The sequence below is a fragment of the Rhinatrema bivittatum genome, unplaced genomic scaffold (assembly GCF_901001135.1).
Source record: "Rhinatrema bivittatum unplaced genomic scaffold, aRhiBiv1.1, whole genome shotgun sequence".
Lineage (NCBI taxonomy): Eukaryota > Metazoa > Chordata > Amphibia > Gymnophiona > Rhinatrematidae > Rhinatrema > Rhinatrema bivittatum.
Genome location: NW_021821529.1, coordinates 1 through 58,499, shown reverse-complemented (window position 1 = coordinate 58,499; position 58,499 = coordinate 1). Strand labels below are relative to the sequence as shown.

Genomic DNA, 58,499 nt, shown 5'->3' with positions numbered 1-58,499 from the left:
CCTTACCTAAGGCTCTTACAGCTAAGACTTCTTCGCTGTGATTTGGAAAAGTCTTTTTTATGCAAGCAAGCCTTTGCAGAGCTGCTGGAAGAGGGGAAAATGAGTTGAAACATTATTATGTGGTATCTGCTTTTTTAGGCCTGCATACTCTACCAGTTTTATCTGTGTTTAAGAAGTGAATTGTATGAGATTAGAAACATCATCTGCCTAGAAGGTAAATAAAAACTTCTCTTTGAATATGGACCCCTAATTACCTAACAGTTTGGAAAAGCCTGCAAGGAAGGATGGTGGTAACAGAATGGAGTAGCGTCTGTTAGACCTAAAGTTGACATTTCTGAAGGATGCAGCCGTTGCTACTTTAAGCAATTTGCTGGGCAGAGTGGCTTGGCCATTTTTATCGTCTGTCTTTCTCTACATTACTATGTTCCTAAATGACCTGGTTTGCCTTCCTTTACATCTCATTCTTGGCTCAGTCATTGTTTTCTCTCACTGATTTTCAAAAGCATTCATACACTTAAAACTGGGCTTTTCATGTGTAAATAATGCACGATACCTGAGTAAGTGGACTTCTGAAAATTGCTACAATCTATGCTATTGAATTGTCCATAGGATTTACCTGGATTAAGTGCCAGTAAATGGCTTTTGAAAGTCGCTAGGATAATTATGTTACATTTACACGTGTAATTCCTTTGAAATTTCACCTGTTTATGTTTATAATTGTAATTTTAAACTGTATATAGTTTGATTATGCTTGTTTTGCTTACATTGCTATGATACTTTTATATTATTTTGATTGTTGAAATTTTGTTAGCTATAACATCTTTTACCATAATACTGTTACCCTAGTTGACTGTCTAAACTATGCTATGTATAAATTATTTTTGTTATCCTGTAAGATTCGTGAACCCTTGTTGCTGTGGTGGAATTGGCCCTGTTGGTCTCCACCAACAGCTGGCAGAACTGGACAATGATCAGGAGCTTCACCTGATCAGTCCCTTTCCCCTTGGGTTCTGGAGGCCAGCAGGCGAGAGTCTCTTAGGGAATGGTTATGACAAAGGTCCAGAGTCAAGCTAGGGTCAGGGCAGGAGGCAGACAAGGGCAATCAATATTCAGGCTGAGCTCAGAGTGGTCAAGGTCCAAGCAGGAGTCAGTTCAAAGGTAGGCAAGGAAGTAAGAATGGGTGCTGGCTGGGCTGGAGAGGCGAGGCAGGCTGGCAGGAACTGGAACATGGATGCAGCAATTGTTGTTGCTGAGGCGAAGGTAGGAAGTCCTAGAAGGCTCTTTATAGGGCTGAGTGGGCACTGAGAGCAGTTTCCTGAACCCTTTAAGTTGTGTGTAGTCTGGCTTTCGCGCATCTAGAGGAGCATAAGAGCGGAATGCAATGGTAGTGTCCTGCCACGACAAAAGGGGTCGGCTGCCTGGCGTCGAGCGTGTGGTGTGGCTTGCGGGGTTACCTGCAAGCCACGAAACATAACATATCCGCTTTCCGATGTAAATGAAATTGCAGTTAATCAAGTAAAAAAAAAAAAAAACAAATTCACTCAACGCATAATCAAGCTATGGAATTTGTAGCCAAAGGATGTGGTCAAGGCTGCTAGCACAGCGGGGTTTAAAAAAGTTTTGGACAAGTTCCTGGAAGAAAAGTCCATAAACCATTATTAGCCAGGTAGACTTGGGGGAAATGCAACAGTTATTGCTGGGAGAGAATAACAAAATGTTGATCTGCCAGGTTGATTGTGAACCGATGTGATGTTACTAAACAAATGTCGGTATATAAAAACTTCAAATAAATAAAATACATTTTCTTAAAGATTCAGATTGCCTACTGTTGGAAACAGGATGCTGGGTTCAATGGACCTTGGTCTGACTCAGCACAGCACTTCTTTATTCATTGTAGATATCCTGAAAAACGGACTCTTTAAATGTGTTCCAAGAACTGGGTTGAGAACTACTGGCATAGATATCAGCACCTTCATCGTTTATCCCAGGGGTAGCGGACTCCAGTCCTTGAGTGCCACAAGCCAATTTTCAGAATATCCACAGTGAATATGTATGAATGCATTAGCATGCAGCGGAGGCAATGGATTTCATGAATATTCAGTATTTATTTATTTTTTAGTTTTATATGCCGTCATTCGGTAATGCCATCACAACGGTTTACATATTTCAATAAGGGGATATTATCATCAACAAGAAAGTTGAAAGTACATGGAAAAAAGGTAATAGGAAACAAACTATGGGAAAAACTGTAACATTATAATAGGAGATGAATCGGCGTTATGAAGTCATTAGGAGTTAAGGATGTTGAGATTCGTTTGGGAGTTCTGTTGCTGTGGGGTAGTTGAGAGGTTAGGGTGTCGTTGTAAGCTTTGAAGAACAGCCAAGTTTTCAGATCCTTTTTGAATGTTTTTAAGTTGGGTTGCATTCTAAGGTCTCGGAAGTGAGTTCCATAATTTAGGACTGATGGAGAAAGCTCTTTCACGGGTTGTTGTTAGCTGTGCTGATCGGACAGGGGGAATTTTTAGAAGGCCCTTGTTGTTTGAACATAGGTTTCTTTAGTCAAGTGAGGAATGAGGTTAGTGGATGACCAGTTTGATTGATCATTATGTATAAATTTGTGTGTGATGGTCAGAGTTTTGCATTCTATTCTATCTGTAATTGGTAGCCAGTGTAGGAAAATAAGGATGGGTTTAATGTGTTCATGTTTTTTTGTGCCAGTTAAGATTCTCGCTGCTGTGTTTTGTAGGATTTGGAGTGGTCTGATATAGGAGGCTGGTAGACCAAGTAATGAGAGTTGCAATAATCAATGCTTGAGAAAATGAGCAGTTGAAGAACAGATCTGAAGTCTTCAGTGGTTAGAAATGGTTTTAGGCGTCTTAGTGTTAATAGTTTGTAATATCCTTCTTTAATTTTGGTTGTAATGTGGTTTTTTATGAAAGTTCATTGTCTATGATCACTCCTAGGTTGCGAGTATGAGTTACTGGGGAAATTGGTTCTTTATGATTCTCGAGCAAAAGTGGAGGTGAGGGGCTAGGTTTTCGTTCCATGATAATTATTTCAGTTTTGTCGATGTTTATTATAAGTTTTAAGTGGGTTAGTAGTTGTTTGATTGTGGATAAGTATGTGGCTGTTTTCATATAAGTTTCATCCAGTGAATTTTGGATTGGTATTAGAATTTGTATGTCATCAGCATAGAGGAAGTGGGTCAAGCCGAGATCTTTTAGTAGATGGCATAATGGCAGAAGGTATATATGAAGAGTGTTGCAGAAAGAGGAACCCTGAGGCACTCCAGTATGTAGGTAAATTTTTTTGGATAAGGTGTTGTTAATTGAGACTTGGTAGTTTCTGTTGGAGAGGTATGATGAAAACCATCGTAGGGTTATGTCGATAAGTCCAATATCAGAAAGACGGTCCAAAGAATATTATGGTTAACCGTGTCAAAAGCTGCAGAAAGGTCTAGCATGATGAGTAGGTATTTTTGTCCATTGCCAAAGCCTCTGAGCAAAGTGTCATTCATTGAGAGTAGTAAAGTTTCAGTGCTGAGGTTTTTTCTGAAACCATATTGATTTGGATAAAGGATATTGTTTAACTCTAAGTGATCTGAGAGCTGAGTGTGAACAACATTTTCTATGATTTTGGCTAATAGTGGTAGGTTTGATATAGGGCAGTAGTTAATTGGATTGTTTGGGTCAAGATTAATCTTCTTAAGGATAGGCTTAATTACTGCAGATTTGAGAGAGTCGGGATAAATTCCTTCTGTAAGAGAAAGGTTTACTATCTCTGTGTGTTAGTGTTTGAGATAGTTGTGGGTGGATCCTTGGGCCGGTGGCAGATGACCACGCCCCCAGGGGAAGATCCCGAGAGGGACCACTGGTCAGGCTCAGAGTTTGGAGACAGACACACTAGTTCTTTTATTAAACAGTATATTGAACCACCAGAGGTGGCAGTAGTGAGCTGGAAGCGCCCGGCTGGGCTGTAGTCCCTCAGATACTGGAACAGCGATTCCGGATAACCGAGTTGTAGAGAAACCGAATATAGTGAGTAGGCAGGGTATGCAGAGTTCAGGAACAGACCCTTGATGGTAACACTCACACAATAGTTTCTTAGAAGCAGCTCAGGAGCTGGAAATGAATTAGGCTCTCAAGGAGCGAGTACCTGGTTCCAGGGAACGCTCTGAGAGAGAGATGGTAACTCACTGGTGTTGTAGGCAGCGAAGACTTCCTGGCAGAAGTGGTATTCAGTAGCAAGTCCGGGAACGTGGGCCCTCGAGGAGTGAGTACCGGTTCCAGACTGCGACCTGTAAAACAAGAAAGAGAGCGAGGCCCCCGAGGAGCGGGTACCCCTGGTAAAGTCCGAGGAGGCAGAGTAGCAAGGTATGCGGAGAGCGAATCCCATCCGCAGCGATACCTGGAGGAAGATAGGAATCCTTTCCGTTGCTAACTCGATTAGTTAGCGATTTCAGAGTGAGGATGACGTCATCTCAGGGGGACGCCCCTGAGGTTTGCGCCACTGCTGGTACTTGAGTCGGGGCTGCGCCGTGCGTGCGCCCTTAGGCTTCTGGGAAACATGGCGGAGTCAGCGTCTAGCCGGTCCGGGGACGCCAGAGGAGAACGGCAAGAGGGAGTCGCCAAAGAGGTAAGGTAGGCGTAGTGAAGATGTCGGGCAGCGATGGCGCAACAGTGTGAGTGTTTTAGATAATATAGTTTCAATCGATTTTAACGTAGAAATGGGGATACAGTCAAATGGGTGATTGGCAGGGTTCATTTTATTTAAAGAGAGATTGAATTTCAAGGATTGAAGCTGTGTCAAAGTTTGACCATTTTGGGATTTCATTAGGATTCATTATAATGTTATGATTGTAATTGTCGAGATTATTGTTGATTAGATTATTATTTTCATATTAAAGAAGTCTGCAATTCATTGCTTCCAGTTTTAGTGCATGGTGATAAAGGTTTGTTTGCAGTTTTTGTACTATAGAAAATAACATTCTTGGGTTGTGATGGAAATTATTAATTTTCATAGAAAAAATTGTTTTTTGTGTTGATAATAAGAGATTTGTAGAGAGCTAGAGCGTTTCGATAGATAGATAGTAGGACTGATGTTTTGTTCTTGCGCCTTGCCTTTTCCTTTTTCTGAGCTGATGTTTAGCAGTTCTGATGTTGTTATTGTACCATTGTTTATGATGATGAGAGGTTTTAATAGTCTTTGAGATGACAGGGTTTATGTTGTCAGTAACAGATTTGGTTATATTGAACCACGAGTTTATGCATTTTCTGAGTTGGCTAGATCAATTTTAGATAATTCGGATTGTAGTTTTTGTTGGAGAGTTTGTGTGTTAAAGGTAGGGCGGTAATTCACAATCTTAGGGATGTTTTGAGATGTTGTGAGGTTTAGTTTGGAAGTCAAATTGGTTTGAATCAGGTGGTGGTGTGACCAGGGGATATTAGTTATATTTGTATTATAAGATAACCAATTATGTTTGTTGATGAAGATGAGGTCTAAAATGTGACCAGCTTTGTGCGTAGGGGCATTAATGATTTAACTGCAGCGTAGATAGCGCATCAATGAGAGTTTGGCAAGTTGAAGAAATAGGGATTGTATCCATGTGAATGTTGAAGTCACCTAAGACAATAGTAGGTTTATATCTCACAGTATGGATATCGTGCAGCACTTGAAGACAAGAGCCGCCTACCCCTGACTTGGCACCTCTGTGGGCAGCCATATTGGCAAGAGTGGCACAGTAGACATCCCACACAGACTGATATCTACTTGGTTCATGCAGGGTCTGGAGCTTTTGCCTTCTGAAGGAGCTGCACAGGAACAAATGAGTTCCTGAAAGTTCATTTTAAAAGGGAAAGGCGCTGCATGCCAGCGGGGAACTTTTTTTCACTTTGAAATAGATGCAGGCATTTCAAAGTGAAACTCGCCACACCTTTCAGTACACGGAGAGGGGGTGGGTCATTTTCTAAATACTGTTTTAGGTAAGGAAATGTGTTTATCCATATAAAAAGTTTTGCAAATGGTCCTGCCCAAGGTTAAGAATGAGATTGTTCAAGATGCACAGACATTGGTTTTATTTTACACTGGCATATTTAACAAGAGGCCCAAAACTCTTCATTGTATTGTATTTCCAAAGGAGTTAATTAAAGAATGATTTTATTTCTTGCAGCTCCAGTCAGTGTTGCACTTGTGACATCACACATGATGTCAAAACGTCAGAGCCAGGAATGGCAAAGTTCAGGTCCCTTTAGTGAATGAAGAGATACGGTAGCACCTGCAGGTGGGATTAGATGGGGGAAAGCTATGTGTGTCCGCTGAAATAGTCTCGGTATAAATAGAGCCACGTTGCACTTCCCGGAATCCCTGTGTTTACAGCGGCTACACACAGCGGTCTAGCGAAACTACCTCATGCAGGATCTCGTTGGCCAACTTCTTACTTAGCCAGCTTGCTCTCTTTCAAAACTGCCCTTAGAATCACTACAAGGCAGAGCTAGAAAAATCATAAAAGACCTATAGCGACTACTACTGGAGGCTGAATCTTTCAGAGAAATATTCCCAGGGGCTGGCTCACTGCTGCCATGAAAAATACCCCATGCCAAGCCTCTGCTCCCTGGACTAGCTGGGGATGCTGCAGAGGCAGAATTCACAGCCCTGAGGGGGTGAGGCTGTGGGACTCTCAGCCATTGCCCAACAGTGACATCTAGTGGCCAGACTCATTCACGTTAGCTGGGTCCTGGAGGGAGCCGCGCTTTGTGGCTGCTGCCCATTGCTGCAATGACTAGGCTGAGTTAGGATTAGATATAGAAAAATAGAAGAAAAGCCATGGGTAGTCATGATGCTGTAGCCCAATTTATTTAGTTAGTTAAACTTGAGTTCTTGCCATATACTTTTGGCCACGAGTGAATTACAATAACATAAATCTGCCAAATGTGCAACCTTTATTTACAAATATAAGTACAAATGTTGAAAATGTTACGATCTCAGCTGCTATGCAGCCTCACCTGATGACACCTCCCTACCAGCAGAGGCCTCCGCTCAGGACTGTTCTCCCCATCACGACCCGGGTCTCATGCCAAAGTAACCAAATACACAAACCTTCAGAGTGCAGTGTGTCTTATGCACTCCAAAGAAAAAAATGGAAAAGTTACTATTTCACCTCTCTGCAGCCCAGGACAGATCCACGATACCCCCCTTCCATCCATAAAATCTCCCCACATATCAAAAAGGGCACTTTCCGCCTCTTTGATACCATGTGCACATGTATGCACGCATGTAATAAAAAATTATAACAAAGGCGCGTGTATGTGCACTCGGTATCAAATAGGCTGAAAGCCTCTACACGTGCGCCCAAACCCCACCATTCTGGGCCAGTGAAGCAGCCAGGATCCCCCTACTATAGAATATTCTGGAAGACAAGGCAGGTAAGAAAAGGAATTTTATTTGGCCCAGCAAGGCTGTGTAGGTGTTTGCGAGAGAAGCCTTTGCTTTCACGACCACGATATTAGCAGCCGCGACCTGTTATAATGGTGGCTATCCCTCGATAAAAACTTTTTCCCCCTCTACCGCATCAAAAAAAGGTGCTATTTCCGATGTTAAATCCTGCATTAGAGTGCGTTAAATTTTTGCAGCATGCGATAGGAGTCTATAATTTGCATAAAAAGCTGCGGGACGGGATAAAGATCGCTCGTTAGACCACTTTTATCACACAATGAAGCCCTAACACGATTTGATGAATGTAATCCACTTTGAAGAGCCTGAAAATGCAGAATATAAATCGTAAATAAAAATAATAAAGTAAAAACCCACCCAATAAAAACCCAGTCATGTCCTCCTATCTTCTTCCCATCCCTCCCCCTCAACCCATCACTCTTTCCTCAGTCCCTGTCCGATCCTACCCCCCTCTCTAACCCTAAACCCCCACTCCCTACCCTAAATTTGGGTAATTGGCTGTCACTGAGCTGGGAGCCCAAAGGAACTAGAGGAAACTGCTGAGCCAAAAAAGAAAAATATTCCAGCTGCTCCTAATCTGAAGCAAAAAAACACCGAGATGCAGGCTTCAGAGAGAAGCTCCCTGCAAAATATCGCATGCAGACTGTGCCAGCCCGGATCCCCGACACATTCAGGGCTGCAAGTTCTGGTTTTGTCTCCTCCCTCTGCTTTCTCACTCGTCTGAATGCTCCCCCAATCCTCGGCGCTCTGAAAACGAATGCTGATGGCATAGTCTGACCTGCACTTTACCTGTAGGCTGACCGGACGCAGGGAGCTCGTCACAAGTGAATTAAGTTAGTCCAATAAACAGACTCACCTACAACTAGTTTGTTGCTCTCTCTTTCTAATATTCCTCGAAAGAAAAAGTCATTCAGTTTCTTGTCCTCCCTCTCCTAGAAGTTAATTTGTCAGTCGTGTACTTTCACTTATGGTAAAGCCTTATTTAATTTCCCTGTACTCTCTACTTACAACATTCCCAGGTTCTGTCTCCTGTGGTTTTCATGAAGTACAAAAATTGTCCCTTGTTTTTCCTGTTAAGCCAAGAGAAATTAGTTATTGTAATTGTTACTGGAAAGCTTACACAGTAAATGTGACAGGACAGGGCCTCTTACTTAACATTCGGGCTCTCAGGAATGCCTTCACTTCTTACAGGAGAGCAACAGGTCCCAGCTCACACCTGAGCTATTCACCTACCCTCCCAGCGTAAGTTTTATGGCAAAGCTAGAGAGCAGTGGAGAAGAACGTCAGGTTGTGGCTTATTCAAACTATTACTGGCTGGGGGTTCACATTATATGTAGGCACACAGTGGCACCCGACTCTGGTGGCCAGGGCTGAGGAAAGGGCTCTGCAGTACTGCTTTGTACTAAGTGTCCCATCAGGACGGGACGCAGTTGTTCAGCAATAAATGGGAGAGAGGGCCGCTTGGAGCAGAGAGAGAGAGAGAGAGACAAGAATGCCCACCTGTGCAGCAGAGGGCATGGGATAAATACAGGCCAGATGCGAATGGGCCACACGGTCTTTTCCTGCTGAGACGTTTCTATATCCCCGTTCCTACCTCGGCCATCAGTAGGGCACATATGGCCAGTAGAAAGAGTTCCTACCTTAACATCATATCCGATCCCATGTGCCTTGCATATCTGGAAGAAGACGCTGTAGTATATGATTGAGAGATTGGTGTGCTGGAGGTGACTGCTCATCACTGCATAGCGGCTGCTTATCTTGGGGGCTGAAAACATCAATTGAATTAGCATTATTTACATCTTATTATGATCTCGTCACTAATATCGGTATAGAAAAGTTTATAAATAAATAAATAACTCTTTGCCTACAGAAAAGGCCTCTTAAAACTGCTCGCGTGCTATACGGGTAAGTTTCATGCCACCACATATCCGGAGAGGAGACGTTCCTGGGAGCAGGGGAAGGAAGAGCTTTCAATTTTACACACACACACAAAAGGCCCTGCACATAAAATTTCAGGACAGAGTCTTAAATTGGTGGCAGGAAGTTTTGCGACCAGCAACAGATGCTGAAAATGGAGCAGGGGGCTCGAGCCAGCGAGGGAGCACGTGCAGGGCTGTGGGAGAAACTTGGAGGCTGCGATCAGGAAATGCTGGGAGCCCCCTTCTCTGGGGATGGGGCAGCATAGGGGGCACCTTTGCTTTGCAACTGCACACAGTTTTCTTCGGGCTGCTTTTTCGTATGGGCAGATTTTTGCTGGAAAAGTACATGTTAAAGATCTGAAAATGCGCCTAACCATGCTCCCAGAGGAGATACCTCGTCTCCATGCGGCATTGTGGGCAATAGTCAGATTCCTGATTAATGTGAGTAACCCTGCCTGCTTTATACTCTCCAGCGTTTTGTCTCTATGCTTTCTACTCTTTATGCTGGGACATACCTGGAACATATTCTCTCCCTCTCAGGAGCTTGGGGGTCTCCTGTGGAGCCCCTCTAATAGGGGCCCACTCAGATGCAGGGAAACCAGAATTGGAACAAAATCACAAAGAACCTTTGTATAGGAGGTCTCCTCAATGTGATTGGAAGAGAAGCCCGTGGACCTGCCACGTGTCGGACATGTGCAGAGATAGCGTTTGTAGGAGCTGGAATTCTCTAGCAGCAATCCCACATGAGAGAAGGAATCATTGTCTCAGTACAGAGGGGCAAATTAATATTGCTGGGGAAGAAGGAAGCGTAAAGGGCACAGATTCCTTCCCAGCACTGCTTCAGCCCTCAGCTCAGTCTGCAGGACGTATCACAGAGACATTAATGTGGAGTGGCCTGCAGGCCAGCTGAGCTCACTTTAAAACCTGTCAGCCCCTCTTCAACACAGGCCGTCAGTGCTGGCTTCCTCGACAGACATGAAACCGGCCTTTAACGGGTTACAGCCCCAGGAGCCTTCCTCACAGTAAGAGCCTGGGCCTCAGAGGTCAGCCAGAATCCCACCAGTAAGTGCGGCCTCATCTCTCATGCTGCAGGTCCTGACATTGTCCTCTACACACAACAAAGAGCAATTCCATTTTCTTCTTATGGAGATATTAGGATTGGAAATCCGGATTTGCAAATGCTGGATGTATTTCAGGAGCAATTTTTCCTAACTGCAAGCTCTGTGGGCCTTTTTGTACGCATGGACCTTACCTGGACACTTTCTCTCTGTGCGTAGAAATGTCACCTGCTAGTTCTGCAGGCGGGGGTGAAACTCCGGGTGTACACGGGAAAAGCTTTACGCCACTGGGGGTTGCCTGTTTTAACCCCACTAAAAATACGTGCATTTTGTAAGCCAGTGCTTACTCTTAGTGAGGGGAAGGAGCAGAATTTTCAGTCAGGCAAGCTGCCTGGGTAAATGGATTTGAAAATTGCCCCCATAACGTATATCCCTGACATTAATCAAAACTGCTACAATAAACCTTAGAAAGCAAGAGTGATGGCAGATAAAGATCTGATTGGTCCATTCTGCGCATGAGGTCACACACTGCATGGACTAATCAGATCTCAGTACATGTGAGGTCACGTGTGAGTGCAGGGATGTCCAGAGGCAGGGCTGCTGCCTTTTAAATTCGTCACTTCTCTGTTGTTTCGGAAGCTGTGGCTTGTTCAGACTCCAGGAGAGAAAGTGAAGCAGCGTGTCCCAGAAGTCCCTTTCATCCATTACACTCCAGCCTGACACTGATTCATGCAAGTTGACATAGTTGAAATCCTTACATAATAAATCTCTGACTGAAAATTAATCATGTTTATAATATTCAGAGAATTAACAACAAGCATTGCTCAAATCATTAACTTAGCACAACAACAGCGTAGGCGCACAGGCACTTGTGGAAAGTGGGAAAGCGCAAATAATGAATGTTTGATAAAATAGTCCAAGTTGCAGTTTAACAAGCGTAAAGGGGAGTGGAGCTTCAGCAGAGTGCTAGTATTGTTTAAGAGTTGGCGTCGGCTGATGAGGTGCTTATCTGAGCCATGAAGCGTGCACACACATGTATAATGAGCTTCACTATGAATTATTGATGGCCTGCGTGTTTAGTCTCATCTATCTAGCAGATAATGTATTCCAAATATAATGAGCGATTCTCGGATATAATTACAGCACCAGCGGTAGCCCGGCAAATGTGTTCTTCCCAAGGAGGAGGTCTGGGTTGGAAGGAAGCAGATCCTGGGGCCTGAGGAGTTTGGCCACCATGGAAGGCTTTCCCTCAGCAGGATCTGGGTGCCGTCTTGGATCACCGAAGGGACGTTTGTGCTGTTAGATCTCTGAGAGGGCAGGGGCAAGGGATGACTTACTCTCAGTAAGGCGAAGTGCTCCGAGCCAGAAGATGTGCTCCTTCCATCTTAAAGGAAGCTGGCAGATGGGTTATTGCTGATGGCTTTCTGACTTTATATTGGCGTGATAGGTCTCAACAGTTGGAAGAAACCTCTTCCCAGGGGAGGCAGTGGAGAGAAAGACAAGTTTGGAATTCAAGAAAGCTCAGAATAAGCAGAGAGGATCTGTAGCGGCAGGGGAGTGAAGGTAGAGCTGGAATAGTCAAGCAGGCTGAAATACTGCAAAAGAAAAGAAGACAGCCAGGACCCTCACAAGCGGTGGCCAAGAAGGGCGACCCACCTGGCTACAAGTGAGAGGGACAAAGGAGGGGCCCCAAAGCAACCCTCAGCCAGGGGGAGAGATCATGGATGGGAACCTGGGAGAGTTAGAGCTGAACCTCAGCAACTCCTAAAGGATTAGCAGAGGTTATACCACCCAGTGAATATTGCAGACCCTCCTCTCCTGGAATCCCGTTCCTCTCTTTTCTCTTGTTGAAGACAATTCTGATGAAGGAAGGCTCCCTGTCTCCTCAGCCCAAGAAAAGGAAGAAAGCAGGGCTGGGGTCTGCCATTCACAGCCACCCAGGGACCTTTCCCCTGTTTTAATAGACCCCCCCCCCAACCCCTACCCTCCCATTGCACTAGAGCTCCTTGCAGATCCCTAAATCTAGTCAACAGATGATACCACTAATGACGACTCCTTCCCCCCTCGCCAAACAGGGCTGCAGAAGCCCCAGTCTGGGAACTGGACCCAGGAGCGCCAGGCCAGCCCTGCTCTTTCCTACTATTCCTGGAATCCAATTTCCATCTAAAGAATGAACACAACGTTGCCGGGGTCCTAATACTGCTTTACACATCCGTAGGGTCTGAGCTTTGCTCTTTTGCTACAGGGAATCCTTTCCATAGTGCATGCTGTCCTCCGACGTCCATCTCTCAGCGAGAAGCTTTCTCCGTCTTTGGATTGTGGATGAGTCAGGAGAAACCACACAGAGCATGCTGCAGGCAAAGGCATTAATATAATTTCTACCTCATTATATCACTCTGCAGTGAATGAAGTGCCATGGAATTTAATCACTTTTAACATGTTTTTATTAATGCAATTGGGATTGTTTTAATTTCTAATTAAAGTGAGAAGAAGTGGGGACGAGTTGATATTAAAATGATATTTCTACATCTGGTACATGGTTGCATAGGATCAGGGCAATTATTGGCATTTCCTACTGTGCTCCTGAGCCAAACCAGCTTTTCTGATCTGCGATTACTTCAATAGTGCACTGAAGATCGCTTTCTGGATTACAATCAGCCCCAAATTCTCAATGATTAACACCCCACACATCTCAAAAAATTGAACCAAAGCAATTCTCCCAGCTCCCTTCTTTCCCTTGCTCTATTTCTGTGGATAACAGTTTCATCCTCCCAGTCCCCTAAGCCAGTCATCTTGGCTCATAATTGACTACTACTCCCTCTTCTTCTCTACACACATCCAAAACACTGTAAAATGTGTCCATTTCTTTCTCTATAACACTAACAAAATCCATCCCTTCCTTTCTGAAAACGCTACCAGAACCTTTATCCACTCTCTCATCCCCTTCTCCTCACAGGTCTCCAGTGAGAACCAATCTCTCCTCTACACTCTTGTCATGGGGTGCCAGGCTGGAGTCAGGATGCACCCCCACAGGAGCAGTACAGGACTGCACGATGGCCTTCTGCCTAGCCAACCCCCTCTCCTGCAGGTTGAAGCCCTTGAGTTATGGGGGCCGGTAGGGCTTCTCTTCTGGGCGAACATCATGGCTGGTCTTGGCTAGAAGTGGGCTAGTGCTGGGGCTTGGCAGGAGCTTGATACAGACAAGGTTGAGTATAAGCTCAGACTGGGGACTGGATAACAGCCTGAGACTGGGGATTGGACACAAGGCTCAGACTGGGGCTTAGATACAGAATTCAAGCTGAACCAAGGACTGGGAAAACAAATAAGAAACTGGACAGGACTAGACTAGACAAGGAGACGCAGCAATAAATAAGGACGCCACCAGGGGCACAAGGCTGGCTAAGAAAAACTAGCACGTCCGGAGGCCATAGAGCAAGGCTGAGAGGCCCAGGGAGCAAGGCAAGGAGGCCTAGGAGGACACAGAGTGAGACAGGAGGCCAAGAGAGGCCACGGGGCAAGGCAGAAAGCCTGGTTAGGCCACAATTCAAGACAGGAAAGTAAGAACAAGGTGATACAAAAGTCAAGAGCCAAGGTGACTCAATGAAGAGGAATCAATGGACTTGACAGGCTGGCTTAACTAGTGCAGGAACTGCTGAGCCAGGTGGTCAGTGAGGAGGTGGCTTGGATAGCTGGGAGTAGAGCTTGCCAGAGGCCTCTGCTGGTGGGCAGGCATCATAGCTGGTAGAACCAGGGCACGGTAAGGCTGCACAGCAGGCAAAACCGTGACAATTCTATCCAACATTTAGCCAAATGTTGTTCCATCCATATAAGCCCCTCTTCTCAAGTCTCTACATTGACTCCCTATTCATTTCCCCATATGGTTGAAGCTTCTCTTACTGACCTAGAGGAGCTTTCATTCTGCAGCTCCTCTCTTATCTCTCCCTCCACCCCTCCAACGTGAACTCCGCTTAACAGGCAAGTCCCTCCTATCTATTCCCTTCTCCTCTCAGAGCCGGCAGGAGGATTAGATGGACTGGGCAGAGGTCAGGCTGGCATGTTTGAATGCAGCGGAAATGGGAGGAGATGCGGGTGAGGTGCGATGGGGGACATGTCAGGATGGTGTGATTGGCGGCAGTGCTTGGGTTGCTGTGGAGGTGTGAGAGAGAGAGATCAGGTGATGCTGACACGGGCTGCTGCAGACCCTTGCACTGTTTCTCCTCCACTGCCAACTCCCGACTCCTTGCTTTGCACGTGGCTGCATCATGTGCTGGGAATAGGCTTCCTGACCTGGTGCATCCTGCTCCCTCTGTGGCCTTATTCAAAGCCCTGCTTCTCCTAATTATACCCTTGTTGGTTTTAACCTTATTACGTATTTATTTAAAAATATTTATAACCCGCACTAATCCACAGTTCAAGGTGGGGTACAAACTAACACATATAAAAACCACATCAATAACATGACAACAAACTGAACTACTACCATGCATAACCTCAATATTAGATCCAAAAGCCTGCAATGCTGCACAGATGTAATTACAAAAAGCCATGGGCATTTTCTTAATAAATGACATTCTCAAAGTCTCCTTTGTCCTGTATGTTTATCTTGATTAGACAGGGACTGTCTCTTATGTACACAAACTGGCAAATCCCTTCCCGCTTTCAAGGAAGAGAGGAGAAGGCGTTCCCTGATAAGACCCGGATAGGAAGCAGCTCTCTCAGTAGCACAGACAAATACTTACTGCTTCTTCCAGCTCTTGGCGGTATTGTCGCCGCCACTGCTTTACCGTGCTGGCGGCAGGTGCCACCTCAAAGCGGCTGGAACTGCAGTTCAGCTCTCCTTGCGTCATGTATAAGAGGACCTGAGTCAGGGCTAACTGGTCACTGTAGAAAAGGTCGAGGTCCGTAGCCCACACCTAAGCAGAACACAGGAAAGGAGAAGGTGAAACACAGGCAAGAGCAGCCCTTTCTGTTTGAACACTAGTGGGACTCTTTCTAAGCGCTGGTAATTTACGAAAAGCAACTTGAGATCCTCATAGCAAAGTCTCACAGACCCCCAGTAACATTTCTTTATCTCGGCAGATTACAATCGACATGCACAAGTCTACAAATAGCCATCAAACAAAAGAGTAAAACAAAAGAAAACATAAAAAATGTACAAACAATACAATGTAGTAAAGCAAATAAATATCATTAAAGGCATAGGTCCATAAAAGTGAGAGTAAGCAAATGTGTTTTAAGCTTTCTAAAACAGAGTAGATCCTCCTCAGACTTAATCCCTATAAGCAGGTTGTTTCAGAGCTCAGATTGATCACAGAGAGGAAAAGAAAAGGAATACAATTTTCCAAACACCCGACAGATGTAGTGCTTTTTTTGTCACATTGAGTTCATTTTGTTACTAATGTGCATGGGAGACCTTGCACGGTGTGATAAAAGCTGGCTGCTGATGTCTTCATCAGAACCATAATGTACATTAATGGCACCCATGCAGAAAAAAGCGGGGAAGGATCTTTTATTACGGCAACGTCAATCATCCTTGGCATGCTCACAGTTAGAGGAAAGAGATCAACCCCACTGGCTCTGCTGCCTCAAATCTCTAGAGAGTGGCTCCTAGAGAGCCTTACTGGCAGGACAGTTTTGCACACGTTGCCAAGTGATTTAAAATAAAAAGGAAAAAATGTGCAAACTAGTCCTAACAGCACTGACTCTACGATGGCCACTTCCTGGGTTCCAGCGCCGATTCATACTGTCCGTAGTCTTTGGGATGGGAACCCCGTGAGGCCTGTGCAGGGATTTCAAGACGGGCTCCGGCCAGTGGGTGGCTGGGAAGCCTGAGCACATTTATTTAGTTATTTATTTTTAACTCTTTATTTTCATATCTTAAAATTCCAAGTCAGAAACCTTGCCATCACATTGCACAGGATATGAAATAACGAGGAAAACATACAAAAAGAAAACCATTTCTGTGAAAAACGAAAAGCAAATATCCCGATAAAGGCTCAAGAGAGGGGAGAATCTTAAAAGAATTATAGAAAGAATATGACACAAGAAAACAATCTAATAATTTGCAATAAATGTACACAATTGGGCAGCTTGGTTAAGGAGGAAGAGCCACAGGTACTTCACAGTTTTGAAGGCAACGCTCTAATTGTTCTGGTTCAAAGAACCAGTATCTATTAACACCTAATTTAACTATTCATTTACAAGGGAGCTGAAGCAAAGACAAAACACCAAGGTCAAATGCTCACTGCTTTTCATTATTGAGTTGCCTTAGCAACATTAGGAAACAGAGCCAACTGCTGGCCAAAAAGGGACTTGGTTGCACAGAAGAACATTTTCATAGTCCAAATATGATCAGGTTCCAAAGCAAAAGGAACAAACATAAGAACATAAGATCTGCCACACTGGGTCACACCAAGGGTCCATCAAGCCCAGCATCCTGTGTCCCAACAGTGGCCAATCCAGGCCATAAGAACCTGGCAAGTACCCAAACATTAAATAGATCTCAAGCCACTATTACTTATTAATTAATAGCAGTTTATGGATTTTCCTCTAGGAACTTATCCAAACCTTTTTTAAATCCAATTACCAGAATTGTACACAGTATTCAAGGTGTGGTCTCACCATGGAGCGATACAGAGGCATTATGACATTTTCCGTTTTATTCACCATTCCCTTCCTAATAATTCCTAACATTCTGTTTGCTTTTTTGACTGCCGCAGCACACTGAACCGACGATTTCAATGTGTTATCCACTATGATGCCTAGATCTCTTTCTTGGGTTGTAGCACCTAATATGGAACCCAACAATGTGTAACTATAGCATGGGTTATTTTTCCCTATATGCATCACCTTGCACTTATCCACATTAAATTTCATCTGCCATTTGGATGCCCAATTTTCCAGTCTCACAAGGTCTTCCTGCAATTTATCACAATCTGCTTGTGATTTAACTACTCTGAACAATTTTGTGTCATCTGCAAATTTGATTATCTCACTCGTCGTATTTTTTTCCAGATCATTTATAAATATATTGAACAGTAAGGGTCCCAATACAGATCCCTGAGGCACTCCACTGTCCACTCCCTTCCACTGAGAAAATTGTCCATTTAATCCTTCTCTGTTTCCTGTCTTTTAGCCAGTTTGCAATCCACGAAAGGACATCGCCACCTATCCCATGACTTTTTACTTTTCCTAGAAGCCTCTCATGAGGAACTTTGTCAAACGCCTTCTGAAAATCCAAGTATACTATATCTACCGGTTCACCTTTATCCATGTTGACTGTGTCCCATTAAACCATGTCTTTCTATATGCTCTACGATTTTATTATTTATAAAAAGAGAGATAAAGCCTCTAGATGAATCCTCAGTTACAAATGTCATATATTTATAACAATTTCCACGATTTTTCTCAGCACGGAAGTCAGCACTGGTCTATAGTTTCCCGGATCATCCCTGAAGCCCTTTTTAAATATCAGGATAACATTGGCCATCTTCTAATCTTCAGGTACAACAGATGATTTAATGATAGGTTTCAAATTAATTGAAATAGGTCTGAAATTTCTTTTTTTTTTTTAGTTCTTTCAGAGCCCTGGGGTGTATGCCATCCGGTCCAGGTGATTTACTACTCTTCAGTTTGTCAGTCTGGTCTACCACATCTTCCAGGTTCACTGTAATTTGGTTCAGTTCATCTGAATCATCACCCTTGAAAACCATCTCCAGAAAGGATTCTCAAACAGTGCCATGAAATTCTGTTTGAGTAGTTAAGTTCTCTAACATACAGGCCGATAAAGTAAAAATCGCGGGAGAGCGGGCAAGCGCCCGTTCTCCCGGCGCGCACACAGGCCACTCTCCTGTGTGCGCGATTCAGAAAAAAAACGTATTCAAATTAGGGCCCGCAGTAAAAAGGGGCGCTTGGGCGTTCGGAAACCGGACGCCGGCAAAATTGAGCGTCCGGTTTACAACCCATGAGCTGCGGGACGATTTAAAATTTTTTTTTTAAAATTTTTGATTATTTTTAACTTTTGGGACCTCCGACTTAATATCGCCATGATATTAAGTCGGAGGGTGTACAGAAAAGCAGTTTTTACTGCTTTTCTGTGCACTTTCCCGGTGCCAAGAGAAATTAACGCCTACCTTTGGGTAGGTGCTAATTTCTGAAAGTAAAATGTGCGGCTTGGCTGCACATTTTACTTACTGTATCATGTGGGAATACCTAATAGGGCCATCAACATGCATTTGCCTGTTGCGGGCGCTATTAGTTTTGGGGGAGTTGGACGCGCGTGTTTGACACGCTATTACCCCTTACTAAATAAGGGGTAAAGCTGGCACGTCGAACACGCTCGTCCAAACGCTGATTAATAGTGTGCTCCGCCAGAGCGCACTGTACTGTGTCAGGCTGATATTAGGTTTAGGAGGGGAAGTACTAACAGGTACTCCAGCCTGTCCTGTTAGCAAATAAAAACCTTAGTGATTGGTGGATCAGTACTCATAGGAACTTTTAATTCATCAAAGTTTTTTAAGCAATTCTAACAGAGAAATTAAAGTCCAATTGAGATGGGACTTTGGGTAGTTGAGAACGAACCCTAGTGACTCCAACACCCGAATGGTCAAGTGCATGGACCTGATGGCCCTGGCCTGTGACGTGTTCTTGATCAGTCAATCATCCAGATACGGGAAGACATGCCTCCCAGTCTGCGGAGGTGCACTGCCACCATGGCCAGGCATTTTGTAAAGACCCATGGGGCAACACTTGGTACTGGAAGTGCTGTTTTCCCATCACAAATTGGAGATACTTCCTTTGACCTGGGAAGATCTTGGTATGAGTGTTTGCATCCTTTAGGTCAAGGGAGCATAGCCAGTCCCCGTTTTGCAAAAGGGGGAACAAGATGCCCAGGGAAACCATCTTGAACTTTTCTCTTTTTAGAAACCTGTTCAAGGCCCTTAGGTTTAGGAAGGGACGGAGTCTTCCTGTTCTCTTGGAATCAGGAAGTACCTGGAGTAGAATCCCCACCTTCTTTGCCCTTGTGATACAAGTTCGACTGCTCTGGCCGTTAAGCGGGAGGAGAGCTCCACTTGTAGTGCTTCCTGATGCCCAATGTGGGCATGGAGGGCAATTTGGTGGGGCACCCAATTGGTACCCTTAGTGGATGATGGACAGAACCCACTGGTCAGAGGTTACACTGGGCCTCTGGTTCACAAAGAATGCCCCCGACTGGAGGTTCCATCATCCTGGACCCAGTCAAAACCCTGGTCCTGGAGTTGACTGAGTAGCTGGCTGGGGTTTGGGGGCTCTCTGCTGCCTGGGGCAGCCACAGGAGCCCTTATGGTGTTTATGGGAGCGAGGAGGTGGAGGATAAATCATCCTCTGGTGAAAGAAAGACTTCCTTGGCAATTCAAGGGACACTGGGGTTGGTGTCCCTCTCTCTGAAGTGCCCCAATACATTTACTTTCATCCTCGGGCACACGCACACACTTCCTCTTTGAAAATTGCAAATTTGGGAACGTTGTTTCTGCCTCGCCCTACGCCCACTGGCTCCAAGGGGATAAAAATCCTCTGCTGTTTTTTCCCCCGTAGACGTTTGCTCCTGCTTTTTGTGCAGGTAACAGTTTGTTTGGAAAATACAATCCCGCATTTTTTCCAAAAGCCATTTTATCCCGGGAAATGGCTTTTGTAACTTGCCTTCCTAATGAGAGAACTGGACAAACGTATTACAATTTTCAAAAGTATTTCTTGTTAGTTTGCTTTGATTCCAAATACATTTTTTTTCTTTAATTAATGGAAATCCTGGGCAAGAAGCCACAGAGCAGACGCACAAAGGACACCAGAAACTCGCACAGTCACTTTGAGCCCTGTCTAAACAATTTCAGAAAAAAAAAACCACTTGCCTTGAGAACAGACCAGATCTGCTCTCATTCATAATCTATCTGCCCTAGAGTCAAGCTGTCCTCTGAGGCAGGGAGCAGTGAGAGGCTGGTACAAGCACTGCATGGTAAATGGCATAATTAGGAAGAGATTAAGGGGTTGGCCAGTCAAACTGGAGCTAATTTCTGAATCCCATTCACATAGTAATGCCCTTTTCATAAGAGCAAATGCATCACAATTCCAATAGCTCTTAATAACCGACTGCCACCACGGACATTAAATCTCTAAATTGTCAGTTTCAATATTTACTGCTGTCTGAAAAAAATCTGAAAATTGTTTGCTGGTCCTCCTTCAGATTAACAGTGCTTTCTTCTTTCTCTTCTTGCAATTAATTCTCTGCACTTCTTCGCCAATGATTTCCTTCAGTAACGTCCCCAGCAGAACAGTGAAAGAAGGAAATCCAGAGGCAGGACACTTGGACTGTAGTCCTGGCTTTGCTCCAGACTATTTATTTATTAGCATTTATTAATGGCTTTCCAGATAAAAGTTATCACCCAAAGCGATGTACAACAAAATCAATTTAACATAAAATTATAATAAATCATAATTAAAATAAAACATAAAAAACATAAAACAATATTTCCAACATTTTCCAGTCGCACCCTTTTTCTTATACAAGCCTAATTCCACCTACTACCAATCAGAGACAGCTGTTAATTGTTTATGAGCAATTAACAAAAGTTAATTATTTGCAAACATAAATCAAGTCTTCAATTTCTTCCAAAATCTTGCCAAATTTGACTCTTTCCTCACATCCAAAGGCAAACTAATCCATAAATTCGGGATTACATTTGAAAATGATCTTGCACCCAATCGAGACTGAATACATTTTTTTTATGAGAGGAAAATCCAAATAACACTTTCCTACAGATTGTAAATTTCTTCTGGCTACATGTGTCATGATCCGCTATGCTGGTGGGAGGAGCAATCAGATAGGGGTGTCAATCTGATGTATTCCATAGGCGGATTTAGCAATCTGTTGTATAGACTGCTGGAGATAGTTGTGGGTGGATCCTTGGGCCGGTGGCAGATGAGCACGCCCCCGAGGGAAGATCCCGAGAGGGACCACCCGCTAGGCTTAGAGTTAGGAGACAGACACACACTAGTTCTTTTATTAAACAGGTCTTGAAACCACCAGAGGTGGCAGTAGTGAGCTGAAGTGCCCGGTAGGGCTGAAGTCCCTCAGATACAGGAACAGTGATCTCTGGATGGCTGAGCTGTTGAGAAACTGTAGACAGTGAGTAGGCAGGGTATGCAGAGTTCATGAACAGAACTAGATGACAACACTCACAAATTGGTCTCAGGGAGCTCAGGAGCTGGAAAGGATAGGCCCTCGAGGAGCGATTACCCGGTTCCAGGGAAAGCTCTGAGAGAGCGATGGTAACTCATAATGATGTAGATAATGATGACTTCCAGGCAGAAGAGAATCAGCAGATAGTCAGGAACGAGGGCCCTCGAGGAGCGAGTACAGGTTCCCGTCTGTAACCTGAAAGGCAAAGAGAGAGAGCGAGGCCCCCGAGGAGCGGGTATCTCTGTTAAGTTCGAGGAGGCAGAGTAGCTTAGGCAGGGAACCCAATCTGAACCTTAGCCCATGTTAACTCAACTAGTAGCGATATCAGAGACCTTTAAATATCGGAAGCGGATGACGTCATCTCAGGGGAACGCCCCTGAGGTTTGCGCCCTTGCTAGTACTTCAATCGGAGCGCGCATGCATGCGCGCCCTAGGCTTCAGGCAACATGGTGGATCTGCAGCGTCGAGCCGGCCTGGGGACGCCGGAGAGAGACAGCAGGGAGACGCCGCGGCAGCCAGCCGTCCTTCAGGCCTGGAGGGAGTCGCCACAGAGGTAAAGAAAGCGGAGTGAAGACGTCGGGCAGCTACGGTCACAACAACATGCCACTGCAAATATCCCCTTGATGAGGGAGAACCAATTAGAATTTTAAATGCTAGCACCAGATTCTTGAACCTGCATCTATCTGCTATGAATATTCAATGCAGTTCCAACAACAATGGTCTGGCCGAAATTCTTCGAGAATGTCCCAAACCCAATTGAGCAGTCGTGTTTTTAATGAGTTGTAATTTTCGAATCACTTTCCCCTGTAATCCCAAAACACTGCATTGCATTAATAGAGATATGAAAGAACCAAGTCATAGGCTACTGCTTTGATTACAGGCAGCTCCAAGTATGGTTTCAAATGTTTCAATAATTTCATTCTAGAATAAGTATTTTTTGCTACTTGTGAAACATGTTTTTTCCAAAGAAAATTCAGAGTCCAAAATCACCCCTAGAGACCTTACCTGATCTTTGGAAACCAATTCTAAACCGTTCAAACTAGGGCTAACAGGGATATTCCCCGGCCCTATTTTCAACAACTCAGTTTTCTCAGCATCAAGAACCAACTTATTTTCAACAAACCATTGAGAACTGGGATATAGATAAGAATTTAATTTACATATCACCTTCTCAGATGATTTCCTAAAATGAGCCAAAATCTGTATATCAACCTCATAAATGAACGGAATAAAACCAAATGATCTAATCAAGTTACCCAATGGGATGAGAAACATATTAAATAACAATGAAGATAAAGTAGAACCTTGAGGAACTCCTAAATACAAATTATGAGAAGAGAGGTTACCTTGAAAGATCACGCATTGTTCCCTATCCTGAAGAAAACTAGAGAGCCAATGTAGAACCTAACCCCTGATCCCTAGAAGTTCGAATTGATGTAATAAAATAGAATGATCTACAAGATCAGAAGCACTAGAAAGATCAACCAGTACCAAAAAGGATGATTCACCCTTATCCAAACTAGATAAAAGATTCTCGCCCAATGAAATCAAAGTCTCCGTACTGCAATGTTTCCTGAGCATCCTCTAACACATTATTCTCAACAAAATCTGAAAGTTGAGAAAATCCCAATTTTTCTAAAATTTTAACTGTAAAAGGTAAATTTGATACCGGCCTATAATTATCATACTCTCTAAGATCTAAATTCTCCTTTTTTAGGAGAGGAGTAACAACTGCCTTTTTCAAAATTGAAGGTACCTTACTTGAATTCAAGGAAAGGTTGATAAAAAGGAGCAAACCTTCAAGTATTTTATCAGGGAAATCAACAAACAGTCTAGCAGGTCAAGGATCCAATAAACAATTCGTGGTCTTAGCTTATGCAACACCAATTTTAATTCAAATAAAGAAACAAACTCAAAAGAAGTTAAACCCTCCCCTTCAACAATCTTCTCCAAAGAACTAAAAGCCATAGATTCAGAATTTGATATGGTCGCATTCAAAATCTTAAGTCATTACATGAAAGTGTGGATGAAGTTATCAAATTCTTCGGGAAGACTAATCACCTTCTGCTGAAAAAAACAAACCACAAATTGCTCACAATTTGGAAGATCATCATAAATTGTGATCATTTGTTTTTCTCCTAAGCAGGCCCTTAATAGTATTAAACAATGTTCTAGGATTATTGTTGGCATGTAAGATAAAATTAGAAAAGTATTGCTTTTTAATTAAAATAATACTTTTAAAATAATCTGGACCATTTTTGCCCGGGAGGAGTCAAAATGGCCACTTGTGTGTAGTGCTGTTCGGAAGGTCCCGATAGATTTCCTACTTTGCTTTGATAACGCGTTATTATGCCCCCTAAACGAAAAGGGAAAGTGAGGGTATTTCCCTCTATACCCCCCTCCCCTCAGGACAACGTACCATTCCCGAATGCACTGCTATTTACATGAAACAAGAGGAGCAAGACCCTGCTGACGAGTTCGGGAAGGGAGCCTCCGTCTCATCTGGGGAATTTTCGTTGAGCCCTCCAACTCTAAGAACTCTGCAAGCGATTTCCTCAAGCCTGCCGCCGGAGTCTGTGTTAGAGAGTCGGAGTATGGAAAGCTCAGAGGAAGCTCCTGAGGGAGCGGCTGTGAGTAGAATGGCGCAAGGAGAAATATCAAGGCAATGAAGTTAACCTTTTTCAGTCTCGGTAGACATTTTGAAGTCAGGTTCTTCTTGGGCGGTAAGACTGTTTTAATTCAGACGACTAATGTGAATGCACCTATGGCTTCTGTGTCGTTACAGGAAAATCGACCTTTGTTGGTTTCACTACCTAAACCCGCTGTGGTTACACTGGACTCCCTCTGGGAATTGATGGCCCATCAGAATTTGGCCTTACAAAGTTGCTCATCACAGATTACTCAGATTTCATCTAAAATGGAAACAGTGACCCAAGATCATAACTCTCAACTAATGGAGCATACAAATAAGATTCAAGATCTTGAGAGTCAAGTTAAAGAAATACAGAAAGTTCAGACAGCCACGGTTCAAGATTGTATTGCTCTCAACAAGAAAATAGAACTGTTGGAAAATCGTTTAAGATGTCTTAATTTAAGACTTCTAAATTTTCCCAGGATAGTAGGAGAACAACCAGGAATTACTCTTCGGAGATATCTGACTGAGATATTACACATTCCTCTGGATAACATTCCATCTTTCAATAAGGTTTATTTTCTACCACTTCCACATCCAAGAGATAATTTGGGATACATCAACTAGACCTGGGGAATTAACAGATCTATTGGAGTCTACAACTACAGATATTTGAGAAAGCGACCTTGTTAGTTTCATTTGTCTATGAACAGGAACTGGGCATGGTTACGAGGAATTACTTCCAACATATGGGGGTAAATTTTATGGGCCAGTTTGTTCAGATCTTCCCTGATTTGGCAAAAGTTACACAAAAGAGGAGAAAAGGGTTCCTGGCATTATGCCAGGAAACCCAATCTCTGGGAGCAACCTATCAACTCAGATATCTGTGTAAATATATTATTAAGTTTAATAATGACACTTACATCACGGACACTGATAGCACAATCTTTTGCAGTGTAGTGGAGTGAAGGGTGTCCAGGGTTGCCTCCCTCATCAATCCCATACTCAGAAATTTTTCCTGACTTCTTGGGACAGGAAGAGATGTAGTGGCCTGGGTCTGCACAGTACAGGCAAAGATTTGGTGACCTCCACCAGTGATTATCCTCATCCTGTAGTTAAAACTGACCCAACTGCCTAGGTTCACCTCAGTAAAAAGCTGTGGCAAGAACTAACCCAGGGCCAGCATGGACTTCTGGAACTTGAGTGGCCTGCTCTTGGATAGCTACCTTTAGGCAAAGCGAAATAAGGTTATCTAGGTGAGCAGGAGTCTCATGGCCGGCCAGCAACTCTGCTATGTTATCAGATAAGCCCTGCCAGAAAACAGCTTTCTCTGCTTCTTCATTCCAACATAGCTCAGACACCCAGGTGAGAACATGGACAGTGTACTGCCTCACCATCCGAAGGCCTTTAATGCAAGCCTTTAATGCAAGATTGACAAACTAAAGAGTAGCAAATCACCTGGACCAGATGGTATGCATCCTAGGGTACTGAAGGAACTAAAAAATGAAATTTCTGATCTATTAGATAAAATGTATGACCTATCATTAAAATCATCTATTGTACCTGAAGACAGTGTAACCCCAATATTTAAAAAGGGCTCCAGGGGCGATCCTGGAAACTATAAACCAGAAAGCCTGACTTCAGTGCCAGGAAAAATTGTGGAAACTATTCTAAAGATCAAAATCGTAGAGCATATAGAAAGACATAGTTTAATGGAACACAGTCAACATGGATTTACCCAAGGGAAGTCTTGCCTAACAAATCTGCTTCATTTTTTTTAAGGGGTTAATAAACATATGGATAAAGGTGAACCAATAGATGTAGTGTATATGGATTTTCAGAAGGCGTTTCACAAAGTCCCTCATGAGAGGCTTCTAAGAAAACTAAAAAGTCACGGGATAGGAGGCGATGTCCTTTTGTGGATTACAAACTGGCTAAAAGACAGGAAACAGACAGTAGGATTAAATGGACAATTTTCTCAGTGGAAGGGAGTGGGCAGTGGAGTGCCTCAGGGATCTGTATTGGGATCCGTACTTTTCAATATATTTATAAATGACCTAGAAAGAAATACGACGAGTGAGATAATCAAATTTGCAGATGATACAAAATTGTTCAGCGTAGTTAAATCACAAGCAGATTGTGAGACTGGAAAATTGGGCATCCAAATGGCAGATGAAATTTAATGTGGATAAGTGCAAAATGATGCACATAGGGAAAAATAACCCTTGCTGTAGTTACAAAATGTTAGGTTCCATATTAGGAACTACCACCCAAGAAAGATCTAGGCATCATAGTGGATAACACACTGAAATCGTCAGCTCAGTGTGCTGCAGCAGTCAAAAAAGCAAACAGTATGTTGGGAATTATTAGAAAGGGAATGGTGAATAAAACGGAAAATGTCATAATGCCTCTATATCGCTCCATGGTGAGACCGCACCTTGAATACTGTGTACAATTCTGGTCGCCGCATCTCAAAAAAGATATAGTTGCGATGGAGAAGGTACAGAGAAGGGCAACCAAAATGATAAGGGGAATGGAACAACTCCCCTATGAGGAAAGACTAAAGAGGTTAGGACTCTTCAGCTTGGAGAAGAGACGGCTGAGGGGGGATGTGATAGAGGTGTTTAAAATCATGAGAGGTCTAGAACGGGTAGATGTGAATCGGTTATTTACTCTTTCAGATAATAGAAAGAGTAGGGGGCACTCCATGAAGTTAGCATGGGGCACATTTAAAACTAATCGGAGAAAGTTCTTTTTTACTCAACGCACAATTAAACTCTGGAATTTGTTGCCAGAGGATGTGGTTAGTACAGTTAGTGTAGCTGGGTTTAAAAAAGGATTGGATAAGTTCTTGGAGGAGAAGTCCATTACCTGCTGTTAATTAAGCTGACTTAGAAAATAGCCACTGCTATTACTAGCATCGGTAACATGACTTAGTTTTGGGGTAATTGCCAGGTACTTGTGACCTGGATTGGCCACTGTTGGAAACAGGATGCTGGGCTTGATGGACCCTTGGTCTGACCCAGTATGGCATGTTCTTATGTTCTTAAGGGGGAGCCGTCAGCAGGTAGAGTTGGACCTTCACCAATACCAGATTTTGTTCCCTTTAGGTTGAGCCCTCAGGTGCCAGGGCCGGCCGGACTTAGGCACTGGCCTCTGTGGGGGGTGAAAATGTTGTGGGCCAGCACAGTAAGGAAAGCGGAGTCGGTCAAGCAGCAGTCAGAGCAAGTGGCAAGCAATCAGAGTCAGGTTCAGGCTCTGGTCAACGTGGGCAGAGTTCTCTCAAGGTCGAGGTTCAGGCAGAGGTCGGGCCAGGCAGAGTTCAGTCAATAACAGTAAACAGGCAGTGGTCAGTGGCAGGCAGAGGTCAAGCAGCGTTAAGGTCCAATTTGAGGTCAAGCCAGAAGTCCAATCCAAAGAGACAAGGAACGAAGAGAAGGACAAGGAACCGCAAGAGCAAGGAGGGACACCAAAGATAGATGAGGAAGACTGACCAGGAAGACAAGAACTCAAGACAAACCAGACTGTCAATGGAACTGGGATCAAGACACAGGAACTCAGGAATCCAGCAGGTAACAGAAACCAGGAATGAAGAATGCACAACCTAATACCGAGGCGTTGGAGGGGGGTCTTTGCCTTGGCCCTTAGGGCTGAGATGATGTCATCAGGGTGCACCTCTGAGGTCTTCCCATCACTGGCCCTTTAAGAGTGGTGAAGCCAGCGCACACGCAGGATAGGGAGAACAGGCCCCGTGGTCTCGGTGGCCCCCTGCCACATAATCTTACTCCTACTCGTCCTCTCTTTTGCTCCTCAAGGAACTTCATACAAACACTTCCCCTTTCATATGATAGGCGAGAAGAAAATCATTCTTATGGAAATTATTCTTGATACTAAATAGAAAAAGAAAGCTAAGGGATGTGCTATTAACTCCATTTAATGTTTCATCTGAGTCTGGATCTATGGGTGGAGAGTGAGAGGAGCATGCTGGCCTACCAAAGGCATTAGTCAGTTATGGAAATCTTTCCCCTCTGGAAAACTCGTCTGTATTTTCTTCCATAAATGCAAGGCATTTTGATGAAAATGTTTCAGGCTGTGTTGGTTGGACTGTCATTGGCAGAATCCATAATATATCGGGCTTGGTAGTGTGTCCGTCAGTGCTCACGCATGTTCCCCAGCCCGCCGATAGATGGCGCTATAATATATCGGGCTCGGTAGTGTGTCCGTCAGTGCTCGCGCATGTTCCCCAGCCCGCCGATAGATGGCGCTATAGTATATCGGGCTTGGTAGTGTGTCCGTCAGTGCTTGCGCATGTTCCCCAGCCCGCCGATAGATGGCGCTATAGTATATCAGCCCGCCGATAGATGGCGCTATAATATATCAGGCTTGGTAGTGTGTCCGTCAGTGCTCGCGCATGTTCCCCAGCCCGCCGATAGATGGCGCTATAGTATATCGGGCTTGGTAGTGTGTCCATCAGTGCTTGCGCATGTTCCCCAGCCCGCCGATAGATGGCGCTATAATATATTAGGCTTGGTAGTGTGTCCGTCAGTGCTTGCGCATGTTCCCCAGCCCGATAGATGGCGCTATAGGATATCGGGCTTGGCAGTGTGTCCGTCAGTGCTTGCGCATGTTCCCCAGCCCGCCGATAGATGGTGCTATAATATATCGGGCTTGGTAGTGTTTTCGTCAGTGCTCGCGCATGTTCCCCAGCCCGCCGATAGATGGCGCTATAATATATCGGGCTTGGCAGTGTGTCCGTCAGTGCTTGCGCATGTTCCCCAGCCCGCCGATAGATGGTGCTATAATATATCGGGCTTGGTAGTGTGTCCGTCAGTGCTCTCGCATGTTCCCCAGCCCGCCAATAGATGGTGCTATAATATATCGGGCTTGGTAGTGTGTCCGTCAGTGCTCTCGCATGTTCCCCAGCCCGCCGATAGATGGCGCTATAATATATCGGGCTTGGTAGTGCGCCTGTCAGTGCTCGCGCATGTTCCCCAGCCCACCGATAGATGGCGCTATAATATATCAGGCTTGGTAGTGTGTCCGTCAGTGCTCGTGCATGTTCTCCAGCCCACCGATAGATGGCGCTATAATATATCGGGCTTGGTAGTGTGTCCGTAAGTGCTCTCGCATGTTCCCCAGCCCGCCGATAGATGGCGCTATAATATATCGGGCTTGGTAGTGCGCCTGTCAGTGCTCGCGCATGTTCCCCAGCCCACCGATAGATGGCGCTATAATATATCAGGCTTGGTAGTGTGTCCGTCAGTGCTCGTGCATGTTCTCCAGCCCACCGATAGATGGCGCTATAATATATCGGGCTTGGTAGTGCGCCTGTCAGTGCTCGCGCATGTTCCCCAGCCCACCAATAGATGGCGCTATAATATATCAGGCTTGGTAGTGTGTCCGTCAGTGCTCGCGCATGTTCCCCAGCCCGCCGATAGATGGTGCTATAATATATCGGGCTTGGTAGTGTGTCCGTCAGTGCTCGCGCATGTTCTGCAGCCCGCCGATAGATGGCGCTATAATATATCAGGCTTGGTAGTGTGTCCGTCAGTGCTTGCGCATGTTCCCCAGCCTGCTGATAGATGGCGCTATAATATATCAGGCTTGGTAGTGTGTCAGTCAGTGCTCGCGCATGTTCTCCAGCCCGCCGATAGATGGCGCTATAATATATCGGGCTTGGTAGTGCGCCTGTCAGTGCTCGCGCATGTTCCCCAGCCCACCGATAGATGGCGCTATAATATATCAGGCTTGGTAGTGTGTCCGTCAGTGCTCGTGCATGTTCTCCAGCCCACCGATAGATGGCGCTATAATATATCGGGCTTGGTAGTGCGCCTGTCAGTGCTCGCGCATGTTCCCCAGCCCACCGATAGATGGCGCTATAATATATCAGGCTTGGTAGTGTGTCCGTCAGTGCTCGTGCATGTTCTCCAGCCCACCGATAGATGGCGCTATAATATATCGGGCTTGGTAGTGTGTCCGTCAGTGCTCTCGCATGTTCCCCAGCCCGCCGATAGATGGCGCTATAATATATCGGGCTTGGTAGTGCGCCTGTCAGTGCTCGCGCATGTTCCCCAGCCCACCGATAGATGGCGCTATAATATATCAGGCTTGGTAGTGTATCCATCAGTGCTTGCGCATGTTCCCCAGCCCGCCGATAGATGGCGCTATAATATATAGGGCTTGGTAGTGTGTCCAGCAGTGCTCGCGCATGTTCCCCAGCCCGCTGATAGATGTCGCTATAATATATAGGGCTTGGTAGTGTGTCCAGCAGTGCTCGCGCATGTTCCCCAGCCTGCTGATAGATGTCGCTATAATATATAGGGCTTGGTAGTGTGTCCAGCAGTGCTCGCGCATGTTCCCCAGCCTGCTGATAGATGGCGCTATAGTATATCAGGCTTGGTAGTGTGTCCGTCAGTGCTTGCGCATGTTCCCCAGCCTGCTGATAGATGGCGCTATAGTATATCAGGCTTGGTAGTGTGTCCAGCAGTGCTCGCGCATGTTCCCCAGCCTGCTGATAGATGGCGCTATAATATATAGGGCTTGGTAGTGTGTCCAGCAGTGCTTGCGCATGTTCCCCAGCCCGCCGATAGATGGCGCTATAATATATCAGGCTTGGTAGTGTGTCCAGCAGTGCTTGCGCATGTTCCCCAGCCTGCTGATAGATGGCGCTATAATATATCAGGCTTGGTAGTGTGTCCGTCAGTGCTCGCGCATGTTCCCCAGCCTGCTGATAGATGGCGCTATAATATATAGGGCTTGGTAGTGTGTCCAGCAGTGCTCGCGCATGTTCCCCAGCCCGCCCATAGATGGCGCTATAATATATAGGGCTTGGTAGTGTGTCCAGCAGTGCTCGCGCATGTTCCCCAGCCTGCTGATAGATGGCGCTATAATATATCAGGCTTGGTAGTGTATCCATCAGTGCTTGCGCATGTTCCCCAGCCCGCCGATAGATGGCGCTATAATATATCAGGCTTGGTAGTGTGTCCGTCAGTGCTCGCGCATGTTCCCCAGCCTGCTGATAGATGGCGCTATAATATATAGGGCTTGGTAGTGTGTCCAGCAGTGCTCGCGCATGTTCCCCAGCCCGCCAATAGATGGCGCTATAATATATAGGGCTTGGTAGTGTGTCCAGCAGTGCTCGCGCATGTTCCCCAGCCCGCCAATAGATGGCGCTAAAATATATAGGGCTTGGTAGTGTGTCCAGCAGTGCTCGCGCATGTTCCCCAGCCCGCCAATAGATGGCGCTATAATATATAGGGCATGGTAGTGTGTCCGTCAGTGCTCGCGCATGTTCCCCAGCCCGCCGATAGATGGCGCTATAATATATCAGGCTTGGTAGTGTGTCCGTCAGTGCTTGCGCATGTTCCCCAGCCCGCCGATAGATGGCGCTATAATATATAGGGCTTGGTAGTGTGTCCGTCAGTGCTCGCGCATGTTCCCCAGCCCGCCGATAGATGGCGCTATAATATATAGGGCTTGGTAGTGTGTCCGTCAGTGCTCGCGCATGTTCCCCAGCCCGCCGATAGATGGCGCTATAATATATAGGGCTTGGTAGTGTGTCCGTCAGTGCTCGCGCATGTTCCCCAGCCCGCCGATAGATGGCGCTATAATATATAGGGCTTGGTAGTGTGTCCAGCAGTGCTCGCGCATGTTCCCCAGCCCGCCGATAGATGGCGCTATAATATATAGGGCTTGGTAGTGTGTCCGTCAGTGCTCGCGCATGTTCCCCAGCCCGCCGATAGATGGCGCTATAATATATAGGGCTTGGTAGTGTGTCCAGCAGTGCTCGCGCATGTTCCCCAGCCCGCCGATAGATGGCGCTATAATATATAGGGCTTGGTAGTGTGTCCGTCAGTGCTCGCGCATGTTCCCCAGCCCGCCGATAGATGGCGCTATAATATATAGGGCTTGGTAGTGTGTCCAGCAGTGCTCGCGCATGTTCCCCAGCCCGCCGATAGATGGCGCTATAATATATAGGGCTTGGTAGTGTGTCCGTCAGTGCTCGCGCATGTTCCCCAGCCCGCCGATAGATGGCGCTATAATATATAGGGCTTGGTAGTGTGTCCGTCAGTGCTCGCGCATGTTCCCCAGCCCGCCGATAGATGGCGCTATAATATATAGGGCTTGGTAGTGTGTCCAGCAGTGCTCGCGCATGTTCCCCAGCCCGCCGATAGATGGCGCTATAATATATAGGGCTTGGTAGTGTGTCCGTCAGTGCTCGCGCATGTTCCCCAGCCCGCCGATAGATGGCGCTATAATATATAGGGCTTGGTAGTGTGTCCAGCAGTGCTCGCGCATGTTCCCCAGCCCGCCGATAGATGGCGCTATAATATATAGGGCTTGGTAGTGTGTCCGTCAGTGCTCGCGCATGTTCCCCAGCCCGCCGATAGATGGTGCTATAATATATAGGGCTTGGTAGTGTGTCCAGCAGTGCTCGCGCATGTTCCCCAGCCCGCCGATAGATGGCGCTATAATATATAGGGCTTGGTAGTGTGTCCGTCAGTGCTCGCGCATGTTCCCCAGCCCGCCGATAGATGGCGCTATAATTTATAGGGCTTGGTAGTGTGTCCATCAGTGCTCGCGCATGTTCCCCAGCCCGCCGATAGATGGCGCTATAATATATAGGGCTTGGTAGTGTGTCCAGCAGTGCTCGCGCATGTTCCCCAGCCCGCCGATAGATGGCGCTATAATATATAGGGCTTGGTAGTGTGTCCGTCAGTGCTCGCGCATGTTCCCCAGTCCGCCGATAGATGGCGCTTTAATATATAGGGCTTGGTAGTGTGTCCGTCAGTGCTCGCGCATGTTCCCCAGTCCGCCGATAGATGGCGCTATAATATATAGGGCTTGGTAGTGTGTCCAGCAGTGCTCGCGCATGTTCCCCAGCCCACCGATAGATGGCGCTATAATATATAGGGCTTGGTAGTGTTTTCGTCAGTGCTCGCGCATGTTCCCCAGCCTGCCGATAGATGGCGCTATAATATATCAGGCTTGGTAGTGTGTCCGTCAGTGCTCGCGCATGTTCCCCAGCCCGCCGATAGATGGCGCTATAATATATCAGGCTTGGTAGTGTGTCCGTCAGTGCTTGCGCATGTTCCCCAGCCCGCCGATAGATGGCGCTATAATATATCAGGCTTGGTAGTGTGTCCGTCAGTGCTTGCGCATGTTCCCCAGCCCGCCGATAGATGGTGCTATAATATATAGGGCTTGGTAGTGTGTCCAGCAGTGCTCGCGCATGTTCCCCAGCCTGCTGATAGATGGCGCTATAATATATCAGGCTTGGTAGTGTATCTGTCAGTGCTCGCGCATGTTCTCCAGCCCGCCGATAGATGGCGCTATAATATATCAGGCTTGGTAGTGTATCCATCAGTGCTCGCGCATGTTCCCCAGCCCACCGATAGATGGCGCTATAATATATCAGGCTTGGTAGTGTGTCCGTCAGTGCTCGCGCATGTTCCCCAGCCCACCGATAGATGGCGCTATAATATATCAGGCTTGGTAGTGTGTCCGTCAGTGCTCGCGCATGTTCCCCAGCCCGCCTATAGATGGCGCTATAATATATCAGGCTTGGTAGTGTGTCCGTCAGTGCTTGCGCATGTTCCCCAGCCTGCTGATAGATGGCGCTATAATATATCAGGTTTGGTAGTGTGTCCGTCAGTGCTTGCGCATGTTCCCCAGCCTGCTGATAGATGGCGCTATAATATATCGGGCTTGGTAGTGTGTCCGTCAGTGCTTGCGCATGTTCTCCAGCCCGCCTATAGATGGCGCTATAATATATAGGGCTTGGTAGTGTGTCCGTCAGTGCTCGCGCATGTTCTCCAGCCCGCCTATAGATGGCGCTATAATATATCGGGCTTGGTAGTGTGTCCGTCAGTGCTTGTGCATGTTCCCCAGCCTGCTGATAGATGGCGCTATAATATATAGGGCTTGGTAGTGTGTCCGTCAGTGCTCGCGCATGTTCCCCAGCTCGCTGATAGATGGCGCTATAATATATAGGGCTTGGTAGTGTGTCCGTCAGTGCTCGCGCATGTTCCCCAGCCTGCTGATAGATGGCGCTATAATATATCGGGCTTGGTAGTGCGCCTGTCAGTGCTCGCGCATGTTCCCCAGCCCGCCGATAGATGGCGCTATAATATATCAGGCTTGGTAGTGTGTCCGTCAGTGCTCGTGCATGTTCTCCAGCCCACCGATAGATGGCACTATAATATATCAGGCTTGGTAGTGTGTCCGTCAGTGCTCGCGCATGTTCCCCAGCCTGCTGATAGATGTCGCTATAATATATAGGGCTTGGTAGTGTGTCCGTCAGTGCTCGCGCATGTTCCCCAGCCTGCTGATAGATGGCGCTATAATATATAGGGCTTGGTAGTGTGTCCAGCAGTGCTCGCGCATGTTCCCCAGCCTGCTGATAGATGGCGCTATAATATATCAGGCTTGGTAGTGTGTCCAGCAGTGCTCGCGCATGTTCCCCAGCCTGCTGATAGATGGCGCTATAATATATCAGGCTTGGTAGTGTGTCCGTCAGTGCTTGTGCATGTTCCCCAGCCTGCTGATAGATGGCGCTATAATATATCAGGCTTGGTAGTGTGTCCGTCAGTGCTTGCGCATGTTCCCCAGCCCGCCTATAGATGGCGCTATAATATATAGGGCTTGGTAGTGTGTCCGTCAGTGCTCGCGCATGTTCCCCAGCCCGCCTATAGATGGCGCTATAATATATCAGGCTTGGTAGTGTGTCCAGCAGTGCTCGCGCATGTTCCCCAGCCTGCCGATAGATGGCGCTATAATATATCGGGCTTGGTAGTGTGTCCGTCAGTGCTTGTGCATGTTCCCCAGCCTGCTGATAGATGGCGCTATAATATATCGGGCTTGGTAGTGTGTCCAGCAGTGCTCGCGCATGTTCCCCAGCCCGCCGATAGATGGCGCAGACGGCTCCCTGGCTGCCTTGGAGGCTCAAACACGCCGTACAGTGGCCATGACACAACACCAGCTACAAGAGGTACTCCTGGGGGAATTCTGCGCTACTGCGGAATGCAGATTTTGCGCAGAATTCCTCCTTCCCGCAGATTTCCTCCCTCACCGGAAGAATATTCAAAACCGGAAGGACAGCATCGTGGGTCAGGCAGAAAATAGCAGAGGAGACCCTGGCATGGCACGAATGGAGCACGTCCCATGGCACACGCTCTATTCGCGGCAAAGATGAAGGCCCGGTGTGCCGTTTGCGGTGAAAATGGAAGGCCCCTGTGTGCCGTGAACTGCGCACCGGGCCTTCATCTTTGCCGCGAACGGTGCGGGTCCCGTGGTATGCCAGTGAGAGAGGGGAGGGAGGGAGGGTGTGAGAGAGAGCATGGGAGGGGGATGCCGGTGAGGGAGATGTGTGTGTGAGAGGGGGGGTGGCAGAGAGCAGGGTTGGTAAGAGGAGGGTGTGAGAGAGAGCATGGGAGGTAAGAGAGGGTAGGTGCGGGGATGCTCGAGTGTGGATTTCAGAGAGAGGGAGCCTATATGAGGGGATGTGTGTGTGTGTGTGCGAGAGAGTGAGGGAGCCTGTATGAGGGTGTGTGTATGTGGAAGGGTCACTCTTACAGTAAATTTCTAGGGAAATTCTGCAACTTTAAGTGATAACTTTTTTATTTAATAATTTAAAATATAATTACTTAAGAGCATATGTGCCAATAAAAAGGCTCGCCGCCCGGGCGCAGAACGGGTACAGTTGCTAGCGTCTTTATGATGTCATCATGTAAACAGATAACTGTATGACATCAGTCACATCTGACTGGACAGCGATGATCTCTTGCATCACCACATTCCAGTTCCAGGCCAGTGCTTAAAAGTTGCAGAAGTAAAGAGAGCTCTTGATTACACGTTTCCTGCAAGTTTATTTAACAGGAGCTGGGGTACTGCTTTGAGGAAAGATTCCCGGCAGCTTCTGACTGCTCTGCCACCTGGTGGATGCTGTGAAATATCGCAGCCTTTCCTGAGTTTTACTTTTGATGCCTGTAGCAGAGTTTTGAAACTGGCAACTTGGGCTCTAACTCTACCTCCTCCAAGCACTCTACCCTGTCTCCAGCACTGCTAGGTTTCCATGCTCTCAACAATGAAGGATATGCTAATGTTTGCACAGTGAAATCATTTCCCTGCTTGTGAGGTGTTTTGCTTTCTTAAATATACTGATTGCAGATTACAATGGGAATCAAAATTACATCAAACAAACAAAACACAATAATAACCTCATAGAATCATAAGAGTACATCACATTTGAGCTAATGGAGCCACATGATTTTTAATGTCTTTCCTTTTCTAAGAGACACCTTGCAAAAACCTAAAAGCAGTGGTCACACATGTAGCCCAACATTACTATTTATTGCCTGCCAGAACACGTCCAAGGAAACAGTTCCAGCGACTAACAATGAAAACAAACATTACCGAGGATGTACAACCGCAATAACGGTTGAATCATTGACAATACCATAAAATTCTTCAGAAAAACAGCACAAGATAAAAAGCAAAAGAAATCAACAAAAAATGAAAACCAACATAACAAGCCTGGGAAAGGAGGCTTTGACCTATCTACGAAATCATCAATAATCTGTACCCTGCCTGGCCTTCAATGGAAAGCTATTCTAAGTCACTGGTGCAACACTGCTGAAAGTCCTCCCATGGTTTCAGCCAGCAAAGAGGCCGGATGCTCTGGGAGATATCGTGAAAGATATGCAGCCAAATAATCTGGCCTCATATATTATGCAGACCACTTTAAAGATGATCTGGGGGCCTATGGTCCTGAGACGATACAAGCAGCAGAACTCTGGAGGCAAGCCAAAGTGATGGCAATGTAACACTGCACTCACGTTGCTCCTTGTCCAAAATAGAACGAGTTTGCCTTATCAGGGATAAGGAAGCAATACAAGAGCTACAAACTGTGCGCTTATGCTGAATCCCAGCCAAGTTATCTAAAGCAACACCTAGGCCCTACATTTGAAGCGTTCTAGGAATTAAGAGAAGGTCCTCCAGGGATAGGGCTTTACCTATCCTGAGAATCTTGGTCAGGGTAAGCTGCAAAGAATTATTCATTTATTTAACTTTTTTATACCGACATTAGTGTGAAACATCATATCGGTTTACAATAAACTGCAGGGAGAAAATACACGGAACAGGTAGGGGGGAATGGACAAAAAGAAGAGAAAATCAAAAATAAAAATATACAAGGTGATTGAACTAGATAATGAAAAATAATAGAGGGAGAAACGAAAGAGTAACCATATCAGTGCATTACCAGGGAACCAGGATTCAACAGCCAAAAGGCAATTCAGTAACATCTTAGTCTAGGGAAATACGCAATTGTATATCATCAATATACAAATAATATTAATCCCTACATTTCCTCAGTAACAGGCCCAGTGGGAGTATATACTCCTCGAAACGGCTTCTTAAAGCATAACTACTACCAATAAACATTTCCAGTTAGTCAAAAATTCAAATACCCATTACACATATACACTGTGTTTTCTGGGTCTCTATTCCCTTTCTAAACAAGGGTTTGAAGAGCTTCCAAACCCCTGTTGAATTCCTAAACCCACAGCTGGAGTGAGGCTGCTGGGGATGACCGTCATGAAACATGCTAACATCGCCCCCAAAGAATGAACACAGCATGGACAGCTGAAGAGAGATCATTCATAGACAGTGAATACAGTAAAAATAAAGCCAAGCTCTTCACCTGCTGTTTCATTGTGTGCGGGTGGATGAAGGTGACCAGATCGAGGGAAAAATAACCCAGCAAGCCTTTGGCCTTGCATGCCTCTCCCACTTTCCAACATATGGCATTCAGCACAGTCGAGTCAACTGATGCCTGCGGAATAGAGGTGCCTATGCACTTCAGGGGGCTGCTGGCATGAATCTGATCCCCACAGGACACCAGGCTTATCTCTCCTGTGGGTTCTATCAGCATATCCGCCGTGAGGTTTGTGATGCTGTCCGAGGGTGGGAAGGCTTCAATCACTCCACCTAGCAGGAAGAAAAGATGTTATTAATGCCAGGAATTCTTCACAGTGTACATGTATCTGCATGCAGTGTATTATCTGTGCAGTGTACTCTCTACAGTATGTGTGTATCTGCTTAAAGGGCATTATCAAAGCCGGATATTCTACACAGTGTACATGTATCTGCATGCAGTGTTTTATCAGTGCACTGTAATATCTACAGTATATGTGTTTCTATTTAAAGGGCATTATCAATGCCAGGTATTCTACACAGTATGCATATCTGCATGCAGGGTATTAAAAGTCCAAAGTACTCTACACATAGGGATCTTCGTTTTCCATTTTTATTTTAGTTTGCCTGGGAATTTCAATGTTATAACAAAAAAGTCGGTGGAAAAATTACTTTTATATAACACACATTAGAAAAATCAGTGCAAAGTATTATACCCAGTGTACGCATATCTGCATAAAGGGCATTATCTGTTCAGAGTATTATACTGAGTGTATGCAGATATCCATACAGGACATTATCAGGGTGGAGTATTATAGCCAGTGTATGCATATCTGCATACAGGACATACGTACAGAGTATTATAAGAACATAAGAAAATGCCATACTGGGTCAGACCAAGGGTCCATCAAGCCCAGCATCCTGCTTCCAACAGTGGCCAATCCAGGCCACAAGAACCTGGCAAGTACCCGAAAACTAAGTGTTATACACATATCTGCATACAGAGCATTATCAGTACAGAGTATTATAGCCAGTGTATGCATATCTACATCCAGGGCATTATCAGGTTAGAATATTAAACCCAGTGTACACATATCTGCTAGCAGGGTATTATCACTGCAGAGTACTATGCCCAGTGTACGCATATCCACATGCAGGGCATTATCAGTACAAAGAATTATACCCAATCTGAGTATTATGCTCATATCTGCATTGAGGCAATTATCAGTGCAGAATATTATACACAATGTGAGTATTATATTTATATCTGCATACAGGGCATAATCAATACGGAATATTATACCCAGTGTATGCATATCTGCATAAAGAGCATAATCAGGGTAGAGTATTATACTGAATGTGCATTACAGACATATCTGCACACAGGGTATTATAAGGGCAGAGTATTATACCTAATATACACATATCGCATACAGTGCATTATCTGCATATCAGTGCATAGCTTTATACCCAGTGTATGCATATCTGCTTACAGTGCATTATCAATGCAGAGTATGATATCTAATGTACACATATCTGCATTCAGGGCATTACTGTGCAGTTTATTCTCTGCAGTGTACATGAATCTGCACAGAGGGCATTATCAGCACAGGGTAATATGCAGTATATGGGCATTACTGCTACTGAAGAAACAAGAATACATCTCATGACTTAAGGTAATCATGAGGTACACATTTTTTCCTGGTTATCTTGGCTACCTTTGGAGGCCAGTGACAGTGGCAGGGAGTTGTGAACTCTGAAGTCCCAGTATCTAGTCCCATCCTATGAGCAGGCTCTCTCTGTCCTCTGCCCTTTTCCTAGCGGCTTTTGCTTCTGAAGTGCATGAAAAGGGCTACGCCTGATGTGTGAAATCTTCTCTGGGCTGCTTATTTATTTTGATTTATATTACATTTAGGTACTTTCGTTATTTCCCTATCACCAGGGTGCTTACAATCTGTTTGTACCTGAGGCAGCTGAGGGAGACAGGACTTGATAAAGGAAAATCCAAACATTGGACAGTGAGCACCTAAGTAGCACCAGCATCCTTAAAAGGGGTGAATATTTTAATAAAAATGAAGGAAAAGACTGTAAGAGAAAGTTATTTTGGTTATAATGAGGGGGCTTTCTCCCAGGTGGGTAAATACATTCGGAGCCTGATTCACCAAAGGGTCAGTTTTCCAAAGGTTAAGAACTAATTTCTGGAGACCGCTGGTTTTAAGATGGCGAAATTTAATTGGTCAGAATGAGCCGCTTCACTCCAGGGGTATTGCTAGGGTCGCCTTCCCATTCCAGTGTCATTTTCAGCTGAACACTGCCCAGTTATGTTCAAGCAGCTAAAACCAGCCACTCCTTGAAACTGATGCCTCCGACACAGAAGGAGGGAAAAGCGTCAGGCTCTAAGACTGAGCTTCTGCCAAGGAGGAAAAAAGCTCAGAGAAGCCTCTGCAGGAAAATGGTCCTCTTTCAACACAAACACGTGATTACGACTGCATCCAACTAGCAGGGGACCACATCTTTTATTGATATATTTAACCATGCTTACTAAAAATGGGAACAGGAGAAAAAGTGGGATAAGAACACAAGCTGGGCCAGACCAGTGGTTCATTGAGCCCAGTATCCTGGGCCAGTCCAGATCAGACCCCAATGGGGAGATTCCTTCCCTGCTGCTCACTCCCTAAAGGCTACCTTTTCCAAAAAACATTTACACTGCTAGCCTTCACCACTTCTCCTATGAGGCCAATAATTAAACTTTTCAGCAATTTTAAATGCTTACGTACAATTAAAGGGTTTTCCGGAGCTTTCAGCAACTTTTAAGAGAATGTACATAGCTCAGTTATATGAAGGTCTTGATATCCTAAGTACTGTGGTGCTTCTTGTTTTTAATTTGTCCGGGTGGAAGCAGAGTGGATGGCAAGAGGACCCTCAAACAACAGAGAGAGCATGGGGGACATGGAAAAAAGTAGAATGAAGAGACAGAATGGGGAAAGCAGGAGAGCAGGCAGGGAAGGAAGCATCTCCCAGAGCGTGCACAGTGCCATGCGGGCATCACCATTTCCTTCTACTTCCTGGAGGGGCTGTGGGTGCAGGACCCTCACCTTGGCTGAGAAACGCCTGCAGGAACTTCTCCCAGGTGGGAAAGCATTTCTTGTTGACAGGCTGGGCATGGTGGGAGAGGATGCTCGGCAGTTCCTGAGAGATACGAATCATTGTCTGCTCCTGCCCAAACAAATGAAACAGAAAGTCATTTTAGGACAACTCCATGTGCTTACAGCCTAACCACAGCTAGGAAGGCCAGGGCTTATTGACTTATGTTCTAGTTATTTTTATATGGGCACCAGTAACGTGACATCAGAACTGATGATATAAGATCCTTAGAACGTAAGGGCTTGATTTTAAAAAGAATTTACTTGAGTAAAACTGGGTTTTGAAAATTGGTACGACAGTATGTTACATTAACCTGTCTAATTCCTTTTGAAAATTCACCTGTATGAACATAAGATATACTAAAAAAAAGGACTAAACCTCTGTCCTGTATATCAACAAAAAACTCAAACAAAAGGAAACAGTCTATGACAACTTCAAACACCTCTCTGCATCAAAACAAAGGGTTACATTGTTTTCCCATATCAACTGTGTGTGAATCTGAAATTTGGAGAATGCCGCATCAGCAAGCCTGACAACGCATTCTTACTGTGAAAAGAACCGTTCGGTCTGTTAATCATTTGCGGCTCAGAAAAGTTTTTTGAAAGCAAAAGCTTGATAATAAGGTTAGAAATGGTTGTTGTTACTATCATGTAAAATGTCCGTCTGTCCCCATTAAACCAACTTGCACTCTTAACTGGATAGCGGCCAGTGTTTCGCTACGAAACTCGTAGCTTCCTCAGGGCTGAGTGATATCAAATTGTCAAATATCTGTAAATTTAATGAGAAACAACTATCGGACGTGTAAAATATTGAGACTGTATTGTAACTTAGCTTCGTGTTGATGGAGAGACGACCTTCTCAATTCGGACGCCAAGGCTCAAATCAATTCTTGGAGAGTGGTACAGAGACCGCATCAAACCAGCTGTCAAAGTTAAATAGCCCGCGTCCAAACAACGGGATGATGTCATGGCGTACAGCTGTCAGGACGTCCAGACAACCCTGTTATTTTGTTAAATACAGCTCTAGCTTTTCATGTTTTTCTCTAATACTTTATACAAAATAACAGGGTTGCCTGTTGTCTGGACGTCATGACAGTTGTAGGCCATGACGACATCCCGTTGTTTGTTCGAACCTAGACATGCCAAAGATTTTGAACATATACAGCGTGGCCTCACCACGGCCATGTAATTGATCTGAAATGGTCTAAAAAAAACGCTGTAAGAGTGTTTCACACATCGTATTGTCTCAACAAATATTGAAGATCACAACACCAAGTTGCTTTATCTGAACTGTTGAATTTTTGACTACTTATGTTTCTTTCACAAATGAAGACATTCACCAATGATAGCCCCTGAGGCAGCTCCTGTGTGAGCGAAATGCGGCCAGAGTCGGGCTTATTCCAATAAAGGCTGCTTTTTACCGATCACCTTGTGTTTCTTCGCTTACCACATCCTCTGGCAATGAATTCCAGAGCTTAACTATGCACTGAGTGAAAAAGAATTTTCTTCAATTTCTTTTAAATGAATTACTTGCTAACTTCATGGCATGCCCCCTAGTCCTATTATCTGACAGGCCGATACAGTACAGTGTGCTCCGACGGAGCGCACTGTTAACCTGCCCTTGGACGCGCGTTTTCCCTTACCCCTTATTCAGTAAGGGGAGGAAAACGTGCGTCCAACCCGCGGAACCTAATAGCGCCCTCAACATGCAAATGCATGTTGAGGGCGCTATTAGGTATTCCCGTGCGATACAGAAAGTAAAATGTGCAGCTAAGCCGCACATTTTACTTTAAGAAATTAGCGCCTACCCAAAGGTAGGTGCTAGTTTCTGCCGGCACCGGGAAAGTGCACAGAAAAGCAGTAAAAACTGCTTTTCTGTGCACCCTCCGACTTAATATCATGGCAATATTAAGTCGGAGGTCCCGAAGAGTAAAAAAAGTTTAAAAAAAAAAAGAAATTTTTAAATGGGCCGGTGGCCAAAAACCGGACGCTCAATTTTGCTGGCGTCTGGTTTCCGACCCCGTGGCTGTCAGCAGGCTCGAGAACAGACGCAGGCAAAATTGAGCGTCGGCTGTCAAACCCGCTGACAGCCGCCGCTCCGGGTCAAAAGGAGGCGCTAGGGACGCGCTAGTGTCCCTAGCACCTCCTTTTGCCCGTTTCTACCGCACCACCTAATTTAAATACTGTATCGCGCGCACAGGCGAGTGGCCTGTGCGCACGCCGGGAGAGCAGGCGTTCGTCCGCTCTCCTGCGGACTTTACTGAATCGGCCCGTGAGAGAGTAAATAATTGATTCACATCTACTCGTTCAAGACCTGTCATGAATTTAAACACCTCTATCATATCCCCCCTCAGCCATCTCTTCTCCAAGCTGAACAGCCCTAACCTCCTTAGTCTTTATTCATCGGGGAGCTGTTCCATTCCCCTTATCATTTTGGTCGCCCTTCTCTGTACCTTCTCCATCGCAACTATATCTTTTTTGAGATGCGGCGACCAGAATTGTACACAGTATTCAAGGTGCGGTCTCACCATGGAGCGATACAGAGGCATTATGACATCCACTGTTTTATTTGCCATCTCCTTCCTAATAATTTCTAACATTGTTTACTTTTTTGACTGCCACAACACACTGAGCTGATGATTTCAATGTATTTTCCTCTCCTCCCACCCTCTATGCTCAGTCATTCCTTTCCTCCCCTTCCACCCAGTCACCCCTCTTCCCTTCCCTCACCTAAGAAAATGCCATACTGGGTCAGACCAAGGGTCCATCAAGCCCAGCATCCTGTTTCCAACAGTGGCCAATCCAGGCCACAAGAACCTGGCAAGTACCCAAAAACTAAGTCTATTCCATGTTACCGTTGCTAATGGCAGTGGCTATTCTCTAAGTCAGCGGTTCTCAACCGGTGTGTTGCGACACACTAGCGTGTCGCCAAGCACCAGCTGCTGTGTCGCGTGCTCCTGGTCTCTCCCGCTGCTCTTTCTTCCCTGCTGCCATTGCCGCCGGGCTATCAACACGTTCAAGCCCAGTGGGAACGGCAGCAGTGCTAAAAAAAAGCTGTGGCACTTGTGGCTGGCCTTTTCTTCTTCCCGCGCCTGCCCCTCCCCCCCCCCCGCCATGACCCGGAACAGGAAGTGATACGTGGTGCGCGGGAAGGAGAAAGAGCAGTGCCGCGTGATAAAGTAGCAGCGGCCGCTGCTATCAATCGTTCTTTTTTCTTTCCGGCAGGTCACACCTGGGCCCACCATGTGCCGACAAGCAGGAACCTTTTCTTGCTGGTGGGGTGTGGAGAACCCCGCCAACCTCTCAGCTTGTGCAGCCACCACCACCACACAGGGACCTTTTCATGCTGGTGGAGTGTGGGGAACCCTGCCAGCTTCTGCTACCACTGCCGTTACATAGGGGCTTCTTTCTGGCGGGGTGTGGGAACCCCGCCAGTACATCATCATTTGGCGTCACCGCCGCACAGGAACCTTTTCTTGCTGGTGGGGTGTGGCAAACTCCACCAGCCCCTCAGCGTCTGCAGCTGCTTTTATGTGGGCACCTCTTCTTACTGGTGGGCTGTGGGAACCCTGACAGCACATCATCGTTTGGCACTGCCACTGCACAGGAACCTCTTCTTGCTGGCGGGGTGTGGGGACCCCCGCCAGCCCCGCAGCTTCTGTAGCCATGAGGGGACCTCTTCTTACTGGCAGGGTATGGGAACTCCGCCAGCATATCATCATTTTGCAGGACCACCAACGCATGGGGGCCTCTTCTTCCTGGGGGGGTGTGAGGAACTCCGCCAGCCCTCAGCTTCTACTGCCACGCAGGGACCTCTTCTTGCTGGTGGGGTGAGGGAAGCCCCCCCAATACGTCAACATTTGGCACCACTGCCACGCAGGGACTTCTTGCTGGCAGAGTGTGGGGAATCTTGCTAGCTTCTACTGCTGCCGCCACGCAGGTTCTTTTATTGATGGCAGGACATGGGAACCCCTCCAGCTTCTCATTACCTGCTGCTGCGCTGGCATTTGGATACAGACGAAAAGACAATCAAGTGGCTACTGCAGGGGTATTTGGAAAGGCTCCAAAATTTTGCCACCTGCGGCAGCTGCCTCACCCTGCCTAATTATAGAACCGCCCCTGCCTGCAGAGGCTTCTTAAGGAACAAAGGCCCATACCCCATGATGCATAGAGAGCAGAGCACTCATCCTCGTGCCATGCTGGTGGCCCTTGAATTGCTCTTTTATTTCCTCTGCTTCCTGCTGCTACCCCACTTCCCCTCAACCTTCTCCACAAGCTGAGATATCAGTATGCGAACATTAAAGTGCTTTTTGAAGAGCGATCTTTTATTCTGAAGGCAGCTAAAGACTAAAGATGATCTTTATGTTCCACAGTGGTACTGGCTTGAGATCTTGTGGCATAGTCCAGAATGATGAGAATGTACTTATTTCCTCAAGTAGATCTCTCTAGTGGCCCCACAAGATCCATACCCACCGTTTTGAAAGGGATCAAGGTTATGGGCATGGTATAGATCTGGGTCTTCTAAGGGAAAGAGTTCTGGAAACTCCAATTCTTCATTGTTGTGGCTGGATGAACCCATTGTGAGTTGGTTCCACAGACTCTCAAAGTTTGGATAGTCCCACCCTATCACCATGGAATAAGGAAGCCAAGGAAGATCTCCCACCTCTATTTTGTCTTAGCTGTCTGAAGTCTTCAGTTGTACCTGGCTTGTGGGATACTGCTATTGGTCCCCATGGATACATGCTAGGGTCACTACTCTATCGTAGTCAATCTGGACCTGCTTTACTAACTCTCTTTGAATAAGTATTTTCACACTCCATCAATGCCTGAGTTGAAATGCCATCTAGCTCCACTGCAATCACAAAAGTAGAGACTCCCAAAAGTGATGGTAAAAGCTAGAAAGATGCTTGGTATATAGGGAGAGGAATGGTCAGCAGAAAAGTTCCTGGTGAGATCTCATTTAGAATATTGCTTACAATTCTGTAGACTGCACCTTCAAAAGGAAATAAACAGGAAGGAGTTGGTCCAGAGGGAGGCTACTAAAAGGTCAGTGATCTTCGTTCTAAAGCATATTGAGATAGACAAAGATTAAACATGTATACCCTAAAGGAACAGCGAAATAGGGGAGATATGATAGAGACATTCAAATATCTCAAAGGTTTCCATGCACAGGAGGTGAGCCTTTTTCAATGGAAAGGAGGCACTAGAACGAGGAGTCATGAGATGAGGTTGAAAGAGGGTAGACTCAGTAGTAATCTTAGGAAATATTTCTTTACAGAGGGTCGTGAATGTGTGGAACAGACTCCCAATGGAGGCAGTAGAGATAAAACCAGTAACTGAATTCAAGAAAGCCTGGGATAAACAAAGGGGATCTCTGACGGAGTGATGGGAATTGTAAAGCTAAATTAGATGGCAGACTGGCTGGGCCTTTCATGTTTCCATGGAGATAGAGATGCCCTGCTGAGTGGCCAAGAAGTCCTTATTAGCCCACAACTATTAAGTAATTATGTTGCTACTCCAAGTTCTCATTTGACTTATGGACAAGCAGAAGAGGCAAAAGGAGTGGCAACCAGCAGCAGAGAAAGGTGCAACAGAGGGATTATTGTGTGGCACATAAATAGGGCTTTTTTTTTTTTTGCTTTAGCTTTCGGAGAGGAATCAAAAGAAGACATGAAGGTCTGTATTAGATGCCATCAAAGAATGTTAAGTGTAACATCTCGGATGGATTCTGGCAATGCATTGCCGAGACATTCTTGCTTCACCACTCTGACATCAAAGCTTCCACGGAAACCTTTTCAGTTATTGGTTTGGCAAATTTGCATGGGTGCCAGGAATCAAAAAGGAAGGCTTAACAGGCTCTCACTATAGCAAATACACATATTAACAATTAAGAGAAATCTGAAAATCAAACCAAAATCGTAATCTCATCAGTCATAATGAAGCACAAAAGCCCGTATACAAAAAAGGAAAAAAAGACAGGAGGAACTGGACTTGCCAACTGTAGAGTAGGGATCTGGAAGGCAGGTTTACTGCAGTGATATTCTGCGATGCTGGGCCACCAGCAGCCAGCTCTTAACCGAGTTCCAGGAATTTAGCTAACAATTCTGTACTGCCTTATTGTCTCATGAAACAGACCCCAAAATGCTGGCTGCTAGCTCCCCAGGAGCCATTAGCTGATGGATTTCTCCTTTGCTGGTTTGCAGAGAATACCTGGGTTTTTCTGTCGATAACCCACACATGCATTTTTACTGGCTACAATAACACTTAAGAAAAGTGCTTTATCCTGGCTATTTCCATTTGTTCAGTTGGAGAATATTCCAGATCCATATGGCTGAAATATTGCCTTACTGCTGTTTCTTGAGCAGTTGCCTAGTGCTGGTCCCCAGATGGTACAAGTAACATTTCAAAGCTCCTTTTCTATGCCTTCTACAATAGACCTTGGCACCAGTTCAGCTGTTTACTCCGGTAATTAACAGCACTGATACCACAACAATTACAACTCCCACAATCTTCCCACAATAATGCTCTGAATTACTGAGAGCTAATGGCTGGAAGGTATAGTGCTTCCAGACTGAGCGCGGGCCACATTTTTAGAATAAAAGGTACAAACAGCACGGATGCACTAGACAATGATTACCTAGTAATTAGTTTACACAAAGCTTTCTATTTAATGGCAAAACACTGTAATTAACGCGTGACAGAAAATCAAAGGGTACTTTGCAAGCATATGAAAAATTAACACTGCAGGCCTGTAGCTTTATGTACTGATTAGAAGCATATTAAATCAATAGGACACACAAAGCAGCAGCTTGTGTTACCCCATTACTGGAATGCAGAACATTGGGGGTTGGAGCCGAACGAAAGGATCAGATGGTCGGATTATGTTCATTTTTCCTCTCAATTCCATGAAAGTTGTGGATTCATAGAGAAGGAGGTCTCCAAGGGCTGCATTCCTGCCTCACACATGCCATACTGCAGGTGGAAGAGGAGATGGCAGCTTAGGGTATCTGCAAATTAACATGGCCTTACTGCGCACTGTAGAAAGGACACCATGCTTTCCCATTTCATTTCACCAAACGGCTGACAGAGGTCCACAGATATTACTCGCAGTCACACAGCTCCAACAGCCTCTGTAAAATTGCTGGATGCAGGTCAATCACAATGAGAAGGTCTCCATTCTCCAGTTTCCTCCCTAATTGCTCATCCTGGTGCCAGTATCAGAGCAGGCCTGGCAGCTGTCATTCAGGCCGGGTTTCCTGCTTTTGCTACTCACCCCCCACCTGCTTTTCCTGGTGACAGAGCGGGTCTGGCAGCTGTTATTGTCTCTGCCTCTCTTAAGATGAATTCAGGGCATCACCTGACTCACTCGGAGGTTTCCCTCAGACAAACATTAGTAAACCTAGCTATGGCAAAACTATCTATTAACAGGAAAAATAAATAAATTCATGATAAAAATAGGGAAAAGTTCCCAAAATGAGTACCAAAAAAGGCAGGAACATAAGAAATTGCCATGCTGGGTCAGACCAAGGGTCCATCAAGCCCAGCATCCTGTTTCCAACAGAGGCCAAACCAGGCCACAAGAGCCTGGCAATTACCCAAACACTAAGAAGATCCCATGCTACAGATGCGCCATTTAGATATTATTTCATCAATATCAATGTGGTATAACTAGATTGAATAAGGAAGCGAAGATCGTGTGTTTGTATGGAAGACAGGAATGGAGTAAGAACATAAGAACATGCCATACTGGGTCAGACCAAGGGTCCATCAAGCCCAACATCCTTTTTCCAACAGTGGCCAATCCAGGCCATAAGAACCTGGCAAGTACCCAAAAACTAAGTCTATTCCATGTTACCGTTGCTAGTAATAGCAGTGGCTATTTTCTAAGTCAACTTAATTAATAGCAGGTAATGGACTTCTCCTCCAAGAACTTATCCAATCCTTTTTTAAACACAGCTATACTAACTGCATTAACCACATCCTCTGGCAACAAATTCCAGAGTTTAATTGTGCGTTGAGTAAAAAAGAACTTTCTCCGATTAGTTTTAAATGTGCCATATGCTAACTTCATGGAGTGCCCCCTAGTCTTTCTATTATCCAAAAGAGTAAATAACCGATTCACATCTACCCGTTCTAGACCTCTCATGATTTTAAACACCTCTATCATATCCCCCCTCAGTAGGGATGTCAGTACAATATTACAAGATTCCTCTATCTCCTTTCAGCCGAGGCATCCTGGGCTACATGTGGGATGGTTTCAAAGTTCTATAAAAAGAAATTTGGTGATCAGCACTGTCGTATTGTTCTGTTATCAGGAAGATCTTGGCTAGAATGCTTCTAACAGCCTAAGAAATATATCAAAATATATTCTTCTGGCACGCCAATTTGGTTTCCACGCAAAAAGATCAACTAACGATATTCTCCAGAAGGCAACTACAAGAAAAGGCCATTACATAGCATTAACACCTCTTTGTAGTGTTTGTCAACTTTTCTAAGGCCTTTGATGTACTGGATAGAGAAAAGTCATGGATGCTGTTTAAACCTGATGGCTCTCCAGAGCAATCTGTCAAAATAATACAAGAATGTCATGAAGGGATGACTGCAGGAAATGTTACAGACTCATGTGACATATGTCATGGCATGAGACCAGGCAGCTTCCTTTCTCCCCAACATTTATCACACTTTTAGATGGTGCTCCTGCTGCAATATCTGTAAACCATCATTTAAGAGTCTGCATTCATACCAGAAATGATGGAAAGTTATTTAACGTGGTCAGACTACATGCCAGTTCCAAGGATGCATCAAAAAACTTTTCTTTGCAAACAAGCACTAGTTGCTCATTTGTCTAAAGATACCCATGAAATAACCACTCCCTTTGTGGCAGAAGCAAATCAGTTTAAGATAAACACAAGTAAAACTACATTTCTCTATCAGTCATCTGATAGGCAAAATGCAGGAAGTGATGCTGTCCCTGAAGTTTTGTTATTGGCAGAGAGCACCTTCAATGTGTCACTACTTTTATATCCCTATCTCACCTATCCTCTGGGGTTTACATGGATAGACAAAGATCTAAACATGTACACCCTAGACTGAGGAAAGGAGAGATAAGGGAGATATGATAGAGACATTTAAATATTTCCAAAATTTTCATTCATAGAGGTGAGCCTCTTTCAATGGAAAGGGGGTTGTAGAATGAGGGGTCATGGGATAAGGGTGAAAGGGGGTAGACTCAGTAAATATTTCTTTACAGAGAGAGTAGAGGATGCACGGATTGGCCTCCCAGTGAGGTGGTGGAAACCAAAACAGTATCTGAATTCAATAAAGTATGGGATAAATGTAGGGGAATTGTAAGAGCTACATAAATTGGAGAGATAGGCTTTTTTCTGCTGTCATGCTTCTGTGTTTCTATATATTTTGAAGCACAATTTCTAGTTTTAAAAGACCTAATGCAGAGGTTGCATATTGGTTCCAGACAGCAACCAAACACTGGAAGGTTATTAAAAGTTTTGCAATCAGCTCAGCAACTAAGAGGAAGGTCTACTGTGCTGTGGTGCTGACTGCACTTCTGTATTCTACAGAAATAAACCCTATATAGGTAAACTACCCAAATCACTGTAAACCTGGAAGATATATTTTTTTATTTATTTTTTATATACCGACATTTGATCTTGATCTCACATTGGTTTACATTCAGGTACTGTAGGTATTTCTCTATCCTCAGAGGGCTTACAATCTAAGTTTTTGTACCTGAGGCAATGGAGGGTAAAGTGACTTGCCCAAGGTCACAAGGAGCAACAGCAGGACTTGAACCCTGGTTGCCTGGTTCGTAGTCCACTGCTCTAACCACTAGGCTATTCCTCCTCCTGTAGTAGGTCAGATTGACAAACTGAAGTAGTAGGTCAGATTGACAAACTGAAGAGTAGCAAATCACCTGGACCAGATGGTATACACCCCAGAGTTCTGAAGGAACTAAAAAATGAAATTTCAGACCTATTAGTAAAAATTTGTAACCTATCATTAAAATCATCCATTGTACCTGAAGACTGGAAGGTGGCCATTAACCCCTATATATAAAAAGGGCTCCAGAGATGATCCAGGAAATTATAGACAGGTGAGTCTGACTTCAGTGCTGGGAAAAATCATAGAAACTATTATAAAGAATAAAATCACAGAACATATAGATAGACTGATATAATGGGACACAGCCAGCTTGGATTCACCCAAGGGAAGACTAGCCTCACAAATCTGCTACATTTTTTTGAAGGGGGGGGGGGAATAAACATGTGGATAAAAGTGAACCAGTAGATGTAATGTATTAGCATTTTCAGAAGGCATTCAGAGTCCCTCATGAGAGGCTTCTAAGAAAACTAAAAAGTCATGGGATAGGAGGCGATGTCCTTTTGTGGATTGCAAACTGGTTAAAAGACAGAGAGTAGGATTAAATGATCTGTTTTCACAGTGGAAAAGGGTAAACAGTGGAGTGCTTCAGGGATCTGTACTTGGACCGATAGTTTTTAAATATATTTATAAATGATCTGGAAAGGGGTGTGACGAGTGAGGAGATCAAATTTGCAGATGATACAAAATTATTCAGAAGAGTTAAATCAGAAGCAGATTGTGATAAACTGCAGAAGGATCTTGCAAGACTGGAAGATTGGGCATCCATATGGTAGATTAAATATAATGTGGACAAGTGCAAGGTGAATCATATAGGGAAAAATAATCCATGCTGTAGCTACATGATGTTAGGGTCCATATTAGGAGCACCGCCCAGGAAAGAGATCTAGGCGTCATAGTGGATAATACATTGAAATTTTCAGCTCAGTGTGCTGTGGCAGTCAAAAAATTAAACAATCTTAGGAATTATTAGGAATGGAATGGCAAATAAAACAGAGAATATCATAATGCCTCTGTATCGCTCAATGATTAGACTGCACCTTAGATACCGTGTGTACAATTCTGGTCACCACATCTCAAAAAAGATATAGTTGCACTAGAGAAAGTACAGAGAAAGGCGACCAAAATGATAAAGGGGATGGAACAGCTCCCCTATGAGAAAAGGCTGAAGAGGTTAGGGCTATTCAGCTTGGAGAAGAGATGGCTGAGGGGGGGATATGATAGAGATCTACAAAATCATGAAAGGACTTGAATGGGTAAATGTGAAACTGTTATTTATTCTTTTAGATAATACAAGGATTAGGGGGCATTCCATGAAGTTAGTAAGTAGCACATTTAAAACAAATTAGAGAAAATTCTTTTTCACTCAATGCACAATTAAGCTCTGTAATCTGTTGCCAGAGAATGTGATTAAGACAGTTAGTGTAGCTGGGATTAAAAAAGATTTGGATAACTTCCTGTAGGAGAAGTCCATAAACTGCTATTAATTATTAGGAATAGCTACTTTCGAGGTACTTGTGACTTGGATTGGACACTTTTGGAGACAGGATACGGGGCTGGATGGACTCCTGGTCTGACCCAATGTGGCATATCTTGTGTTCTTATGTACACATCAAAAAGCTTAGAAATGAACTGAGACCCCTGCAGGAGCTTTTGGGAATTAAGTGCTAATATCGAGGTATTCAGAAGAGCTGACATGCCTAGTGTTGTGCAGCTGAGATGGACAGGCCATGGTGTCCATATGCCTGAGCATCAATGTTTATCATTTATTTATTTATTTATTTATTTATTTTATTTGTGTTTTTCTATACCGGCATTCACGGCAGTTCGTATCATGTCGGTTTACATAAAACAAGGGGTGAGCAATACATTATAACGTACATAGCTAAAACGTAAGAGTATACATTACAAAAGTATAACAAGTGCGTAGAAGAAAAAGTTACAATAAAACAGGGGTTATTCTAACTGGGATTAGAGTTAGAGGAGAGATAAAAAGTTTAACAAGAAGTAAAACATTGTAGTGATTGGTTGGTATTGTCTGTTTCAGTTTAATAGAAGATGCTCAGTGTTGCTGCATTTGATGGAAGTGAATCATTAAGGGTCCGGAAATGCTTTCATGAACAGCCATGTTTTAAGTCTCTTCCTGAAGGTTGGAAGACATGGTTCCTGTCGTAATTCTAAGGGGATTGATTTATGGTGAACTTAAGGAAGAGAAACAACAGAGGAGGTAAAAAGCTGCACTATAAGGGTGTTTTGAAAAGGAATATAATGAAAACAGCATAAAAAACTGGGAAGAAGTTGGAAGCGAGAGATATAGATGGAAAGGAATAGCAATGAATTCTGTTCACACAGTTGATGTGCACAGGTAGGCAGTGTATCAACATTAAAGCTATAGGAAGACCACGGAGAATGAAAATGACAGAGAAAAAACTCCTGTGGCTTGAACAGATATTAGGATCTGTAAGAACTCCACACTGCAGTTAGCTACACATTTTCAAGCATGACATTAAATGACCAACTGCACAACCTACTGCTCTACTGCTGACCCCACCTGATCACCAGTTTTACCCTCTCTCGACTGTTTTGAATTTTGCTGTTCCCTGGATATTCGCCACCTTTCCTTTGAATCTTCCTTTTCCTTTTTTTTTTTTCCTCAGACTGCAGATTTTGCCCCATCTACCATTTGCTGGAGACAGAAATATACTGAGGGACTGCAGGTGGCATACTTTGTTATTCAGCAGTGACAGTAAAACTTTCTCTGTCTCCATCTGCTGGCAGGGGTACAAATCCCAGGAGTCTGGACTGATCTGGGTATGTACTGGAACCATGCATCTAGCCGCCACTGCAATACCTCCTTCCCCACCTGTGTGCAGCCTCTCCACACCCTCTTACGTGTAATTAATTGAAGGATATACCATGTGACTGAGACCGGACATAAAGCAGATGGGAAGCAAGGTGGAACAGCCAAAAGGCCCCATGCCCAGCAGTCCATGGGGAAATTTCAAAGAGACTTCTGAGGGTAAAAGAGAGCTGAACCCATGCAGCAATGGTCAAAAAGTCACACAGAATGCTAGGAATTATTTGGAAAGAAGAGAGAAGAAATCTGAGAATATCATAATGCGCTTGTACAGATCTATGGTGTGACCACACCTTCAGGCGATGCAACACTGGCGTTCATGAGTCAGCGCCTGCTCTCCTAATGCACGCCAATCCACCTCTTCCAGGTGCCCAATTTCATATTTAAATGGGCTGCCGCGGTAAAAAAGCGACGCTAGGGAAAATTGTGCTTGCCTTGCGCTCCTCCGCATCGGGCACCCAGGAAAGGCGGCTGTCGGTGGTTTATGGAAACGGACGCTCAATTTCATGAACCTAACCACCGGCACACTTACTTTTTTTTTTTTTTTTTTTTTGCTGGTTCTCCTTTTTTCGGTTTCTCCGACTTAATATCACCGCGGTATTAAGTTGGAGGAAGTACAGAAAAGCAGTATTTTCTGCTTTACTGTTCACTTTTGGGGTTCTGGGGCAGGCGTTAATTTTTGAGAGTAAAAATGTGCGTGTTGGACGCACATTTTCTTTTTGCGTGAGAGTTAATAACCTCATCAGCGTGAATTTACATGTGCTGAGCGCTATAGCTACACGCTGGTTTGGATGCGCTGATCCCCTTATTGCATGGGAGGTTTGGGATATTGCATCGGCCTGCTTGAGTACTGGGTGCAGTTCTTGTTGCCCCATCTGAAAAAATACATAGTAGACATAGAAAAGGTACAGAGAAGGGTGAAAAATGATAAAGGGGACGGAAAAGCTTCCTCATGCAGATCTGGGCTCTTTGGCTTGGAAAGGAAACGACAGAGGGGATAGGATTGAGATTTATAAAATCATGAGTGGGGTGGAACAGGTAAATAGGGAACGGTTCTTTACCCTTTCAATTAACATTAATAGGGGACAGTCCAACCATGAAAGATGAATGGTCAGTGAGAGGAGGAAGGACCTCAAGTGTGCACTTGTCTGCTTCATTTTGAAATCCCGATTTGAATAATCCTCTATGACATCGCTTTGAAAAGTTTTCCCAATCAAGTATTACCCACAAGTTTTGTTAAAAATGTTTTTGAATCCTTCTTGGATTTTTTGGGGATTCAGTGCTTAGCTTTGAGTTGAGTTCCTTATCACTCATGGGCTCCCTCCCAACGCAGTCTTTTCGAAACACGGCCCATTGGGGGGGGCATTGATTCGCTGATATAAACGATTTGGCTTTATGCTGACAATTTGAACTCTTCTCCTTGCCTATATACACTAAAGAATTCTGCTTTTGAACTTTATAGACATTGTTGAATCTTTGATGTCCTTCCTCCTGTCACTGGCTATTTATCCTTTCAAGCAACCCTAGGACTGGGGGACCCGCCATGAATCCAGCAACCGGCAGAATTAAAGCAAATCGTAGGAAGTATTTTGTCCCTCTAAAAGTCCATAAGCAGTTACCATCCAGGGAGACTTGGGAGAGGCAGCGCTTATCCCTGGGAGGGAGATGCAAGGAATGGGGATCTGCTGGGTGCTTGCGACCCGGACTGGCCACTATTGGAAGACAGGATGCTGGGCTCGATGGATCCTGGGCCGACCCAGCATGGTACTTCTTATGTTCTTAAATGGCGCTTTGGAAAATTGCCTGGCCAAAATGTGCATACAACTGAACGTTAAGTGCACCTGGGAGAGGCCTTCCGCAGAGGCAGCGTCTGGATAGGGTTTGCATTTACCTGCAGACTTTTCCATTTTACATTTCCTCTCACAAAGTAGTAGTAGTTGTAACTTTGTGTGGGAAAATTCTCAAACTGAGCATGTATGCATAAGTTTGCTTTAAATTTGATACATACAGCAGTCCACAAATGTATGCAGGATGTTCTAATATTCCTTCCATATTGTACGATTTCTGTCTATAAGTCCTAGTACTGCATCTAGAGAAAATCTGCATCTGTGCACCTCTCTGCTGCAGGATACAGTATCCTGTCTAGGGACACTGTCTGCCCCTGGACTCAGCCCTCATGGTGATACACAGGGGGGCTCACTCTGCCCCTGCCCCTGGACCACCACTGCGATCATTGCTGGCACACACGGCAGGGCCATTCTGCTCACACTCCTGCCCCTGGAGCCAGACTTCACTGTACTACGGTAAGTAATTCCTCACAATGCCCGAAGTGTGCACAGCAGGGCCACTGTCCTCCCACCTCTGGCCCTAGAGCTGCATTGTACACATCGACTCCTTTTCATCACTTATAAAGGTCACAGATTCTTTAATGAGGTCAATTTTACAATGGATCCCTCTGAATGTGTCTGTAACAGCACCCCCTAACCCCAACCCACCTTCCAAAAACTCACCCCGAATGAAAGTGCCCCTTACAACGGTCCATATAGAGAGTATGAGACTGAGCCCTATACAGAGTCTCTCTCCCCCCCCCCCCCCCAAACAGGGAGCTGTAGCAAAATGCTGTGTGTAAGATATGTGCATACAGCTGAAACATGCATGACAAGTATTTTCTAACATACATGCATAGGATATAAAATAGCGCATATTTTTGTACATGGCGAGATGTGTGCATTTATGGGCACACACGTGGCCTTTTTAAAATCTACCATTATGTGTACAAAGCACGGCCACTGCCCTCTCACCCCTGCCCCTGGATCCAGCCCTCACTATGCTAATTCCATACCACGTCCTCAGTGTACAAAGCACGGCCACTGCCCTCCCACCACTGCCCGTGGATCCAGCCCTCACTGTGCTAATTCCATACCACGTCCTCAGTGTAAAAAGCACGGTCACTGCCCTCCCACCACTGCCCCTGGATCCAGCCCTCACTGTGCTAATTCCATACCACGTCCTCAGTGTACAAAGCACGGCCACTGCCCTCCCACCACTGCCCCTGGATCCAGCCCTCACTGTGCTAATTCCATACCACGTCCTCAGTGTACAAAGCACGGCCACTGCTCTCCCACCACTGCCCCTGGATCCAGCCCTCACTGTGCTAATTCCATACCACGTCCTCAGTGTACAAAGCACGGCCACTGCCCTCCCACCACTGCCCCTGGATCCAGCCCTCACTGTGCTAATTCCATACCACGTCCTCAGTGTACAAAGCACGGCCACCACCCTCTCCACTGCCCCTGGATCCAGCCCTCACTGTGCTAATTCCATACCACGTCCTCAGGGTACAAAGCACGGCCACCGCCCTCTCACCCCTGCCCCTGGATCCAGCCCTCACTGTGCTAATTCCATACCACGTCCTCAGTGTACAAAGCACGGCCACCGCCCTCCCACCACTGCCCCTGGATCCAGCCCTCACTGTGCTAATTCCATACCACGTCCTCAGTGTACAAAGCACGGCCACTGCCCTCCCACCCCTGCCCCTGGATCCAGCCCTCACTGTGCTAATTCCATACCACGTCCTCAGTGTACAAAGCACGGCCACTGCCCTCCCACCACTGCTCGAGGATCCAGCCCTCACTGTGCTAATTCCATACCACGTCCTCAGTGTACAAAGCACGGCCACTGCCCTCCCACCACTGCCCCTGGATCCAGCCCTCACTGTGCTAATTCCATACCACGTCCTCAGTGTACAAAGCACGGCCACTGCCCTCTCACCCCTGCCCCTGGATCCAGCCCTCACTATGCTAATTCCATACCACGTCCTCAGTGTACAAAGCACGGCCACTGCCCTCCCACCACTGCCCGTGGATCCAGCCCTCACTGTGCTAATTCCATACCACGTCCTCAGTGTAAAAAGCACGGTCACTGCCCTCCCACCACTGCCCCTGGATCCAGCCCTCACTGTGCTAATTCCATACCACGTCCTCAGTGTACAAAGCACGGCCACTGCCCTCCCACCACTGCCCCTGGATCCAGCCCTCACTGTGCTAATTCCATACCACGTCCTCAGTGTACAAAGCACGGCCACTGCTCTCCCACCACTGCCCCTGGATCCAGCCCTCACTGTGCTAATTCCATACCACGTCCTCAGTGTACAAAGCACGGCCACTGCCCTCCCACCACTGCCCCTGGATCCAGCCCTCACTGTGCTAATTCCATACCACGTCCTCAGTGTACAAAGCACGGCCACCACCCTCTCCACTGCCCCTGGATCCAGCCCTCACTGTGCTAATTCCATACCACGTCCTCAGGGTACAAAGCACGGCCACCGCCCTCTCACCCCTGCCCCTGGATCCAGCCACTGTGCTAATTCCATACCACGTCCTCAGTGTACAAAGCACGGCCACCGCCTCCCTCACCACTGCCCCTGGATCCAGCCCTCACTGTGCTAATTCCATACCACGTCCTCAGTGTACAAAGCACGGCCACTGCCCTCCCACCCCTGCCCCTGGATCCAGCCCTCACTGTGCTAATTCCATACCACGTCCTCAGTGTACAAAGCACGGCCACTGCCCTCCCACCCCTGCCCCTGGTTCCAGCCCTCACTGTGCTAATTCCATACCACGTCCTCAGTGTACAAA

The 58,499-nt window shown here is 45.5% G+C and overlaps 1 protein-coding gene across 1 annotated transcript; it reads right to left on the bottom strand.

Annotated features, from left to right (window-relative positions):
• Positions 1-14,825: 14,825 nt before the first annotated feature.
• LOC115082717 (IQ domain-containing protein H-like) lies at positions 14,826-41,183 on the bottom strand. The gene is made up of 3 exons (XM_029586910.1): positions 41,061-41,183; positions 37,973-38,259; positions 14,826-15,339 (listed from the first exon to the last, which is right to left on the bottom strand). The coding sequence occupies exons 1-3, from the start codon at positions 41,170-41,172 to the stop codon at positions 15,142-15,144; spliced, it is 597 nt and encodes a 198-aa protein (XP_029442770.1). The 5' UTR covers positions 41,173-41,183; the 3' UTR covers positions 14,826-15,141.
• Between the last annotated feature and the right edge of the window lie 17,316 nt (positions 41,184-58,499).

Excerpts from the sequence above, each read along its gene's own strand:
- LOC115082717 (XM_029586910.1), bottom strand. The coding sequence starts at position 41,172 with ATGATTCGTATCTCTCAGGAACTGCCGAGCATCCTCTCCCACCATGCC. Across the intron at positions 38,260-41,060 it reads GCAGGCGTTTCTCAGCCAAG|GTGGAGTGATTGAAGCCTTC; the intron begins GTGAGGGTCCTG and ends TCTTCCTGCTAG. Across the intron at positions 15,340-37,972 it reads CGCACACAATGAAACAGCAG|GTGTGGGCTACGGACCTCGA; the intron begins GTGAAGAGCTTG and ends TGTTCTGCTTAG.